The sequence below is a fragment of the Cheilinus undulatus genome, linkage group 14 (assembly GCF_018320785.1).
Source record: "Cheilinus undulatus linkage group 14, ASM1832078v1, whole genome shotgun sequence".
NCBI classification, from domain to species: Eukaryota; Metazoa; Chordata; class Actinopteri; order Labriformes; family Labridae; genus Cheilinus; species Cheilinus undulatus.
Window position 1 is genome coordinate 15,365,355 of NC_054878.1, and position 60,948 is coordinate 15,426,302.

Sequence of the window (60,948 nt, forward strand, 5' to 3'; positions counted from 1 at the left end):
AAATTTGGTTTGAATTATCTGCACCTGGGTCCTCCTTTTGAGTTTTTTTTTTTTTTTGCCACAACCTGACAAACCCAACATATATCTACAAGTAAAACTTTAATTCATTTACAGCTGCTCAGTCAGCTGCAAATAAGTCAAACTCATACTTTGCAAATATTAGTGTATGTTATCAAGAGGCAGGCAGAGGCTCCATTTCTGTCAACCGGAATGCTAGCTAGCAGGCGGACAGGGAGTTGCACTTAGTGGGCGGGCCGTTAGGTTGATCCAAGTTTGGTTGAGACTGCGTTGGGGGCTGTCCCGGCCCCAGTTCCTGGTCCCTCGTCTTCAATAACTTCCTGTGTACTTAGGTTCTGTTTTCTCCCTCTTTTGTCAGTTCATTCTTTTATGTCTATTTTGCCTGTCCAGTTCCTCCTCATGTTTTTTGAGACCTCAGTTACCCGCAGAATTATTTTTGTTGGAGTTTTTTCCTTGTTTTTTTTTTTTTTTTGTGTTGATTAAATTTGGTTTGAATTATCTGCCCCTGGGTCCTCCTTTTGAGTTTTTTTTTTTTGCCACAACCTGACAAACCCAACATATATCTACAAGTAAAACTTTAATTCATTTACAGCTGCTCAGTCAGCTGCAAATAAGTCAAACTCATACTTTGCAAATATTAGTGTAGGTTATCAAGAGGCAGGCAGAGGCTCCATTTCTGTCAACCGGAATGCTAGCTAGCAGGCGGACAGGAAGTTGCGCTTAGTGGGCAGGCGGTTAGGTTGATCCAAAGTTTGGTTGAGACCGCGTCGGGGGCTGTCCCAGCCCCAGTTCCTGGTCCCTCGTCGGAGGCCGTCCCAGCCCCAGTTCCTGGTCCCTCATCGGAGGCTGTCCTGGCCCCAGTTCCTGGTCCCTCGTCGAAAGCCGTCCTGGCCCCAGTTCCTCGTCCCTCGTTGGAGGCCATCCTGGCCCCAGTTCCTCGTCCCTCGTTGGAGGCTGTCCTGGCCCCAGTTCTTGTTCCCTCGTCGGAGGCCTTCCAGACCCCAGTTCCTGGTCCCTGGTCGGAGGCCGTCCTGGCCCCAGTTCCTGGTCCCTGGTTGGAGGCCGTCCTGACCCAAGTTCCTCGTCCCTCGGTGGAGGCTGTCCTGGCCCCAGTTCCTGTTCCCTCGTCGGAGGCCTTCCAGACCCTAGTTCCTGGCCCCTCGTCGGAGGCCGTCCTGGCCCCAGTTCCTGGTCCCTCGTCGGAGGCCGCCCTGGCCCCAGTTCCTCGTCCCTCGTTGGAGGCTGTCCTGGCCCCAGTACCTGGTCCCTCGTCGGAGGCAATCCTGGCCCCAGTTCCTCGTCCCTCGTCGGAGGCTGTCCTGGCCCCAGTTCCTGGTCCCTCATCGGGAGCCGTCCTGGCCCCAGTCCTGGTCCCTCATTGGAGGCTGTCCCGGCCCCAGTTCCTGGTCCCTCATTGGAGGCTCATGTTTTTTGAGACCTCAGTTACCCGCAGAATTATTTTTGTGGATTGAAGTAAGTTTTGCTTAAGTTTTTTTCCTTGTTTTTTTTGTGTTGATTAAATTTGGTTTGAATTTGTTGCACCTGGGTCCTCCTTTTGAGTTTTTTTTTGCCACAACCTGACAAACCCAACTTAAATCTACAAGTAAAACTTTAACTCCTTTACAGCTGCTCAGTCAGCTGTAAATGAGTCAAACTCATACTTTGCAAATATCAGTGTAGGTTATCAAGAGGCAGGAGGGTGAAGATGTTTGTTTTTCTGCGGGTCAGTTGCTTCATCAGAAGCGTCCTTTGCTATAGAGAAAAGGTGAAATATGGATGTTAGATTCACAGGTTCATGAACTCCCATGTCAATGTAAAAATAATAGAAGGAAAGTGACACCGCATTTCAATTTCCAATGAATAAATGCAGTACACACAGATATTAAAAGCAAAAATGTGTAGAAAACTCATTTGACTGTTTGTACTATTTATCAAGGATTTCTGAATTGCAAAGTTTTTAAATATATATTTACATACAGTTAAAAAAAACTTTTGTCTTATTTAATTTTTAGATTTAATGCCTGAAAGCAGTAAAAGTAGTGATAGACTCAGGGTGTTTGAGGGTCAGCTAAAATTCTTCAAAATCTGTCAGAAAGGGACGATGCAATTGCAGAATACAGACATGACATCCGTAAATCAGTCATGCTCAGCCTCACGTCTCAGCTTTTTTAACATTTAAAGCAACTTATTCCCTCCAATAAATCTATTATGTAAAGAGCTTTACACAGACCCAATACACAGCCAGATAATCAGCCAAGTCAAGCACAGACTCAACAACTGCACGCTTTTATCCACTGGTAACATGTCTAATTCCTTCGAGGAGAAACTGACGCACACACAGACACGCACGTCTCAGTGAGTCTGTCGGCCATGACACCTCTCCTCCACCGCGCTGGTCAGATCACTCACAGCAACATAACAGTACACATCCACCGGGCCTCCTCTGATCTCACCCGGGAAGGAGACAACACTTTCATATCAACACCCTGTCATCTCTCAATGTGCCATCTCCCCCTTTGAAGGTACAGTAGCATTGTTGCCGTTTCTCACATGTGAAACTCCTGCTTTTATCAGTCTGTTTTTTTTGGGACGGGGAGGAGATGAAGGAGGCAGTTTCTTTTTAACTCGGACCCACCAAAGTGGAAAGAAACGGCGTGTTGACAGGCGTGTGAAAGGAGCACCACTGGGTCAACTGGGGAACTTCAGACACCATTTTAGAAGCCTCTCAGAAGAGGACTTGTAATATGTAGTAGGATGTCTGTACATGCTATTAGAGTGCGTTATTGTTCGTTCAGATTTAGCTCCATGCTGTAAAACTTGTGTCTTAGGACGGCAGCCAGAGAGATTCACTCCTTGTCCTGAATTACCAGCCAGCTGTAAACTACAAATCCCATCCCACAGCAGGAGGATCACTCCTCCCATTAGCCTTGGCATTGTGCCGAGTACAAATGCGAGATCCGCGGTCGTAGGGAGGCCCAGTTGGGATGAGACCCTCTGTCACTCACGGCGACACATGTCATAAACTCATTGTCTCGCCATCAATCCGGGGACCTAACCACCTCGGCAGCAGATGGAGGCCCAGCAGGAAGACAGGGGGCCGTGCCCTGAGCTTGTGCCCCACACAGAGTGCACGCGGCAGGAGAAGGAAGGGGCCACAACTACAGGGGAGCCCCTTACCCTGGACTGGACCTCCTGTGGATACACCTCTGGATAAAGTCCTAATGCTGCCCATGATTAATTAGACGCAAATGTAAGTATGCAACTGCTGAAAGAAGCCCTGCCTTCTATCTGAATTTCCTGTTGACCTGTTGGGTAACTATTCAAAAGTTGGCCCTCCTCTTTTCCATCAACTTTGCAACACAAAACAACTATCAGTCAATATATAAAGGTTTGAAACCACACTGAGCATAAACATCCCTCCCAAATTTAGCTATAAACACATGGTTTGTGAGGGATAAAGATGTCTTGCCTCTGCTGAATGAGGATATGTAATGATATTCATAAAGAGACCACCTACCGGGGGCACAGGCAAAAAAACTGTTCCTAAGCAACAACATACACGCTCTTACAAGACTCATCTTGGGAAATTTTGACCGGATTGGGATGCAAACAACAGAAAAACCTTTAACTAGGCCATGTTATGAGTCTGCTCCCTATGGCTGAATATCTGGGTGTCTCGTCTGGCACAAATCCCTCAACTAATGATACACATTCTGCATTTCAACGAGGAAACAATGAAAAGAAAAGACGGCGGCATGCTGCTGAAACAAATCTTTTCAGCACTCCTTCTGTTTAAAATGTTTCAAATCATTACAAATCAAAGAATCTATTTACCACAATCCATCAGGAGTGAAGATCCACACAAATTAACAGCTTTTAACAAGATGGTTTTAAAAGTTGCTGCACAATAAGGGCCTTAATCAAAGGTCAAGCTGTGGTCAACTAAACTGTTCTCCCTCTAGCACTCAGAAATTACTCCCAATCATCACTTGATGAAAACTCTGATGGCTCAGGTGCATTAAAGAAGTCTGATGCCCATTTCATGTAATTAATTGTTGAGTCCCAGCCAAGAAACTGCATCATGGGATTACTGAATGAGAGGAATGAAGAAAAAAGCCCCAAAAAGAGAGTGGAAATTCACTCAAAATCATGTGAAAATGTAAATCTCCTGCTGTGGATGTTATTTACATATGTTGAGGATGACTGTGTGAAGTAAAGCCAGCTTTACTTCACTTTAATGCATCAGTTTTATCGAGCCGTCTGCGGTACAGTTAATGTTCTTTATGGTGTTACACTGTGATTTTTTTTGCGGTACTCAAATCTTAAGCACACTTGCTATTATCCTCTTCATCCAAAATTGGCCTAAAAACAATTATGGTTTGATAATGACTGATGTTTGTTTCTCCCTGTCCTTAATTACGATTAATCAAAGTGCACAGATGACTTAAAAAGCATCACTCTGACGAGATCACACAGGTCAAATGAAAAAAAAAAGTGTCTTCTGGGTACAGCACTTCCAGAAAAATGATCAAACAACACGTGGAAATGAAAAAAGGACCTTTTTTGAGACAATATCCTCAGAGATGCATCACTAAATCATAAATCAGTAAATGCTACTATCATTTCGAGTGCAAATCAGTGCATTTAGGTGCAGAAACACTTTTTTCCCAATGAAATACATTGAAAACAAGGAGTACAGATGCTCCCTTAACTCTAATCTGCATCAGGTTCGCTGTCACCAGATGAGCAGTGTCTGAGTGTTTGTCCCCTCGCTACAGTTCAAGTTAAAGGCCAGCAGCAAGGCTTCACTGCCCTCTAGTGGCTGAAAAATATAACACCCATGCAGCTCTATTGTCACTGAATCTCACCACGAAAACTGTGCATGAGGATGTCTGCTGTATGGAGCAAGCTAGAAAAGAAAGGAATAGTGTGTAAGGAGAAACTAGTTTGGTAGTTCTGTGCTTACCTTGCAAACCTGAACGTGATGTTGCGCTGGACAGGTAAGCCAGGTGCTGAGAGGCTGGAGGGCTGGTCACAGAGCCTGTCACCAGGGACGGTCTGAGACATTACAAGGCACTCTGTAAAAAACATTTCTTGTGTAAGCAGTGGATCTTATGGCTCACATCAAATAAAAAAATAACTGAGTAGGCTTTATGCGATTATAAGACAAAGAGTGTGTGACTTACAGGGTCAGGTTTGGGCTTTTTGCTTTGGGGTCCAGGCTCAGAGCTGCAAGGTCTCTTTGTGCTCTGAGAGGGACCAGAGTTTACAGCCTTTTGGGTTGTGGTGGCCAGAGAAGACACAGGACAGGTGCGCTTTTCTTCAGTCTTGGGTTTCTTGGCTGAAGATTCAGCTTGTACCGGAAGAGGCCGCTTTGTGCCCTGTGGCACCACCGAGGCTGAGGCAGACGGGCAGCTTGTTGTCGAAAATGAGCTCTGCAGAAAACAGGGAAAATGTTTTGTTTTTTTTAATCTCAATTTTACCAAGAGTTTAGTTGGTTAAACTAGACTGACAATGATGAACAAATTTCAGTCCTTAAAACACACTTTTGTGTGTAAGGTATGATGAATAAAGGAAAAGATGCATGCTTTACAAAGGTCTGTTGGTCCAGCCTAAAACTCCACTAACCTAATTGTTTGTACAACCAATATTTCAAGCTGATTTAGCAGATTATTAAAGTCAAAATATCAGTTTAAATATAGGCAGAAATGTTCATACCGGCTGATACTGGCATAATGCTGATAATCCGTATTAAAATCCATACAAACACAGAGGTGTAAACATGTCTCTTTTGTTTAAAGGTTTTGGTTGTATGCAGGCCTATTTCTTGTTCGTGTTACTGGAACTTTCTGGAGGCTATTGAAGTTGCTTAGCATCCCATTTGGATTTCAAAAAGTGACTGCATCCAACTAGGAAACAGCCCAATAAAACTGGAAATTTTAAGTTTTCAAACCTTCCTAAGCATGCTTAGTTTTCACACTTATTAAGGAGAATCTCAGCTAAAAGCAGCTATAACATCAGCTGTTTACATCTCATTTTAGTGCCAGCATGTAAACAAGCAGATTAGCATAAATCACCAAATATAAACAAACAGTTTCATAATAACATACACTAATCAGAAGTATGGACTGACATACCTGGTCAGCTCCCCTCTTCTGAGCGAGGGGTTTAGTCCAGCTTTTTCCTGGCATGGCTGGTGTGACAGAGCTGCATGAAGCTGCTGATGAAACCTGTGGTGTTCCAGTGGGTCCCCCTGGCCTAAAAACCCTGTTTACTGAATGAGGGGGCCTCCTTGTGTGCTGCTGCCTCACGAAGTATTTCGATGACAGAGTCACCCCATTCTCTGTCATGTTGGTGGTTTGGGTCAGATTGTAAACTGCAGCAGCAAAAGTTATAAGGTTAATACCAACATCACACAACATAAGTGGCTATTACTGCATTTTAAAGGATTGTTCTAGAAACATACCATGACACCTCAGCGGTTTCAGCTCTCGGTACAGGTTGACCTCCCTGGACTGGTAAAAGGCCATGTTGAGGGCGAGTCCAATGAGCCAATATGTGGTGGTTCTGAAACAGAATGAAATGACACGTCAAACATAACTGAATCGATGCCTTCTGACTGCCATGAAATCCTTTGGCTGCAAACGTAGATTTCATTTGTAGAATATGAAGAAAACCAGTGACAGAGTAAATAATGAACATGTTTGGCTCAAAGGCAAACTCTAAAGAAAGCCTCCTGCCATCATTATAATCTAACGTTTCCTTACTTTCCATCGCTGCTTTCAGGACCAGCATAGGACTGCGTGTTGACGTGGGCCCAATAAATGTATGGGATCCTCTCCAAGGTCCGCACCAGGTGTCGGATCTTAGACTCCACGAGTCCAACCCTAAAGAAGGGAACGAAACATAACGTTCAGAAAGACAAAAGCAGCGCAGTAGCTGGGAATAAAATATTAAACGTGTTTTCTCCCTCAAAGAGAACCACAGGCATGAATAAAAGGTGCTCTCGCCCAAAGATGTGAGATCGTCTACAAAAATGTCTACATTTGTTCCAGTTTGGCTTAAACTTGGCTTCTCATTTCTCGGCTCTGTGTACTCACCATTTAGGGTGCTGCTCCTTTGTTGCTGATGTTAACTCCACCTTAACAAAATGTCTGAAAAGTCAAGAGACAGAACATGAAACAGACTGCACAAGGCTGGAGTCTTACTTCACTATATATAAATCATACTTGTATTTGTCTAAGTGTTAAATGAATTTATGATCCATGTTTAAATCAGGACAAGCTTGGACACTTTCACTTCTTCTAGCCTAACAAGAAAACCCTGTGCTGACTTTCTATGATTGTGGCTTTCTTTCTGTGTGTATGGGGTTAAAACTGTTATTGTAAAAAGCGCCATAAAAAGACTGTAAATGTCTGCTCACTATCTAAAACACTATTGTCTTGTGCTGTTAACCAAAATATTATTCCTACTATAAAAGCACATATTGTCTGTTCTGACACTATAATGGCTTGAAAATTACTAATATAAGAAAACGGCTCGTGAACAGTTTTAGTACAAATGTTCTCAAAGAGAGCTGAACAGACAGCATGTTTATTAAAACAGGACAAGATTACAGACACCTCAGATACAGCCATACTTCAGGTACAGAAGAGCACATTTCAGTCAGACATCATTCATTACAATCTTTTAGACACTTTAAATACTTGACCATCAATTACAGTGATCATTTGAAAATGCTTCAGTCCATATTTTCAATCAAAAACAGCCAACTGTGGTCTGAAAATCCACAAATCAATCACTGTTCAACTGTTACAGTTTGGCACAAACGTTTAGGTCCGATGTTCAATCATAAATCCACACATACATGAAGACACAATCTTATGACAGTGCCAGAATAAAAACTAGAACTAATGTAAGGCAGCCACAGTACATTACAAATAATCAATGATTAAAAATGCTATAGCTATATTTTAGGAATACTCAAAGTTGATTAGAATAACAAAAACATGCACATAACATGATGTAAATGTTTTTAAAGTATATTTCAAGAGCATCATATCAGAAAAAAACCCTGCCATAACAAACTAATCTGCTATGAACAACACAGTGTTTAAAACCACCATTCCACGTTTACAGAACTCACAGTAAAGATAAAATAAAGTGTATATATAGTTCACATTGTGAAAACACTCAATTATTCTGAGAGTGACATAAAACAATACATGGAAATCGGCAACAGCAAAATCAGCTTACATCAATCTTTGCATATTTACAGATCATAAAATTCTTAACAATTACAAATACTTGCTTAAATGTCTAAAAATAAGTGTCTTAAAAGTGGTTCTCAGCTGGTGGGTTTGGGCCCAAAAGTAGGTCATTGAGCTTTTTTCAGTGGGTCTGGAGACTCTAGTGAGTCTATGCAGAGGGCAATGGTTTTATAAAATATCTAGCTAAATATATCTTTTTAGAGGAAATATATATATAAACTGAGGCTAATTCAGGAGAAGGTGATAGGTCCCAAGGCTGGACCGGTTGAAAACCACTGTTTAAGAAAGTAACATGTATTTGAGAGTATTTATAATACATACTGGTATAGATTCACAAACTCTGATGTTTCGTAAAGTTTGGACCACTCCTCTTTGCCGACCTGAATCGCTTCAGTGATGGCGCACCCTGTGAATGTTCAAGGGAAAGTTTTAAATACTTGGTAAACAGGATTTAAAGAATTCAAGCAATTACAAGAGTGGCATAGTTTGCTGGAAACTTGATCCCAAATAAAAGTAGATTTTTGGGAACTTGACTCTGTGACAGAGTTGGTATCAGAGAAAAATCCCTCCTTTGGCTATTTGAGAGAATATCAGATCTGTGACTACATACCTCTCTTTAGCTCTTCTGTTATGATTGCTAAAGTGGAGCAGGATACATTGAAAGTGGAATTCTGCTCCGGGTACGCCGGGGTGATGATCGGCATCAGGTGGGTGCGATCAGCTTTGTTATTCTAAAAATGGAGATTCATGACAATATTATATATCAACATTATATTATATTAATATATATTGTACCTATTTTCTTTGAGTACATTTGAAATAATATGTCTGACAGTGTAACATCAGCAGCTGAAAATGCAGACAAAAATCGGGCTGAGGACATACCTTGGGGTCCCAGGTAGGAAGGTTGAAACCCTGGTCCACAGTTCTTTTCAGCTTGACTGGGATTGGCCACTTCCTGAGAGAAAATGACAAATTTCTGTTCAGATTTTCTGATCTAGCAAATATTTACAAGGTTTTCAAATAAACTTTGTCTCTTGAAATGGACACCATGAAGGGGAAAACTTACCACATGCTGAAAACTTTGAAAAATTCATGCACCAGGGTGGATGCTGATGCATTGGGGTGTAACTGGCAAACTCTTGCCACCATTATGGCCCAGGAAACGCCGCCGAGGAAGCCAAGCTTGTTGGAATAAATGTTGCGACCTGAAGAGACACAAGGAAAGCAGGAAAAGGTTTGAGATCTACAGTTCATTATGTTTCCTCCATACAAAAGACCTGTTCTGATTTTGATTGTAATTGCTTCCTGTGACTTTTGCTGTTTTTACTTTGTAAGGATAGGTGTTCTGTTGGAGGTATACTGACACAAAACTGAACAAAACATATCAGTTATTAACAATAGTCCACAGGTCTGTTTGAAGAAGGCCTTTTCAAAATAAAGACACTTTAATACAGGGTACCTACCAATTCATCTGCTCTTACATTTTTAAAATTGACATTACATGGACAAATCTGCTGTGCTGATATGAAAACAACACATAAAATAAATCTCTGCATTGATTATTTCGGTAAAAGACACCGGCTGTCATTCAGATGTCAGAAAAACTACTGAAATATAAAAAAAGGAAACCCTCAAACAGGCAATTACATAGTAAAATTTAAAATGACTGTTTCCTCACTGCTACTTTCCTCCATCATTATGACTTTCATGGATCATAAACAGTAAAATGAGACTAAACTTATTTTGCTCCAATCACATTTGCACTGTTCAGTTAATTTCATTATACATGCACTGAAAATACTTGGTTGCTAGTTTTTAGTGCATCATATAATCCTTGTACTTTATAATTAAAATTTGGAGGCACATTATCTCAAGTTGTATAGTAGACTGGCATGATACCAGAAAATTGAACAACTTTCATCTAACAATATACCTATTTCAGTCGAACAGCAAAAAAGCTAATGTGCAAAAAATGATGAGGGAATTCAAATGTCTGTTGACCTTATTGTGTGTGTATGCAGGTGCTGTCAGTGGCTTGTAGTCCCTTTAACAATGAAGACCTAAATGTTTTTATGTCCATGAGTATTTATGAGTGATAGCTTCACATGAACAACTTGAAAATCAGCATCAACCTGTTCACACTAGAAAGCTAAACTAGATGTAACGGTGTAACTCACGTTTGGCCCACAGTTTGATTGCCCTCAGAGTCAGCCGATACGTAAAAACGTTGGGTACACTTCGGAGGATCTCCTCTGTGACCCGATATCCTAAAACACACAAAAATAAGACAGAGGTTAACACACAAAGCCACAGCAGACGGGGTTGACTAGATACACAAATGGTACTATATTGTATCTGGTAATATAGGTCTTCACTGGAGACTTACCGTTGAGACTCCTCACGCATTCTTTCTCGGCGCCCGCCAAAATGTTGTCATCGAGGAGGTCTATGTTTTCAGGGACACTCCTCTGTTGAACACAGGCGTAAATTAGGTCCATCTAGAATATAACAAGAGACACAAACCTTTACTACAATGCATGCAAACAAAACCTGAACTCAGATATACAGCTGAATGTAAGTTATTCCTTATTCTCCAGATAATTTACCTCAATTCCATCAAACGTGAGCTTCATCACCGGCACAAAGGCGCTTTCGATGGCCTAAAGAAACATTTGCGTTAGTAACTTGAACAAGGAGGGGAATACTCGCTGACTTGCATGATTGAATTGCTTTAAATCCTTACCAGAAGGTCTTTCACCTCTTTCTGGGCTTTCAGTTTTTCAGAGAACGAGGTGAAAAACTCCTTTCTTGCCACGAATTCTGGCCCAATGCAGAGGGCATCGATGTCAGCGCCTATTAAAGAAGCACAGACTCATATGAATGCAAAGTCGATGTAATACTCTTTTCATCCTAGCAGCCACTATTCTCTTTATTTTACTAAATTTATTTTGGGGTTGTTATGGTTTGATTTTGAGTCACAGTTAAATGTCGGCACTGATACAGATACCAGGGACAAATAATTTGTAAATATCTGCATGTTGAATATCAGCAAAAATCTACTACTATGCATCCCTAGACTTAAGAACCAGGCGGCCAGCACCCCATAGGATTCATAATACTCTATATGCTCTTAAAATCATAATCAGAAACTGCTGCATACCTTTGGAGTGAGCTCCAAGATGGTAAGATCCAAATGGGAAGATCTTACCTCCAACATGATCAGTTACAACCTGCGGCAGGTTCTAAAATCACAAAAAAATGTTTGAAAAAGTATGAAACAAAATATTTTCAGCAACATAGACAGAGAAACTTTTGAAAGCATGAAATAGGTTAAAAAGACTCAAGATATCTTACCATACTGATGCATGTTTCTGTGAGCCACTCTTTGAAGAGAGACTCCAGTTTCTTGATGACTTTCTCCCTAAAAATAAAACATAAAGAGCATTTTCAAACATTGTAATCTTTAATTGAAATTTGCAACTATTACAGCCACTTTTGGTGATTCACAAACATTTTTTTTTTATGTAAAGAAAAGTCATTTTCTGCTGTAGCCAGCTCAGTAAGTGCCACAAAAGCAGAGATACTTAGTCAGAGGAACAGAAATCAGTTCTACCTCTCTGTGATGTGTTTGTTTAGCAATATTAAAATGTCTCGGTAAAAGATTTATCATACCGGTGCTGGCGCTCCACGTTGCCTTCAAAAATCTCAAAGGACGTCAGCTCCTTGACCAACGCCTTGGTCTTAACCAGGTCTCTCTCCTTGGGAAAAGCCTCGCTGATGGGAGGCGTGATCCCATGATAGCTCCTGGTACCAGTGTTAGGCCCTCTGTGATAAGCCGGGCTCTGCTTATAGAAGGTTTTATTCCTACTGAAAAGTGACATTTTTGTGTTAGTGCACAAATTATGCAACAGTCATGAAACAGTGTGTAAAACTACAGCAAGACACAGAAAAAACAAAAATTTTAAATTTACTGTAAATTCATGGCTGGCTCATTTTTCAGATAACCTGCAGCTTAAATGTTTGAAAAAAATACATGAGTCAAATACTTACAAAGACATTGCTGCAATTACCCAGCTGAAGTTAAAATTGAGAAAATACAGTCTTGTCTTCCTAGCTGGACTCGAGCTGGTGGCTGTATGTCTCTGGCTTTAACTAATGACTAGTCTGGTCCTGGACCCTCGAATTTATAATCTATTAACAGACTGTGATGACATCATAATGCAGCTGTGATCTAAGGATCAAAGCGCGAGAACGTTCGATTCTAAACAAGAGATTCGATTAAAATATCGCGAGAGCGAATCGGCGGGATTTTACGATAGTTCAGTGCTGACTGTTATGTTGATGTTTTATTGAAAATATCATCATGTAAATGCCATTTATCTTGTGTCCTGTGAAACCAGGAGTTTTTTGACTAGGGTCGTTGATATTCCCGGTAGCATCTGCAAATGCCCTGTTACCTTTTTAGTTAGTTTGAGGTTTGTAGACGTGATTGTGTCGCCAAAGGAAGTTTCAGCCTACGCTAGCAACAACATTAAGACCAATCAGGTTATAAATGATGGAAATAAGGTAGTAAAAAGAAGGGAAGAAACAGTGCCCCACCTCATTTTTAATAGTTTAAGCTGATGATTAATATTCGGCATTCCCATAAAGCTTAATGGGAGTTAATGATGTTAATTAAAACGAGACCAAAAGATCTTGAACGCACACCTGTTGCAGGTGGGCTACAAGCTAACAAGCGTCCTCAATGGCCTTCTAAACTGCTCCATTTATTAGAAAATAAAGAGATAGGCTACCTTCAGTGATTATTTAAGTTCCGTTCTACACCTTAAATCACTTGGAAAATATCGCTGGAGATTTAACCACAACAAAACTGCAGTTATTAGAGGTTAAAAGAGAGGAAACCAATTAAACGATGAGCTTTTCAAACAGATAATGTATTTAGACCGCTGTAACTGGTGATTTAACGGGAAGAGGCGTTACTCCAAACTATTTAACTACATAAATCTGGCGTGTGTTCAAGAGCTGACCATAAACGAACACAAAAATAACTAACTAACTGAGGACTTACCTCCAATTTAAATAATCAATCTAACCCGGCTGGAGGCTGCAAGAGACAGGAGCTCAATCAGCCCGCAAAAATGTAAGAATTACGACTGAAATATTTGGACAGAGAACATTTCTGATCAGAAATTATACAATTCTTCATTTGTTTTATATTCTCACGGACATTTCAGACTTTCTTAAATCTCTTTTTAGGTCTACTGAACAGTAAGAAGATAGCTTCAAACTGACATATAATAACCCTGTAATATTATTATTATTATTATTATTATTAATAATAATAATAATAATAATAATAACTGTATGTGTTTAAAAAGTGCTTTGATGTGGATAAAAAGGAAGCAGCAGAACCTAAACAAATGATACAAACAGCAAAACATCAAGAGAGCACTCAAGGTCAAAGAAACTAAAATAGGCCAAACCAAACCCAACCTACATTATTAAACCCAAACAACATGTTTACCCTGACATGGGAAAATATTAGAACTAAAACATCTTAATATATCATAAGAGCTTAAATATCCCATGACATCGTAAAAACTAAGACAACCTGAGACATCAAAAAAACCAAGATACCATCAGAACTGAGACATCCTGGCCAAAACAGGAACTCAGCTATAAAACCAGAGACCAAGGGGACCAAGATTTTAAAAAGCAATTAGAAGAGAGGTAGAACTAATACATTAAGAAAGGTAAAATTATTAAGGGCAAATAAATTGAAAACAAAAAGTAAGAAGAAAGTACTAGAGTGATAGTAGCATGAATAAGATCAATAAGATCAGCCTAAATAAGAATTAAAGATCATGGTTCATAGGAAATCAAAACAATAAAATGAGTAAGAGATATTAAAAAAAAGAGTAAAATGCATTTTACTTGCTAAAAGTAGTAGTAATACAAATCATAATAGTAACAATACTTGTCACCATTTAAATAGTCAGACTGACTATTCGTTTCTGCTGTTCTAGATGTTCACAGTCACAGTTCCTCTTCCTAAAGAGACTTTAGGATATAAAAATCTTAATGAGCTTATTTTTTAATCACTGAGGTTTTCACGTTTCATCTGCTGCACATAAAAACAAGGAGAACGCAACGAGTGGCAGGATGTGTTTTTATATCTGGACCTCAAGTCCATAAGTAAGAATTTAATTGAACTGATTTTAATTATTTCAACCCGTAGTCAGTTTGCTTTAATATTTATTTGACTCAGACTGAAAAGTCCGTGATTTGACTTCTTTAAGGTACTTGCCACTTCAGGGCCAGTTCCGATAAAGTCAGAACGCCATGATGTTTGTTCATTTATATGTGTTTAAAATCTCTGCGTGGTTATAGCACAGTCCCTGACTTACATTTCTGATACCTGTCTTTATAAAGTGTTTCTTTACTTTGCTACAACAACCCTGATTTTATCCTAAAGAGTAACAACTTATTATTACTGAAACGGCAGGCGACGGTGATATTTTCAGGAAGGTGTCATTTGTACAGACAGACGTGAACGCAGCATCGAGAGCAATGAATTAAGGGTAGAGAAGGACGATGACAACAAATATGGACATCGATTGAAAATAACCAAGTAAGACTGCACATTTATTTGCTTGTGTTTACGAAATAACGTGTGTGTATGGTGTGTACAATGCAGCAACTACAGAGTATTATGTATTCGTCGAAAGGACTGACGTTTTGAGGGTAGACAGCTAGTTCGGTTGCTAAGTTAGCCTCAGCAGCTTAGACACGCTAGCGTTATTAGCGGTGTGTAACATTAACGCTATAACACTAGCTAGTAAGGCTAGCAATAATGTTAATATTAACTGGTATTTGGTGTTTTATAGAGTGCAAAACTAACGAGTGTAACGTTTGCAGCCGTTACTCCACTCCCCCTTTGCTGTGTTAGATATGTCGGTCAGCTGTTGTTGTTATTGCTCCGTTACTGTCGTCAAACAGCAGCCATCATTTTATCTGCTGGTAAAGACGTCATTGAGTTAGCAATGATTAGCAAGAACAAGAGCAACCATAAGTCTACAGTAGTGATTCAATGAATTCAGAAACGTTGCCATCAGTGGTTGTAACGGTGGTAAATATTGCATTTAACTCGGCCATTGGTTGTAGTCTCTTTAACGGCCACAGGAAGTCGCTGTTATGTGTTGACTGGTATCCAAGGAGGTCAAGCAGACGTCATCTTCATGTTAAAGATTATTTCTAATGACAATGACAAGCAAAACTGAAGTAAGTTGGTCTATTCACTACCTGTATGAGCTTCCAAATAAATATGTCTGCAGTGCGAATGCATACCAATATTGGCAGAAGTAAGTCACCGTGTTAAATGAAGATATGCACCTAATTCAATGATGACAAGAGTTTTTCCGAGCATAAGATACGGTAAACATTTATTAATCCCCCATTGGGTGAATTTGGTCATTACAACAGCTTACCAATATTTTAGACCTTTTAACCCCATTTGAGTCAGCATGTACTCTGAGATCCTTGGGCAGGGGTCTCTGTCCTTTTGAAAGGACCAGACCAAATTTCTAGCCAAGACAAAAAAGCACACACCATGTGTGTGATATTAATGTGAAGAGGGTCTTAATTTCAATGTAACATTACACATCTAAAAATAACAGTAGTAACATAATTAAACAACTTATTAAGCAATGCACTTAGATATTCAAAACAAATACATTGAAATATATGCAACTTGTATTTTGATTACTTAGATTTTGAGTTGATATTTGTGTTATGACATAAAGGTACTTTTTCCATGTCATTATACAAATACTGTTGTCATCGTTCACTTGCTTGTTGGTGGCATAAAACATTAAAGTTTCTGGATACTTGCAGACATTTGGTTGTTGCTGTTATAGGCTTTTACTTTTTTTCATGTAATTTAGCATAAAGTTTCAGGAGAAGGACCACACCTCAGCCGCACCTCTTCTGGGGTTTCACTGAAAGCAACTCTGACCATCTCTTCCATTTTCATTCTCGCATTTCACACCCCTCCCTCCCATTTCTTGTCCTATGTTTCTTTCTTTTCCCCATCTGTAAATCATAGTCGGGAACAACAGCAGATTCCCTGAGAAGCGTTCCCAAATCAATGTCAGCAAGATGTTAAACATCAACTAATTCAAATCATCACTCCAGTTTTATGTGTATTAAATTGGTCAAAGTTACCTAATTTACTTTGTTGATACAAAGCTGAACTGTGTTAAAATCAGTGCTATTTCAGTTGTTTTGACCCACATGTTTCTTGTTTGTTTTTTATTTGTATTTTACCTGAAGTACAGTTATCAATCTCCATAAGTTATGCTAAGTTATGTTGTGTTTTTCCTGTTCTGATTACAGGCTGGCTGGTCAGACCTCTGACAAGCACTACACACAGAAATCTTAAGGAAGAAAAAAACAGGGCAAAACCATGGAGGCCCGCTTTGGTAATATCATATTCAGCTCCAAGTTTGACTCAGGAAACTTGGCTCGTGTGGAGAAGGTGGAGAAGGGTAGCTCCAGCCCTCCTGGTGATGTTGCTCCAGTTGGGAGTGTGCCCTCAGGATCTAACATTACCCCTGATTATGAGTTCAATGTGTGGACGCAGCCAGACTGTGCAGGAACTGAACATGAAAATGGAAACAGGTAACATTTCCTAACACAAAGTATTAGATGACAATCACTTTAGGAAAGCAAAATGTCATTTTTGGGGGGGTAGGAGTTGGTTGATTTGGAGCATTATTAACACTGTTCTAGTTTAATCATAACATTTATAATCTCGTTTTTGTGTTTCAGATCATGGTTTTACTTCAGTGTGCGTGGTGCAGCACCCGGGAAGTTACTGAAGATCAATGTGATGAACATGAACAACCAGAGGAAGCTCTACAGCCAGGGCATGGCACCTCTTGTACGCACTTTACCGGGCAAAAACCGATGGGAAAGGATCCGAGACAGACCCACCAATGAGGTACAAAAACATGCTCTTATACTGCCAGGGAGAGGATGTGGGCAATAACAGCCAGTGAGGCAGAGTGCTGTTAATCTGTGCGGCTTACTGACAGCTATTAATATCATTCTAAAAATATGTCCCTTCTTCCTTTTCTTCTGTTAATTTCCAGATTGTAGATAACCAGTTCATATTGTCATTCACTCACCGGCTGTTGGAGGTGCGAGGAGCCACCACTTACTTCTCCTTCTGCTTCCCGTTCTCTTACACTGAGTGTCAGGAGATGCTACAGCAGTTTGATAAGAGCTACACCAATGCTGCTCAACTCAGCCCGAGCAGGTAAAACGCAGTACAAAGCTGTCTGAAAGTTGTTTAATTCCTCTGATCACTACTTCTCCCTCAATTTATAACATATAAATATAAAATATGTATTTTCCACCCATCAATCTCCAACCTCTGCTCCTTCTTCTCAGTGCACCTGGCACCGTGTATTATCATAGGGAGTTGCTGTGCGAGTCCCTCGATGGCAATAGGGTGGACCTGCTCACTGTGACCAACTGCAGCGGCATGCAGGAGGAGAGAGAACCACGTCTGCCTAAGCTTTTTCCAGACACCAATACTCCAAGACCACACTGCTTCCCTGGCAAAAGGGTACTATAAACACACGCATATTATCCATCTTTAATAGCTGTGAATAGTGACAGTGCTTAAAGCTGAGATTGATATGTAATTACAAAATAATGTCTAAAGAAGTGACCTTTGTACTTGTGTGTCTGTTTGTGCTTACAGGTTTTTTTCCTTAGTAGTCGAGTGCACCCTGGGGAGACTCCCTCATCCTTTGTTTTTAACGGTTTCCTGACCTTTATCCTAAGAAGAGACGACCCTCGTGCACATGTGCTTCGGAACATGTTTGTGTTCAAACTCATTCCCATGCTCAACCCAGATGGAGTTGTTCGTGGACATTACAGGTAACGCTACTAAATGCAGTCATGCACAACTGTTGGACTCAGTGGGCCTCATTAACCAATATCTTCTTATGAATTTTCTTACATTGTTCTTTCTAAGAGAGATCTGCTTCAGATTCATGATGTGTTCTTAATCTGGTGAAGTGTTCACATCTTTGGTCTTAAATTAATAAAAACTTGTAAGCTGGAAGCTCATGGACACTTCAGCTAATTAGCTTGATAAAGGCCCCTATACACAGGCGTGAAATTGCAGTGCTGCGTGCAAACGCAAAAGGTGCACACTAAGATAAAGCAAGATGTCGGTAGTGTCAGAATGTTTTTTTTTTTTTCTGGAGTTTAACATTTACGTTCATTCATGCTGTTAATTATGCTATTAAAGTTAATCAAGGAAACTTTTCTGAAAATTGTTTTAAAAGACAACATGATCCAGCTTACTACCATTTAGCACTGTTAAGCTGCGTGGATCTGTCATTTTTTCACAATGTTAGGTTGTGTATTCTTTCACTGATCAGGGACGGGTAATTTTTCTAATATGAGTTGATCTGATTAGTTGTTTCTTTATGTTTAGACATAGACATCCTTGAAAAAATTAGGGATTGTGTGTTCCAGAGCAAAAAAAAACATGTATCCAGCCTTAATTTAGAAGTATTACTTGTTAATTAAAACTATGTATGCATCAATATTGTAGATTTTGTTTGCAAGAGAGCTGGAGATAAGATGTAATAAGTCTTACAGTGGCTACACATGTTTTTTTTTTAGCATAGCTGCAAACACTGCCAAGAATTTAGTTTCTAAAGGAGGAATCTATCTCTGAAGAAAACAGGCTCATCTAAACTCCCACTCACACTAGGTTTTCTTGTATGTGTGGCGTGTAAGAAACCGGATTACTCCAGGAAGCCCATAGTATCTTAGTAACTTGAACACCTGTAATCACACTCTCAACCCGACGACACAACAAGGGCCAGGTCAGGTGTAACATGTTGACCCTTTCAGTAATTGCAGGTTAAGCCTGTGTTGCAGGTTTGCATCTGTGACAGTGATGTAGGGGAGAGTATCAGCTAACAGTGACAATGCCTGGAGTGTCAGGGAGTGCTGTTTCCACTTTTGATGATCACAGTTTTGATTAGGCCTAACTTGAATGGCACTCAGAACATGCAGACCTCCACTAAGGCTGATTCTCCTTTCTATAAGAATACACCCGTCTAAAAGTGCAATCAATACATTGTTTGTATTATAAGAATTCTCTTATGTATCACCATGCAGATATCTAATGTATGAAAAAACATGGTTGACATTAAGGTTGTAATAAAATGAAAAGAAATAGCTGTGTGTGGTAGAGGGGGCAATGTTTTTTAATCTAACAGTTGTTTTATCATCTGTCCTTTGTTGGTAGTTTTAGCATGTTAACAAGTTTCACCTGGTCCAAAATTCTGTGGTTTTGCTCCTTCCTCCTTGCTAGCCAAGTTTCATGAAAAACAGCCTCCTGGTTTGTCTGGTGATATAAAACAGCACTGAAACATGACATCCTTGACAGACAAAATGTGTTTTAAATACGGAATTTCTTGCATTTAACAACTGCTATTTATCCAAGAAACCCACATGATAAAAAGTGTGAAAACAGCTCAATCTGACATTAAACACAGTATTATGTGACGCTGATTTCACTGCCCTGTTATAGTGCAGAAATGTAGTTAATGTGAGGAATTTCAATTACATTGTAATGCTTCTTTTTAATTAACTGTGACCTTTTGTCATTCTTTTCAGGACTGATTCTAGGGGTGTAAACTTGAACAGACAATACCTAAACCCCAGCCCAGAGCTACACCCTTCTATCTATGCAGCCAAATCACTGCTGCTCTACCACCACACACACAACCGTGTACACAACATGCAGTCTAATACTCACTGCAATAGCCCTCCATGCACACGAACCCCTCCTCTTAACATCAAACCCTCCAATCAGCATCAATCCCCCCCCTTCACTGCACTTGAAGTCAGCTTAAACCAACGAAATGCTGAGAAGGATGCAATTCCTGCAGTACCAGAGGTTCCCATGGTAACAGAGGAAAACGATTGGGACTCCACTGAGATGGGGAAGGGGGATGAGAACAGCTCGTCGAGCTCCTCAGAGACTGTAGCACCTGTTAATGTGGAGGTAACTGTGCCAGAGGAGGAGGAGGAACAGGAAACGATTCCACCGCAGGAAGGGGGTGTGGCTTATTATGTGGACTTGCATGGCCATGCTTCTAAACGGGGATGCTTCATGTATGGAAACAGCCTTCCTGATGAGAGCCAGCAGGTAAGTATTATTCCAAGGATGTGTTTGTAGCATATTTAATGCTCCTCAAATGATAATCGGTTTTTGTTTTATTCCTGTAGCTGTTGTTTTAAAGATATGTAGAATCTCTGCACAGAAATATCTATATTTTAAAAGTGATCATTCCTACATTGTATGTTTTTTAAAGTTAGGTCTTAAATAAGTCAAATATAAGTTTTCAATGTCAGAAATTCTTTATGTCTTTTTTTGGGGGGGTTTAAAACTGAGTAAAATAAAAATACACGTCTAAACTCCTGCCATCTCTCTTTCAGGTGGAGAACATGCTATACCCGAGGCTCATTGCTGTGAACTCTGCCCACTTTGATTTCCTGGGTTGTAACTTTTCAGAGAAAAACATGTACGCACGAGACAAAAGAGACGGCCAGTCAAAAGAGGGTAGCGGGAGGGTCGCCATGCACAAGGCCATCGGGCTGCTTCACAGGTCCGATTTTAATGGATCAACAAATTCTAAACAATAGTGGTTCTTTGTAGAGAGTCAAAACAACACATTTTTTGAATATGTGTCAACGTTTGGGTTGACAAAGTTTATCATTAACATATTCCTGTTGTTTGCTCACCACCAGCTACACATTAGAGTGCAACTACAACACAGGAAAATCCATGAACACCATTCCCCCTGCTTGCCATGACAATGGAAGGGCAACCCCTCCTCCACCTCCATCATTTCCTCCGAAATACACTCCGGAAATATTTGAACAGGTGGGATAACATGAGTGGGTTTTTTGTATCAGAGGAATGTGGATCTTTGTTCAGTGATTGCAGGTTTTTGGGACATGAATTGGTATTTTTTTTGCATTGCAAAGGTTTTGATGTTAGATTATGATTTAATTTTAATGCTCTTTTTGTAGAAAGCTGTGCCTCTTATGTCTTTGCCGATTTAACTAATCATATACCTGTTTACCTGTAATAGCCAAATGATTTACAAACCTTCAATATTTGCCATGGAAAATATAAATACGAGCTGTCTTAAACACCAAAGTTGAAACAAACTCAACAGTGATGTATTGAGCAGTGACTAAAAAGCATAGGCAGAAGCAAAATGCTTATGAAAGCCTATCCTAATTTCTTTCAAATTAAGCCTAGCTTCCTTTAGTGCAAGGAAAACAACAGATAAATCAGTCACACTTATAAGCTTCAAAAATAACTTTACAGATCATTTTCTTGAGAACCAAAAGTTAATTCATGTGTTTTATTTTTATTATTGGCATCATTTCAGAGTTTAACCCCAGTTTTAACTGCAAAATAGGCCAGGTCATTGTCAATGTGAAGTGTTTTTTATGCATTTGATCATGTGAAAAACAGATCTGTTAACCAAATTACATTTAAACAGAGGTGATACCTAAAGCTGTCCTCATCAGGTTGGGCGTGCCGTTGCTGTGTCAGCCCTTGATATGGCAGAATGTAATCCCTGGCCACGGCTGGTGCTGTCGGAGCACAGCTGCCTCACCAACCTCCGAGCTTGGATCCTCAAACATGTCCGCAACACCAAAGGCCTGAACACACACAACCACGCCCATCCTCCAGTAAGAATACATCACAATGGCAGCAGGGCGTCACCGCCCAAGAGCTTAAACAAGTGAGTTTACACACATTCATTTAACTTTTATCTTCAGTCCCAATTGGATACATTAAAGCCCACATAATGTCTTTTTGGTGCAACATAAAGGGTCATGGGGCTCTGTTTTCTGTGGTTTTCACAGCTGTCTGTCAGGCTCAACGTCAGAGAACACCCTCAGTCGAGTTCGCTGCAACAGTCACAGCAGCAGCAGCCAGACTCCCTCCCCAAAGATGCACAACTCCCCGAGCTTTACTTTCGGCTGTCCCGCACCTCGATCCAACTCGCAGCACAATAACGCTCACACCAGCGGACGTGGAGGCAACAAGACACTCGGGCCGGTCAGAGGTAAGCCAATCTCTCACCCATCTGTTGTGATGCTGGCGGCATTATCCATCAACTCTGCTTGGGTGTACTACCTTTCTTCTCTGTATCTCTCTAAGTATCACAGATTCTGCTGTCTAGTTTCTGTCTTTCCTCATCGTTTTCTGCTGTTGCAGTTGCTAAAGAGGCTGAAGGGTGATTGAAGTGGCAATCTCTGTGACGGTTAGCTGCAGGTTTATTGTGATGGTGATGTTAAATTAGCCTCAGGTTAGAGATTAACTTTATTTAAGAGACGTGAACAGATTTATTCCTGGATGTTTATGGCTTTGGATGCCAGCATGATCCCTGCATGAACTTAGTATGACCCCACCTGCTACTGCTGGTTGTGTGTGTGTTTATTTATTTTTTTCACCTTTAAAGATTCATTATACCCTGACTGAGGATGAAACCACGTGAGCCCTGTTCCAAGACAACATATCCAAAGTGATTATTTAGTAGAAACATTTCTATTACATTTTGAAATATGATTTTTGTTGCATATTTGCAACGTTTGCTAATAGCATCTGAAAATCTTGATTGTCTGGGTACTTGGCTCTTGTGAGACACTGGTTTAACCAGTTCTCACCATACAAGTTATTTTTTTCTGATACTGAAACCAGGATCAGAAATTCCTCCGATACAGCTTTAGATGAATTATCTGGCACTGACACTATGCCTGTCAGTGCATCAATCTGATGTCATAATTTCCCATAAAATCCAGTGTATAAACCACACTTTTAATACCTATTTTTTCATCTAAGAAGTTTGCTGCATCCTATATATCTATATATGTGACTTATCTACCAGTTTATAGTGCTGAAACATGCAAAGTCATTACTGCAAATGTGTTTAGCTTCCACTTTCAAACACTGAACAAAACCTAACGCGACGGAAATTTAACCCCATTCATTTTGTGTTGCTCAGCACATGCTGGAAGACATAACGACACAGACTGGACTAGCAGGGTTTTGTACCACTTTCTAACCCTTTTTTCCCCTCATTAGGCTATTACTGTGCATTTAAAGAAATTGGGGAGCAAATGGGGAGCAATCCAACACTCCACAAAAAGTGTTGGATTGATTAAAATACTCCTCAGTAGGCACAACAAGTGACAGGCAGAAGAGGGCAGATCAACTTGCGGGCTGTGAGTCTGTCTCATATCAATATAATGGCGGTCTTAAAGCTCAACTGCTATATTATAGCAAGTTGATGCGCGAACTCCGTACAGGGAAAACAGATGGTGCTAAAAGAGCAACAAAGCTGCACAGAAACTGCACGATGTGGACTTTGCAGAACAACAACAACTGTTTTCCCTTTGGGAGATTCCAAAAAGCAGATTGCAGTTTTTAGATTTTCTGGTTCTTCTGGATCTTATAGTTACGGTTCCTACTAACAGCTGCTGTTTAGGAGTGCCAAAGACGAACTGGTCCCATATATATTAATGGACCATAACTACAAAAAGGATAAAGATAAATAGAATAAAAGTAACAGCAAATGAAAGAAATTAGGGAGGCTGGTAAACCTAGCATCTAGCTTGCATGCACCTAGTACAGAAACTAGTCCACTAAGCAGACAGCTGGCTCTTTTCCCCACGCTCTCTAGCTTTCTACTCTATCCACTGTCCTATCTAAATAAAGCCATGGAAGCACATACATAAATATGAAAACATAAGTAAATAAAGCAGTTTCATGTAGAAGAATCAAGCAAGTGTTGCCTCTTTTCCAGAGTCAAATTCCAAACAGAGCGTTATGAGAAATCTTACAGAATGCCTTGTGAATCATGGACAAGATTTGGAAACTACAACAACAATCTAATACTATAATTTAAAACTTAAAAATGGGACTGAACCAAAGTTTTGACATACCGTCGAAAATTTGTGGTCGGACAGCATTTTTTGAAAATATGTGCCCTTAATTAAACCATATAGTTGGAGATCCATGAACCCTTGTCGTTTTTCACATGGAGGAAATATCATATATTGCCTTTAACCCTCTTTGGTATCAAAAATAATGTTAAACCAATTACTTTTACTTTTACTTGTGTAGATTTATAGACCAGTACTTTTACTTCTAAATTTTACACAAAATAACTACTTTTACTTGAATACAATCTTCTTTTACTCCTTTCATCCTTGTCTATAACTCAGATCAGATGATAAAATAGTAATCTTAAGTGTCACATTAACTCAGAATTACTAGTATATAGGTATTAAAAATGCTAGTTCTGCCTTTTTTTAGTTACACTGATATGGGACAGGTATTCTGTATTGGCTCCTAATCAAGGCTGATATCGGAATAAGTAAGAAAAAATGTAATCGGACATCTTTGTTATGTCCGTGTTTGCACACAGTCCCTGCATGTCTCTGAGCTGTTGTGTGTTTGTGTTTGTTTGTGTGTGTGTCTCCCTCTCTGTAGACCCTAAGGCTCTGGAGAAAAGACGCACCCCCCACCACCGCTCCATCCTCCGGTCTCCCAGCAACAGCCACACACCCTCCCGCCCCCCACACTCACCCCCTTCCTCCTCCTCTTCCTCGTCTTCCTCAGTGTGTGCTGCAGGCTCGTGCCCCCTCCCGGCCTCCGTCAGTATGACAGGTCTGTACTCCCTCCAGTCCCCCAGCCTCTCCACCCTGCTCCCCTCCCTGCAGGCTCTGCCCCGTCCCGGGCTGCTCTCCAAACTGAGCCCCCTGCTCCTGCAGGGCCTGCCACCGGCCACCAATGCTCCGAGTGGGCCGACCCAGGACTGAAACTAAGCTAACCTGTGACAGCATGGGCAGAAGTGTGAGTGGGTGGAAATGAGTGAGTGTGAGCTCTTATGAAAGAGGACCAGACGAGTGGTTTTATCAAAAGAAATGTGCACCTGTCTGGCACTCTGTCAAGGTCAAAACCACTATTTGACTGAATGAGTGAGTGTGGGTGTGTGAGAGAGTGTCAAACATCACTGGTGCTAGCTCTAATATTGTTTTTACCCTTTTGCACATACAGTATCTGTGAAACTCCATGTATCTACAGTACTAGCACCTTAGGTTGAGTACTGCTCTTGAGAGTGCAGGTTTCCCTCAAATACCGACTATGACTGAAGTATTTGGAAAGGGTTTTCATTCATAAGAAACCTGCTGTAAAGCAGAGTGGATGATGTGTATCTTTGTTCAGCAACGTTAGACAGACACTTGGCTACGTAATGCTGATTTTCCCTTACCATTTGCAAGAGGGGAAGTAGATATTTACATTAAATATTGGAAATAACAATAATAGATTAAATTACTTAAAGGTCATCTTGTTGAATGTATATAAAAGCTATTAGCTTAGAAGAATAACCATGTTACTGTGCTTTTTAAACTTCCTCATTTCAGTTTTATTATGAGCTGTTTATTATCAGCTATAGTAGGGGAGGGATAATTTTGCATCTTTGCACTTTTATTTATGAATTATTTATTGGTTTAGTTTTGAAAAAGTTGGGTTTGCAGAATCAAGATGAACCCAGTGATGCCTCTGTGTCTGTGGAATCCTGTAAGATGCCTTCTTTAGGTTTGTTTGTTCTTTTCAGTGTATATGTATATCTCTGTAATGGTACAGTGATGGTCATGTTTGGAATTAAGTAAGAGTAGAGGTGAGCATCCTGTAGACGTGGATATATATGTAGCAGAAAAAAAATCCCATTGCTATGGAAGCCCTGAGTGGACATAAGTCCCTTTGACATGCAAACTCTTTTTTTTTCTTCCTAGGATAAGCCATTTCAGTTCATTTCTTGATATCCCTTTTTCTCATTATCTTGAATTATCTTAAAAACACAGGCCCAACCATAAAAGAAAGTTTAACTTGTGTCCTTATCTTGAGATAAGAAAACCTGTTCTCTGTGATAATGTGATTGTTTTCTTTTAATCCAGAAAACAAAACAATCAAGGTTACTGACAGGCCGGGCCATGTCTTACAGTTCTGCCATTGCTGATACTATTAAGAAGAAATGCACAATACTATTGGTATTATGTCAGTATCTGCAGATATAAGCTTAAAATGATCATTATCGGAAGATAAAAAAAATCTGCTGATATTTACAACCCATATATCCAATATATCAGCTGCAGATATCTTCTGTAAGTTTGAATAGGTTTGTGGACCAAACAGGACCAACAGATCAGCTGAAATCTTTTTCTTTGTTCACCCTCATTCTTTAAACTTTACAGTGTGTTCTAAGGGCTGAAGTTTTAACTTGGAAACATCAGCAAGATCCATCATTGTGCATCCCCAACTAATAGTGAAGTTTGAAATGGTGCAAATGAGATGTATGGGTGTATGTCGCTTAGGGCTTCTGTATATTCAAAGGACTGAACGTGTTTGATTTCACGTTCCACTTTCCATCCAGTTTTGGTATTGACATCATGATGTTCACACTAAAGCCTACTACCAGAAACCTCAAGAAAACCATCACTGTTTTAAATCCTCATAGCAGGTAAAACTCAAAGAATTTGGGCTAATGGGGTTAGAGGAGTCATTTTATGGAGCTGTTAAGCTGACAAGCATTTCTGTAAAAATGCTCCGCTGCTCCATGTTTGGGCATTTTAAGTAGGTCAAGTTGGCACCTTTTTTTTTTATAAGATTCTTTGGTGAATATGGTTGTAAATAAAGTGTAGATACACTTCATGACATGTTTCATTACAATTCTGAAAATACTGATAATTATTTATTTAAGCACATGAGTGTTTATTCAGAAGTGATATAAAGTTGGCAGGTTAAAGCTCCTGTGAGTGAAATTTTGCTTTATGTTGATTTGGCACCCTCTGTGGACAAAACTGTGCCTCATATCTCTGTGAAGTTTTTCTGTTTTTCTTAAAAAAAAAATCTTGCTATCTTAAAATAGTCAAATCAAATCCATGGAAAACTCCAACTACTTCTGTGGCATACCTGAATTTTATCATACACCTACTTCATAGTAGCAGTATTAGGCATTAAAAGAAACTGTTTAGAAATAGCCATTCTTTATGATGAATGTCTGAATTGCTATTGTACTTTATAAAGAGTAATTAGTAATAATCTCAGCTGGTTTTATAGCTCTTCACAGGAGCTTTAAAGTGATATACTTTATGGTTAGCAGAGGTGAGAAATGTTCCCATCGTCCTGGTCTGTATGTAATCTCCATGTAATAATCGTGGATTTGTAGTATCTTGTCACTAATTTGTTTCTGTGTGCTGTCATCTGAGAACTTGATTATAGTGATTTTAGGATTTATACGCAGAGGTAGAGCTTGGAGAGCTTTAAAGAGCAGCAGATAAAGCAGATCATTAATCAATCAGATGGAAGCAGCCTTCAGATTGTCTGGCCTTGACTCGCTGTAGCTTTTTGTCTAATCCAGTGCCGTGCAACTTTGTAGTAATGGTGTGCCTTGCTCTGGTGTCTGTTGTTATAAGCAGTAGGTTAAGAAGGCTTTTACTCAAGCTTTGATTTTGATATTCTTATGTGGTGGCTGACCCATCCTGCCACATGCTTCGTGCTTAAGTTGTGAAGGTGCAATGAAGGTGAAAAAATAGGGATTTGTAATGTGGTGTCTTTTTGTTTGAACTGTTCAAGAAACTGCAGAAAATGCTTGGAAATGAGGTTTATGGGAGCTTGTGACCTCTTCATGAAAGAAAAAGCTAGCAAATTAGAGTATATAATAAACGATAATAACTGGTGTCATTTATTATCTTGTAGTACCATCCTCTTTTACATAGATGTTTCCAACATATTGTAACCCTTACAGAGAAATGTCAGTTTGTAGGGATCAAATTTGACGGTCAGTTGGTGCTCTGGGGGCACTGAAGTCTTCATGCTCCTTTAACATCACTCAGGCGATGATTTTCATGTAGCCTCTGTGTTCAGCACAGTAGTGAGGATGTACTCTGAGCTTTCACTTTAGATTATTGCCCTGAATAACAGGAGAGAGTGTACTGTAGTTAATTCTGCTTCCTCACTGTGAACTCAAATGTCCTGTTTCTTGGTTGTTTCAAAACTTAAATGCTTTTATTTATCATCTAAAAATAGAAAACGACCAGCTTAAGTTAAAACACTATATGCATAGTCACAGTCTCATGAGGTTCTTCTGCTTTATTTTCCTTTTGAGAATTGTGCTGTTTTCTTAATGTGGTGCTAACCTGAAATACCACTTTGGATAAGTGTTTGTCTGTGATAAGAGTATCACCTTCTTGAATGTGCTGCTGTCTTTTACCACCTCTCTGTTTAACCTCTTGAATAAAAACTATCCCTTTGTGAAGCAAGCTGTGTGTGGGTCCTCTACTCTCTATCTCTGTTATGTGTTTGTATTTTTAAGCCTCTGTGCGAATTTAAGTTGGTCACAAACAAGTCACATTTGCTAAAAAGTCAAATTTAGCTCCTTTTGAGAATTTTGAGTCTGTTACTTTAACCACTGGAGTTTCAAAAGTCATCACAGAACCATGCTTAATCTTCCATTAACATTTACCACTGAGTTAAATTTGTTTATTTATACATACTTTAAATTTATTCTTATTTATTTTTACCATGTCCATTCTTGGTTGTTCCGTTACTCATCTGCCATCCACTGTTTCCCCTTTCCTCCCTGTTCTTCTTGTTTTTTCTTGTCCCACCATCTGGTCAACAGGCCTCAGTTGCCCGGACTTTCAGACTGGTGCACCCAGTTCACCCGGCTGGTCCAGGATGCCTTTCCCCATGCGTGCTGGGCGTGTGGGGAGAGGATGCCGAACTCTCACCATCACTCATCCCCCTTCAGAAGCTTCCACCGAGGTTAGCAGACCACTCACAAACTGCAAAATCTCCTAATTTCATGTGATTTAAATTTGGAACTCATCCTTTAACTAAAACGTATATTTTCTAAGTGTAACTGTAATGTCCTCATCTGTCACAGGCTGCTAAAGACATCGGGCCTGAACACATCCTGTCATCCATCAAGTTTAGCAAGTGAGTCCCATCCTGTTCATGTATCTTTAACAGTTTTTTAATCATCTATTTTAAAACCAAAGAATTGGGTACCATTAAAACTAATTACGTCTTGAAAAAATCTGCATAATAATGAAGAAACAGATGTTCATCTACATTAGTTGAAACATTTTATATTGCAGCCCAAATCCTGCTCTGATGCATTGTTAAGTGATGAAAAGATAAACTGGTTCTTCCTGTCCAGATGTGAGCTACAACCTGCCGTGAGCCGCATCCCCATCCGAAGAGTGGGCTCCATCGAAACCACCGCCACAAATGACAGTAAATCATTTTCAACCAGCATTAACCCAGTTTCACCAGGAGAAAAGGACAGGTCAGCCACCATGAAGGTCTGGAAGCTGCTCAAACCTGGCCTCCATCGACACCTGTCTCTGTCAGGCATGTATATGTACAGTGTGCATATGTAGGTTTAATGTTCGCTCTTTCCACATTTCCATTTTGCAACATTGCCATAATGAAGTTTAGCTGTTAAGGCCTATGTTTCACATCCACTTTAAGTGTTGCCCAAGGCATGGGATATACAGGGACTTCACTTTAGCACATAGGTCCATACAATGCATTAACAGTATAGCCTCAGAGCTAATCTGATGTTAGGACTCGCTTGCCCACCTCGTGCAAACAAGGGCCCATTCATCATTTCTGTGGCTCTTTTACCTTAGCTCAGTATCCCTACATGATGTGTGCTGTGAGGCTGCCAGCAATACAGATGAACAGGGGCAAATTAGCCATAAGCTAAGAGTGCATCTTTACCAGCTTTTCTCCCTCATTTTGTCGTAAACATGCTTTTAAAGGGCACCGTGATATACTACATAGCAATCAAATCTCATTGGGCAGTGGTTAAATTGAAATGAAATCTCACTTTAAGAGGACAAGTTATGAGAGAGTGATGATGAGTTGAGAAATGGAAGATGGCTCTTTAAAAGACAGTTTCCTTTTCTCTATTTTCATTGTTGTTTGTGAGGTATTAAAAAAAGGCAAAATGGTACCAAATGAAGAGCTGTTTGGTCTTTCATGTGTGCCTGTGCTCATGCCTACACATCAAATCCACTCTGGATGAAGGCGTCCCAGACTACAGTATCTCTGTGGGCAGTCTGAGCTTACAAATATTAAACTATTTTTAGTACACACTGACGATGTCCACACAAAGCATCAGGGATTACTAACCTTGCAAAGCAGATGGATATGCCCATTTCCAGTTTCTCACTGGCCAATTCATCTTGCAAAGCTCCCGTCTGAACCGTTTAGGTCCAGATAGAAAGTGATTGGACCAATCAGCGTCAAGGGGCAGTACTTTCAGGACTGGTAGAGTCGTGATGTAAGCAAGCAGCGACAAGAGGCCGGTGCAATAACGGCAGAAGACATTAGTGTGGATGCTGCTACAACGCCTGTTTTATCAGAACTTGATGACATTTCTTTGTTATAAGAAGAACAAAGAACAACAGTGAGAAAAACAACAAAAGTTATGTACCAATATGTCTACAGTCGCCATGGTTCGCAGCGTTTTGCAGTTCTCTATGGAGTTTACACCTTCAGTAGGGTCGCAGCTAGGTAGCAGCTACGTCACGTGTTTTGTTGCTCTGATTGGCCCGTAAAGATGTGACAGACAGAACATTCATCCAGTCACCCTCTGAGTTTTTTTTAAAAGGCTCTGCCCTTCCCAAACGCTGTCTATGAGTAGTTTCCCTGGTTAATGGATTACCACTTGGTTTATGAATGCCCAAATAGTAGTTATGCACCGTATTATTGGTATGATATCATTATTGGCAGACAATAACTTAAAAAGTTGAATAGAGGTATCGACAAATAAAAAAATTTCTGCCAATAATTACAACCAATATATCAGCCATACATACCAATGGTATAAATCATATACTGTCCTTAAATATCTGCAAAATGTACAGCTGTACCATCAGGTATAGGTGGTTGATTAGGGCGCCACATACTCTAGGACAGTGGTTCTCAGCTGGTCCAGCCACAAGACCCACCAGTCCGTCTTACGACAGATCACGACCCAAGTTTCCAAAAAATGTTCAACAATGCACAAACAATAGTTAATTGAATATGTTGCAGTTTGGAGCATGACTGGGCCAAAACACCTGATATAAAAAAGGAAAGAGACAACACTGACAAATTTTATGTCCTCTTTCCTCATCATTATGTGTCCTTTTTTACCAGTTTTCCAGAGAACTTGTGAAATTACTTAATTATCATGGGAAAAGTTGCCATTTATTGAAAGAAGAGGAGATAAATTAGTTGAAATTTTTATCAAACATTTAAATTTACCCAATTTCACTGTAAAACAGGTTAAAATAAAAGGTAATGATGCATGTCCAATAAGGACTTCAGGACTTTTGCTACCATGTTTTTTTTTCAGACACCTAGTTGTGACCCACTGAAAACTGCTCCACACCCCACCAGTTAAGAACCACTGCTTTAGGACACTGGTTCTTTAAAACATGTTACAGTAACTTAAGTTGTTGTATCGTTGTAGTAATACAAGATTGTAGAAAATTCCACGTCACACCAAGACTCGACTCTAGGCACACCCCTGCTCTAGGAGGCTCCCAGTGAGCCCTGAACATTTGAATAAAGCCCCTAACATAAAGCAAGTTCCAGACTGTCTAATTCCCCATTCCTCTCCCAGTTTCACTTAACTCCGCTTCTCTTTGCTGAGGTGACATTTGATGTTATTTACATTTTTAAAACGTTCACATGATTAATTTGGAAATATCAGTGAATCAGATATTGGCAACAAAAAATCATGCATCACTACCAAATACAAGTTAAGTTTAAGTTAATGCATTAGATAAATGGATAAGCCAAGCATAACACAGAGGGCTGTCCTGCCCAGCAGACTCCAACATTACACACAGCCACTGTTTTACCCCCACTACACCTCTTACTACCTCTGATGGAGGATCAGGATTGGCACACACTGCAGGCAAGGCTTGCCACAGGCAAAAATATCCTGCTGTGAACCAGCAACAAACTCACTTTTGCTCAGAGAATAATCTTATCCATTAGTAAACTGACTATATGTGACCAGTGTGTCTATTTTGCAGCTTTAAAGAATACTGCAAATGCTTTGCAAGCAAAACTTTTCACTTATCTTTGTGTTGTCATTTATGTCCATCAAGTTATGATCAATAATAATGATATGCAATCCTTTTTTTATGTAGTTACAACCTTAACAACTTTGTAAAGCAAATACCTGCAAAAGTAGTTACAAACCCATGAGCTCTAGCTGTGCTTTATTATTTAAACTCACTTTTACAAAGCTTACAAGCTAAACTAGCTAGAATAGTGAACACTGAAAGAAATACATACTAGTACATGCTGAACATCTGCATGTGTGCTTTGTCAGCGTGAGCATATTATGATGCAAAGACAGACCGCTACAGCCTCACAGAGCTGCAAAGTGGCGACCCTGTTGAACGGATCAAGAAAGAAAGCTGTGATAACTAGAGGGTGTTGCACACAGTGTGATACTGTAACTTTTTCAGTTGCACTAAACAGATTGCAATTCCACAACAGTGCCTTAAAGTAGTCCCATTGTCATTACACCCGTGCACTTGCACATTGCATCAGCAACAGTGTAATCAGGTGTCCCAGTGTTTGGTTTCAGACTGCGATGCAGAGGCGAATGAGCACACAGTGAGAGCTTCATACACTGTGTTTTTCCACCTTCTTGAATCTAATGTTAAGGAAAGCTACCATCTCCCCGTTATGACTCTGTTACTAACTCAGCGACAAACAACTTTGCCTCACTTTTCCACGTTGCAGACTGGGCGTAAATATACTTTGAACTGGCTATACATAAGCAACAAGTGGTACGGTAGAAGCTGAGAGAAACACAGTGTAACTGAATCAATAACAGAATTCTGAGTCGTCAATATTTGGTTTAACAGGGGAAACTTCCCTTTGTTGCATTATTTCCATGTGCTACACAACACCGTTTTTTCTTTCTGTCTTGAATGTCACCAGCATTCATACACAACTAACATCACTCTACTTCTGTAGGCGTTTCAGGAAAAGAGGCTGCCATTCAGCTGGCCTCTAAAGCACTAAAGAAGAAGAGCAGTGACAGGAGTTTCTACTGCAAAGGAAATACAATCATAGAAACCGCACCAGAGAAGGATGACCCTCTGCAGCAGGTGAAAAGAAAAACTTAAAAGCATGGGCAGTCTTTCTGCCAGATAGCATTAAAGTAAAAGACAGAATAGGAAGCAGATACTAAACATAAATTGATAAAATCACTTTAAATTAATTAGGTTTTATGATTTCTTTGCAGATTGATGAGACACCGGTGATGCCTCCTCCTGAGACTGTGAACATTCGAGAAACAGTGACCCTGTGTGGAGAAGCATAGGAACTGCTTCCAAGAGACACTTTGATACAACTGTAATTGATTTATATGGGCATAGTTATTTGGGTGAACATTTTTAAAGGAAGAAACATGATGGGAGTCCATCATCAGAGGAAGGTAAATTGGAATGTTTTAATGTGCAATACAATATTTTTAACATTATCTATACACATATTCCAGAAAATGTGTAATATTTGTAACCAATGCAGTTCAACACGGTCAGACTCCGACACACCTGTTCAGTAAAACTAACAAGTAGAGCAGCTTTACTGGAGCAGCTGGGGGCCAAGTGCCTTTCTCAATGATATCAAAGCAGAGAGAGAAGAACATGTAAGAACACCCTCCAGCTGATCAATGATCTATAGACTTGAAACAACCTTAAACATTTCATTTATCACTGTACCTCACATATTTCTTTGTAACAGTTTAGTCCTTTTCTTCTTCTCACCCTCCTCCACATGGATGGTTAATGCACTCAGACCGACACTGTAATGCACTGATATGTATTTTCACATTTCACATTCAGCCACTTCTGCTTTTAAAGCAAATGGTTGATTCTCACTTGGACTGATGAGCACAGCAGCACCTTTACAACCTTCAAATATCCACTCTTAGTACAGACACTAAAATGTGAGTGAAGTGTGTTTTCTCATTATTAAAGAGGGTTTTGTGCTTTGCATATAGTGTATGTGAAAAGTATTCACCTACCTTATCATTGTTTGTTATACTTATTAAAAAAATAGCAGGATGTCAAAGTCTAAAAAGGCACTGAGCTTCATAAGTAGGAATGCACTGCACTGCATTGATTTTACATGGTATCTCAGTAGATACTGGCCTTTTGACAAACATCTGACATAGATAATGTGGCATGACCTGATGACATTAACAGATTTGAAGCTCTTGTTTGCATCAATTTATTGCTGACATCTAGTACATCTAACTGCTGATTCAAATAAGATATTTTTGTTTTACTGGGCAGAAAGATGTTGGCTTTGTGGGAATCTTAACACCAGAACATGTATTTAAAAAAGCATCTTTAAGACAATGTTCATAAGAACAGTAGTATTGGCCCTGATTTCACAATCAAAAATATGCATATGACTGAAAATGTATACCATACAAATGATTTTTTTGCACACTAAAGAGGAGAAAACAGGCACTCCAAGCAGGAAAAAACAGGTAAGGAAATAATTCAATGGTTGAAACATGTTAGCTTTGTAATAGTGAGGTTTTTTTAAAATAATTTCTTAACTCATTTTTACATTTTCATGTTTGGAGTGCCTGTTTTTCTCTTATTTTCCCCCCTGCTTTGTCATTGAGCAGCCCTTTTTCTCTAAAAATATATTTTTTACTAGCATGGCTAAACACTTAAACTGAATAGAGTTTGTGTCAAAAACACAAGGGCACTAATAAAAAAATAGCTTACCAGTTGTAAAGACGGAAAAAATCCATTCCCAGAAAAGCTGATACAACAGCTAGGCAACAAAATATTGAACAGTTGTTTATCCACATACAGCAGCCCACCTTAATATGTGTTTTGTATAAACACGTGGAAATAACTGTCAAGATAAATGCAGTAAAATAAGGTGATCTGAACTTTTGCAGACAACCAGAGAAATGTTGACATATTTTCGTTACCTTGAGGTAACGAGATGCTACAAGTCCAAAGTTAATACAGACCTAAAATATAGATGAACAGAATGAGTTGTTGCCAAAAGTAAAGCTAAATTTGTTAAATTTTTGTTTTTTTTTCCCTTGATCAGTAGTCTAGTAATGCCTATAGTGGTTTAATTAAATATTTTAAAGTTAAATGGTTAAAAAATACTTTATGCACACTACCTTTGCATTCAATATATTTTCCTTTTCACATTCCTGAAGAGATTTAGTTCCAGAGCACACCAATATGAGAGCATATCCCTTAAAGATAAACTGTATTTTCATTTGGTATAAATATTTTCTGTTAGGCAAACTCTCTGTTAGCTCTTTTTAAATGTAATTCACATCTCTGACTGATCTGACTCTGACCAAATTAATTATACTGTGATGGTATAATACTGTTTCGGAACTCGAGGCAGACTTTAAGAAAAAATAAACTATCTTGAAAATACAACAGGTTTTTGTAACATTTTTGCAGTATTTACTCAATAAGAACTTACTCAGTGTTTATGAAGAATATTAAGTGCACGGAAACATAAATGCAAAGTGAATTCACATATTTTTATTAGAAAAAACTCTACTGTGCAATATTACAAACAAATGTATCTCTTGGACAGAGGACTTGAGGAGGGGAATGTAGTTTCCATGGTGGTGGCACTGAGTCCCATCTCACCTGTGGAAAAATCAAGACTTAAAGCGGGTTCATGGAGTAAAACCTTTGAATGAATTCCTCTTTGTAGCTGAAGGAGGCATTTACTTAAAAACACTGTACCTTGGTGATCCTAAACTGTATACTTTACACTTAAAAACAATATTTACTTTAAATAATTTACAAAACAGGCCTTTCAACAAACAGGGAAAGACAGTTTTAAATAAGATCAACGAGACTTCACTTTCATCTAGCAGGTGCTTATAACCAAAACGATGTACATCTGAGGGTAAGTACAACGTGAGCAAGGACCTAAAAAAACATACTGTATATGGCACTCACCTCTCCAATCAAATTGGCAACCCTACTCCTGCTTCTTGGGGTTATTGACAGCCACATAGTGATATAACACAACCAGCAGGAATAATGACACGCCAAGCATGTTGGCAAAAATGGCAAGCTGCACGTCTGTCACCATTCTGCAAAGGAAGAGGGCTTATTAGTGTTGGTCTAAACATGAGAATGTCTTTCAAAAAAACAAGGAAAATAAACCTTCATAGAATGATTAAAATCATGAATCTATGATTTGGAAGCTTCAATTCATTTACAGTGTTTATTTGACTTAATCTGTCAGTTTCCTTACTTATAAAAAATTCCTTCGGAGTAACATCCAACTCAGATATTTATATGGATTTATGCAAAGTTAAATTATGAAAAATACAAAAATTCACAGTTGTGTCTATCTACATACAAAATCTCTGCAAGTCTCTAATTTTAAGGAAGCATAATATTGAATTTTTGCCAAAACATACATAGTCAAGCTGTTGTCTAACAAACCTCCTTTTTCCATATACAGCGCTTAACAAATTTATTAGACCACCTATCATAAAAACAAGAAAACATAAATATTTAAGAAATCTTTCAAAACTTGTTTAAAACTAAAAATGCTATTGTTATTTATTTGGCAATTAACAAACTGAAACAACTAAATAGTCCTTTTTCACACATAATAACCAAAAAACTAATATTTTGTATGGCCTCCTTTGGCCTTGATAACAGCTTGCATTCTTGCTGGCATTGTTTTTATGTACTTTTCAACAGTCTCTTTTGTTATTGAGTTCCAAATAGTTTCTAGCTGTTCCCACAGACTTGCTTTAGATGAAACTTTTGTGCGATCAATCTTTCAATCTACTAAATCCCAAACTTGTTCAATAGGATTCAAATCCAGACTTTGACTTGGCCAGTCCTTCAGTTCCAGTACTCCAGATTCCTTTTTCTTTGACAGCTTTGAAGTATGCTTGGGGTGATTGTCTTGTTGGTATATGAACCCACGACCAATCGGATTCAGTCCAGAAGGGATTTCAAATGCACAAAGATGTTGTAGTAGACGTTCTTGTTCATGATACCGTCGATTAAGTACCAGTCTCGGCAATTGACTCCAAAGCATACTAGACCACACTGTGAGAACACTTTGTGTCTTTATTTATTTGTCTCAGAGACCATCCAGCATCATGAAGTAGTTTAATGCGGACTCTTTCATTTTCAGTGAGCTCTCCATGTTTTACCATTTTGAACAGGAATGAGGAATTTCAAACTGAATTCACCTTTTTATACCCAAATTTGAGCCGGCTCACTAGGCTTCTCTGAGAAGTCAAAAATTAATCAGGCATAACATTTAACCACTAAAACTAATTTTTCTGTTCGGGAATGCAAGTAAATAACTATAATTTGACATATTAATCAAGAAATATTAATGTACTTCACTATTTTTTCAGTTTTTTGTGAATCAGTAAATTTGAAAATTCATAGATAACAATAATAATTATATTTTAGCATTAAAAATATAATTTGGGATAAAGAGCTTTTACATATTGGTGTATTAACCATTACAGAAACATAAAAAATGATTTTGGTAAATACCAATGCTGTTAATTTAGGGCAGCTGTGGCATAAACCTTACTTTGGGGGTGGTCTAATAAATTTGTTAAGCACTGTACGTATGTATAGATATGCCAAAAATACGTATTGTGAATATCTGCCGAGAACAATTTCATGCAGATAACTTTGTGTATCCCTATTCAACTGTATTTGAATAAAGTATTGCAAGATTTTGCTTTTTGGAAAAGGTAACAGCCATCTAAGATGGGGGCGAAGCAAGACGTATCTTATAAATGCATAGCAGTTAACATTAGTATCATTTAATTTCATATTACAACGTATAACTTTAACTACTCTTGTTTCAGTTAAAACGATTAAAACAATGGTGTGTATTTGAAAACATGATCACTTCTCAAACATAATGCAATGTTGGGTTAAATGATGATTCCCTGATTGAATGACAGTCAACTTTTTCAAACATCGGCAGCTTGCTAGTACCTGGAGTACACACAAATGGATATTTCCTACAAATTGGAATATTACCCGGGATTTTTCCACAGTCAATGCAGATTCCGTTTCTATTCTCGAAATCGTGGATCGTCAATCTGGGTGACGTTAGCGCTAACCTAGCTAGTTAGCTAGCTTACTAATTGGACCAAACAGGCAAAAACCTCCAACAAAAGACACGCTATGAATAACCATTCATTCAAAACAAAGACATCAAACAATTTTAAACTACATTCGGTTGACGTTAGTACTTACTTTTCCCTTTAATTTGGGTTTTTGCTCTGGTTTACAGCGATGTAACGGCCACTCAGCTGCAGAGAAGCAAAGCTGTCTACTTCCGGTTGACAGGAAAGCCACGTCACTTTAAAAACACCATAGAAGCAATTTTAACCGAGCAAGTGAAGAAAAAAATATACGCATTGGAAACCTCAACAATAATTGTCATTATCCGCTTGTAAATTCTCTAAATTACTCAGAACTTTCCTGATATTTTGGACCTCTCAGTAGAATATGAAAGTGTATTCATTAGCTTTGTGTGTGAATCCTCCACGCCACATGCGGCGCTAGTGAGCCCCGTCATCTGGACGTTTACTGGCTGTAGGAGTGGCCCAAATGTTTCGACATCACCTCACCCGGCGTGAACGACAACGGCCGAGCTAAATGGTGCTTCGACACGGCAGCTAACGTTTGGGATTTACATTTCCATTGGGAAGAAATATCCATTTATCTTTTTGTGGAGCCAGGCAGTAACACCATGGCTCTTTACGAATATGTCACTCAGGAGCAGCTTGCGGGCTTCGACAAATACAAGGTATGATAATAGCCTGTTAGCGGTTAGCCTCTGAGCCGATAGTGTCTGTCAGTTAAAGCTAACGTATCTGTCACGACCTGCAGGGAGCTTTCCTAGTGTAGAGGTGTGAACTTAGACACATTTAGCAGAAGATACTGGCCTAACTGTCATGAAAAAATAAAAGCATGATCAATAATGGAGCCTGGGGGATGAGTCGGGCTATAATTACTTTATTTAGGAGGTTTTGCTGCTACATTTTAGTAATTATAGCATATGTATGGTTCCCTCTCATAAAACAACAATCAGCCTTTGATTAAGGGGTCAGTGATGGCACTTTTACAGATTTTTAATGTTTACTGAATGTATTGCTCAATGGCACTTAAAGTGTGCTTCAGCTCTCATTTGTAATAACAAGGTTGACCTTATGCCCCCTAATTTAACCATTAAACATGCCAGTATATGTGTGGTGCACTAGGTAGCATTTATGCTATGACAGTGTGAAAGCTGAATAAACAAAATGCGCATTAGTATTTTTAATTTTGAAGATTATTTCAGTAAGTTATTGATTAGCATCTCTTTCTGTATATAAGCTAGTGGTTAGCTCTTCACACACTGCAGTATTTGGTTGTGAAACGACGCTTTAATTCATGTTTCCTCACTTTCAGACACCCCCTGTTTTTTCCTTATAATCTGGAAAGACTATATTTCGGTTTTCCTAACATTGAAACCACAGGAGACAGAGAAAAGTAGCTGCTGTAATGGATAAGTAAGGCGAAACCACTTAACTTGAACCAGCACACTGAAGGCAAACACTGGCAGTAAACATGAGCTGACAAGGGAAATCCCTTTTACATGAATTCTTGCAATCAAGAAAATGTGTCTTTAAAAAGTTTAAACCAGAAGACCCCTTTCTAAGTATAACACAAATCTTTGTGTTCAGTAAATGTCCATAAAGATGAGCTTCAGTGTGGCACTACTGATACAATGAGCCTGTTGTCCTGTCACTGGATGTGGAGTTCTGAGGAAAACAGGAGTGGCACTTATCGGAGGATGGAACATAGCGAGATAGCCAAGCTTTGATAAGGCTGATATTAAGATCAGGATTAACTTTATGTCCCACAAAGTTAAATATTTGTCCTTGGTACTTCCCCCATGCTGCAGCTATAAAACAGATCAAATCCAACATCATACTTAATGAACATTAAACACTGAGTATTACTAAATGATTTCAGAAAATTGTAAATAAGGAAAGTTAACCATAGGTTCTTCAAAAGTGCATTTGAGTTGGGTGCTGAATAGGGATGGGAACAATTAATCGATGATCGATTAATTGGTCATTAAGAATTTGGTCGATCACGGGGAATTTAGTCGATCTGATGTTGGCTTTTAATAAAGAGACTAAACACGTCTTACTCTGCACTGCACAACAATATCTACCATCATGACATTGTGAGTGGATTTTAACAAAAGCAATAGGTAATACAATAGACCATGCCTTGTTTATGCTTAAGAACCCAAGGCTTTCGAAGGGTGAAAATAAATAAATCATTGAGAAACACAATCATTAGTTACCTGTTTTTGTTACATAGGGAAATTTGATACATATATGCCCATGTATGTATGTTTTTATACTAGGGCTGGGTTTTGCTAAGAACCTCATGATTCAATTCGATTTCGATTCTTTATGTAGCGATTCAATTCAATATCAACTCGATATTGATTTAAATGCTTTGATGTTGATTCAGTAAGAGTCAGAAATACACAAATGACCTGTTGACAATTTTTAATAATTATTTTCATGCCCATGTGAACATACATGGTAGGTCACCTCATATTTTCTAGCAATAAAACATCCGAAAATAGAAACTTGCACAATAATAGCTTATTTGTGCTTAAGGAGTACAAAAGTAAAAAACATGCCAGTTCTGTATAAACACTGAAAAAGTAAAGTGCCTGTAAACTTTAATAATATTTCTTTCCTCTTGGAAATTGTGATAAATCTTACATAACATGGTTATTGTTGGTTGTTGTGTGGTCAAGTGCGGCCTCCGTCCATACAACGCAAATCACACGCACAGTGACCCCCACTGGCCAGGAGGTGAATCGATTCAGAGGATTTGCTGAATCGATATTGAATTGAGGGGGGAAACATTGCGATGCACCGATTAATCGGTATTTTTTACCCACCCCTATTTTATACATACATAACGGTTAATCAAATAATTGAACGGTGACATTATAGATGCTCGAGTTGGCAGGTTTCTTTCAAACGCCCATCCCTAGTGCTGAATATATATGAGGTTATCTTTAGTGGAGCACATAATGAAACTGTTGTCTTAATATTAAGGTTATTTATAAACAAAGTGGAGTAGAAAACACCTCAAGCCCCTCATCATTTAAATGTGTACATTTTTCTGGTTTTTTTGTTTGTATTTTTGTATTGGGGGTAGTGCTGCTCGATTTGGTAATAATGTGTGTCTGTGATTATACTGAACAATACTGCTATTTAGGATAACAATATAACTGAGAGATGGAATCATGAGACTACTTGCGTGGTTATTAAGGAAAATGCAGAGAATAATGGTAGTTTGAAGCACATATTTCACAGCTCAAAACATACACATTTTAAGTTGCACAATGAAATACAAACCTGAAGTTTTTACAGTACTGCTTAAAATACTGTCATATTTTCCATTCAAAATAAACATTTTGTCAATAAACTTACTTCTATATAGTTCAAATTAGGTCTGAACAATTTTGGAAAAAAAAATTAATTGCGATTTTTTTTCCCCCCATATTGCAATTGCAGTCTCATACACAATTATTTTTTAAGGTCTTTACTTCATGTATTTCCTCACAAAACATTACTCTTTATTGAAACGAGCACAGTATTTTTTAGATTTAACCAGAGCTGAACAATATTGAACAAACACCTAATTGCAATTATTTTAAATATTTGCAAATTAAATATGAACAGTTGAAATCTCATTTTTAATGACAAAAAAATGTACAAAAACAAGGAACATGGGATTTTTGCAAACTAATCTAGAAAATAATGACATTTAAATGTTTGCATGATGTGAGAGCATAACATCTCTGCCTCAAAAAATCTATTAAACTGGTATCGCATACCAGCTATTATAACACTTTTTTAGGTCAAAGAAATATTACACCTTCTGCAATTTGAAAATTAAAGTAGCACAGATTGCAATTTAATCTAAATTTTGACTAATTGCACAGGCGTAGTTCGAATTCAGTGGCATTGTTATAAACTTTTACTTACTGCAGGTATTTTAACCTTTTTAATACAAAGAAATTGAAGCCCTTTATCGCACTGCATCTCGATTGCATTTGGGATTGGATTAATTGTGCAGCACTAACTGGGTGGGTGGGTATGTGGAGAAAATAAAGGAGAGAGTGCAGGGAAAGGAGCCAATGATTGGCTTCAAACTTGTGTTTCCCACATGGGAGAAAAGCTTCTGTGGATGCAACCTAACCTCTAGGCCAGTGGTTACCAGCCTTTTTTCCTGGACCCCCCCACCCCAATGCTGGTATCTAAGCAAATCTGAGCCCCCTCCTTTGGACAGATACACAAAAAAGTGACACATTGTGGTCAAAAATTAGCATCTGTTTAATTATTTTTAGTGTTTAAATCATATCAAAAACCCCTAAACATGAATGGTCTTACCCCAAAACCTTTGCAAAAACTTTTCATGTGTTTCATCATGATTTTAATTAGCATGTGCAAATCTTATTTACCAAGGCTCCAGTTCATGTGTGAGTTTTTAAGAATAAGATATGTTTGGTCCTTAATTGCCACACGCCCTGGTTCTTTAGACCCTCTCGCTCTAATACCTCTTTCTTTGATTACTGTGTGAAACTGCTCCCCTGAGCTGTTTATCATGAGAGACCCTTTTCCAATAATAGCTTTTTAAGTGGCTCCCTTCGTGTCTCAGTTCCTGTGCCCCAAGCATCAGTGGCTGGAGGAGAGCAGAGTATGACAAATTCAGAGTGAATGAAAGAACTGAGGATTTCTTTTATACAGTGTTTGTACATCGTGTTTCAACCATGCAATTGGAAAGCACATGAGGAGCAAGAGCTTGTTCCACTGATGATATTATTTTTTTACTTCTTGTCATCCATATTACAACCATATCCAGGCCATCAGACTTAACACTTCTTTCCAGTAAAATGTATATTTCAAAATTACACATCATCATTATGGGTGGTTTTTTTCTAGAGCTTATTAATTTTTCACATAAAGAAAGACAACACATACATTTTTGCCATCATTCCTCAGAGCACATTTAGGACAAGGATAAAGAAAACATGTATTTCATAAAATATGTATAATATAATCATATTGGAATAAGTCAGTCAATATATTGTTTTTCTTTCTTCTTTAATGGTGTACCCACACTAGGCAATCTTCACCATTCCTTAGCATGCTTGAGCCCTTATGTCCAGTTTGCTTGACTAGAATGAGTACTCCGCTTTGCCACAGTTAGCTTTCTTTGGCCTTGGCACAGATGGATGAGATGTGCTTCAGCACAGTGCAATTGCTCATACATGCACACAAGCACAGGGTGTGCAGTGTGCACATGATGTCTTATCAATGCAACTTTCTCTCTCAACAATCATTTTAAAAATGGGGAAGCGTTACAATAATAATAATAATAATAACTTTATTTGTATAGCACTTTTAAAAACATGGGTTTACAAAGTGCTTTGACAAGTGCAGAAGCAAGTACAAAAACAAAGCAACAACCCAGACAAAAGACAGAAACAGAACGTGACATCTAGACAGATAATAATTCATCTACATCGATAAAGAGCGACAATATAGAACCAAACCTAGATGACCTGTGATGCCATGCAAACTAAGACATCACAGACGTCAATCAGAGTGCAGTCATGAACTGCACAGCTAAGACATCATGAACATCAGGATGCAGGCAAGACACAGACATCAATACCATAAAATGATAGGAACCCAGGCAAAGCATAAATACAGAGCTGTATCTGACCAAAACGAATCAAAACGAGCCACAAAGTGAGTAAAGTTGCTGTAGCGTTAGCTTGTGCGTGTCATATTACGACATGATGATGTATGCAGGCCTGGCTGGGTTAAGAGAAATTTGAGTGCAGGCCAGCAGCAGAGTGGGAACGTGGGACAAGTGTGCTCAAGCATGGTGAAGGGAAACTAAGCCTAGTGTGCCTAGTGCACACCCTTTGACTTATTATAGTCTTTTGATAAGAGAGTATATACAACATGGGCTGTACACTGCTGTCAAAACAGCAACACCACACCTTCATTTTCCTTAATGTGGTATTTGCACTTACTTGTTCAACGGAGTGTGACAACATTTTCAATATTCAGTTGACTATGACTTTCAATAAATAAAAGTTGAAATGTGGTATAAGGCAGGCATTATTTTTTATTACTCTGCAATTTATAATTAGTCATATAATTAAGGCAGTTCTTGTTTGATGCACAAAGGGTAACTCAAACTTATGTTATGCATCATGTAATATCTTTATTGCCTAGTTTGTGTAACTCTTGGATAGAGTACACTGCGACGTGTAAAACTAGCTTTTGTTTTTCACACTGTATATGAGCTAATGTCTTTCTACAATAAGTTGAAGAGAATCACTGAAACATGCCTTCATTTGCGGTCATCTTTCTCTTCCCTCTGAATCAGAGATGTTGGCGGGGCCAACACTCGCATGCTGAATCTCACATAGGCTTAGCATATACTTGATAGTTATCTAGCTAGTTTTCAGTTATAACAATATGTGGGTATTTATTTAAACTTAAAGTCCTTGTCATTCTTACGGTAATCTTTAACAAGTTTGTGACAGAATGAAAGGAAATCCAAATAGCAGAAGTGTTCTTTTTTTACAGCAAGGTCTTTGTTTAAATTGTCTAAATAGCCTACTGTGTAGCCACCTCATGTTGCTTGAATTAATCCGGCCCAAGTCGATGGCTAGCTTGGAACTCATTTGGTTGGCCAAATACAGTGATTTCATGACTCATGTCTGCAGGCCTTAAATGAATTTGCATACTTAGTTTGACAGTGTTTTGTAGTACATGATAATGTTGCCCTCATTGATTGCATTTCATGTTAACTTTTTATTTTTTTTTATCAAACACATTCATGTCTCAGCATCATGTCTTTTTAAACTGACACTGACTCAGCTCTCAAACTGTATGAGGATAAGAGAAAATGCATTACACTGTAGCAGCCACACGTGCTGGTCAGGCCGGGATAAAGTCACAGAGACTGGCATCAGGTTTGTTTGATATGCATGATGGCGGGCTAACGGCCCAGTAAACAAGTTGTATGGTAGCCATGGAGTGTCTCCTTTTAAAGTCTTAGTTGGCTGCCGTGAGATCAGATAAATGAAAAGAAAAAATGCAAGTGTTCTTCAGTGTGTATAACTTCTTGTCTGATTTGTCTCTTTACAGTATAGTGCAGTGGACTCGAACCCCCTCTCCGTCTATATCATGCATCCTTTCTGGAACTTTGTAGTGAAGGTAAGAAAGACCTATGTGTGTGTGTGGGTGTGTGTGTGTGTGTGTGTGCAAACATACATCATTCATGAGGTTTCCTACCATCTGCTGTGATACAAGACGACCTCAGACATCAGCCTCTCCTTCATGTGAGCCGGAACATATCAGTCTCTGGTTGGCTGTCATAGTTTGTTCTAGCTTGTGAAGATACTCGGCTGTTTTTATATCACTACTGCAGCTGATAAAAAAAAAAAACTATGTTAATTTCTCAGAAAGTCTTGCTTCCTTGTTAAGAATAGGATACAACACTGGCACATTTATAAGATAGATTCTGCTGCCTGACAGTAAATTTAAAAATGCCATGTCCATATTCCTCAAATCTAAACTGTACAACAGACATCGAACTGTTCAGAAAGTGTGACAGCAGTGTTTCATTTCTTTTACCGTAAAAGTCAGTGTATACAATGCATTTTTAAGGCTTAATATTTCCTCTTGAAAGTTGGCTGCAGCTTACTGGTATATAATGCTTGCTGATTCATGCATCACCACAAGCAGCTGCTGCAGTCACACATTGCATGCAACCTGATGCTATAAACAGCCACTTCACTGCTCAATACATTCTTTGACGCATATATAGTGATGATATAGGCTGGTGGCACAACGTTTTGGCTGCTTTTTTACCTTGTGAGGTCATAGACATGCATTCAAAGAAAACTGTGGTATACTGTTAAGTAAATAAATCTTAAAGTGCTGAATTGATCGAAAATACTTTTCTGTTTAAAACATCAAGTGACAGCAGAGGTGAGCAGCAAGGCTCACTGGTTGTGGGTCTGTACTTCACAATTATCACTGTCTGCAGAGAGCTCAACTACCATACATGTAGCTTGCTGGATTATACATAGTGAAAACAGATGGCACTAGAAAGAACTGCACAGAAAGGCTGTCTTATGGTAAACGCTGAACACAATGGAAATCATCATGCGGGAAGTTTGAAATTTTCTCCTAGTGGAGATCTCCCAAGACTGGCTGCATTTTACCATAAAATGTGGTGTAAAAGACACACTTAAAATAACTTTCTGTTTTTTAAATTTGAAAAATTGGCTGCATTCTTTTTAAAGATGTGAATAATATACCAGTTTAAAGTTTAGCCCATTCATTGTGTGTTGCAAGATGACACTTCACTGCTCACAACCTGTTGAATAGGAAACAACACATTTCTGACTGATGGAGGGGTTGACTTTTTAATTTGCTTTTCTCCTTCATTAGGTCATAATTTTGCATTGAAATAAAACTTGTCCTATACTGTTAAGTAAACAGAGCTTGTAAAGTACTATCTTGGCTTTAAATACTCCTTAAAAGTCAACAAGTGTCAGGCGGACAAGGGCTAGCAATGCACTGATTGTTAAAATCCAATACCAATGTTTAAAATGACATTTTAACCAGTTACCAAAACAAAAAAAAAACACTTATTTTGGTGTAAGACTCACAAAATGCTGACATTTCCTCTCATGTTTGAAAACATGAGTTTGTCCTCCAGGTCATTTCATACACCTGATGGAAAAAAAAAACTTGTCATCTAAATCAGTAGTTAGATGTGTGGATGCCAGCAATACATTTGTGCTACAACAGATACAAATCTGTAACAGACATCTGTTCATGCTTCATGATTTGCCAGTGTGCCAACATTTGTCAGCAGAGTTGATATTGCAGATACTGATGATGAACCAATGGATCTGAGTTACTTAATAAAACTCAGTGTCCATATGTTTGTAGCTACAGCAGCTTTGTCGACACAAATCAGCCCTCAATCCCTCTGGGTGGGTTTTCCTTGTGCTCTAAGCTCATGTGGCTAAGCATCGAATTGATATTTCTATGATACAATAAGTACTGGAGGGAACAACATTAGTAAGTGCCCCAAACTGCTTTCAGTCTGATTGGACAAATGGATGGAAATGCACAGGCTGCATAGAGGCAGCTTTTATCCTATATATACTTCAGCATCATCATCATCATCATCATCATCATGATAGTAATTAAACAAATCATCTTCATCATGGGACTTCAATACCATCATCATTAATGCCATCAGCATCATCTTTTCTCCCTCTGAGGACTACAGAGGAGTCTAGCTTAGTTCTTCTCCTCAGTGTTTTTCCTGTTACTCAAGTATTCGTTCCCATCCTTGGCTTATATTATGTTGAAGACAGTTTTCAAGAGCCATGTGACTTGTTAATTATTTATAACTCATTATTGTCTCTTTTTGTCTTTCTTAACAGTATTTACCAACATGGCTGGCTCCAAACCTCATCACATTTACAGGCTTTATGTTTCTTGTGTTGAATTTCCTCATGTTGGCCTTCTACGACTATGACTTCACTGCCTCTGGTAGGTCCTCCTCCCCCTCCTCTCCCTCATACTTCTGTTACACCTTAGCGTGTTTATCTAGTGCTCAAGGGGATTGACAAAGACCAGACAGAAAACCAGAGGCGTGTGTGTTTGTGAGTTTGTTTATGAAAGGCAAAGTCCATGGCATCACTGTCAATTCTGGCCAAGGATAATCACTAACCCTTTACGTCCTTCAGGCCCACACAAACACCGCAGAGCTAACATACACAATAATATTTGTAGACCATAACAAGGTTTTACAGGTTTAACACATGCACAAGCTGATGACCTTTAACTTCAAAGTGCTACAAACACCAGTGAACTTCCTCATAAAATGTGTTCTTGTTAGAGAAATTGTTAAAGTAAATAATGCACGTGTTTAGAAAAGTTACATTTTGCTGAGGTTAATGCATGGCTGCAGGTTTTTCTTTTTGTCTTTATGGTATGCTGCATATTTACATTATCTGTGTCACAGCTGCAGGACATGAACACGTGCCTAGCTGGGTCTGGGTTGCTGCAGGGATCTTCAACTTCTTGGCCTACACACTCGGTGAGTCCTCACCCCCGTAACCCCTGTGTGCTGTTTTCCTCTCTGTATGGACTCTGTACAGTGAAGCCAGGGCTGTATTCATAACTACTATAGAGAAGGTAGGGGGGCTTCTAGGGAGAACAATACGCTTTCTGCTACGAAATACCATACCATACTACCAATTTATTTTGTTTGTCATTATGTACCCTAGTCCTTATTGTTTCTTTGTTTGATGTATTTAAGTTTTGTTGCAGTTTTAAGTAATATAAACAGAAAAACGTCTCGCACACTGCAAGGCTCCAATCTAATCTGAATACTTAGTTGAAACCTGCTGTTGTTTATTGAGGACTGTATGAACTGAATATTCTTTTTTTCAGATACATAAAGTATACCAATATTAACATGCTGTTTGCTGGTACTGGTTTAGAAGGAAAAACTGAAAGTATTTCATTGTTAATATTAAAAAAGGTCTGATAAGAACATGCTTACCAGGTATTTAATAAAGAGGAAGCATGCTATCTATTTTTCTGAGTGAAATTTATGAATTACTATGTCTTCTTCTCCTCTTGAAATGCCCTCAAGCAAAGCGAAACATTTCAGTGTGCATCCTGGAAAAATGTTAACTGTCAACATGGATTTATGTTATGATTGTACACTGTCAGTATTTTTCCCATTCTCCCTCCTATTTTATTTTTGCTGCCTGCTGGACTCGTCAGCTCAGTGGTTCACAGCTGATAGGATCAATAGTTTTTGTTTAAAGCTGAACTAGTCAATATTTTTGATGACAGTGGATATGATGAATGTGTTTGTGGGGCAGATATTTGTCTGAGGTGTTGATAGAGTGCAAAACAATGCTGCTGAAGGGAACTCAGCTCCACTCAACTTAGCCTGGGTATGTATACAGCAACAGCCCCTTTCATACATAAATGTGTAATGTGCTTTACTAAAAACTGAGAGGCTAATAAGAGAAACTGATGGCAGTTGGATAAATTCATTGCCATTACTATGATAGAATATTATAGGAATCACAAAAACTAGTTAAAAGAATAGCAGTTAAAAGAATACCAGAAAAAAATACCAGAGATTGACAGTTGTTAAAAAGATGATGAAACATCAAATAAGGCTATAAACTACTGCAAAATATAAGCCAGACAAAAAGACAGGCCTTTGGTTCTCTTTCAGAAGCACCTAGAAAGAGAATATCCATGTTTTGATATCAAGAGGCAGTGACTTTCATAGATTCAGGTCACAGAGACAAAAAGCTCTCACATCTGTGTTTGGGTGGGACAGGTTAGGCACATTTAAAAGGGAAAAATACAGAACCTGAGTGATCTGGCTAAAGAAAGGGTACGGTGAATATTGCACATGCAAACTCATCTCTATGTAAAGTCCTCTGGAGCAGTAAACACTTGCTAATCATATTTATGTGGGTAATTCTGTTGTTTTCAGCATTTTTCATTGCCCTCAGGTGGCCAGAAACTAACTGATGCAGGTTAAATAATTATTGAAATGGGCTTTGATTCAGGAGTTAGAAGTACTGAAGGGTTGAATGTTTACTTCATGAGTAATGGTGTGATCATGCAAGGCATTTAAATGACAATGTAAAAGAAATACACTGACGTGACTGTGCCACACTCTGATTTCTTTCCCCACATCCCTAAAGCTAAATAAGGCACTTTAACAGAGCAACATTAGCATGAGTGTAATTTTTAGCACAAGGAATGTGTCACAAGAAACTCTAAATAAAACCTTCCAGCTGTAAACTGCAATTGAAACTTAAATTGAAACGTCTATCTGATTTAAATTCAAAAATATTTCATTGCAATTATTTTACGCTCCATTCACCTGGCAATTCAACATAAACATCCTCTCTCAAGATATAAAAAGCTGAAAATAAGGCTGTTTTTGCTTTTTATTTGTAGAAAAAGTGCTTATTTCCATTCATTTTAAGTACCATTGTAATGCCAATATGTAGCAACAGGAATTTTCTGGTTCACATTTTATTTGCAGATGTAAGAGTAAATTATCTTTGAATGTGCAGCAACTGCAAAAAATTACAATTTTCATTATGTTCATACTCTCAATAACAATTTTATGTTTTTCTTTCATCACAAAAAGAATAATCAGGGAAAAGTTGTCACTCTTTGGTACCATAAGTCATATAAAAGATCACAGTATATATCAAAATAATTGCTTTTCAATATTTTTAAAAAATCTTTCAGCCCTACTTGCCTAGGTTTGAATTTTTTTAGTGTATGTACTCTTTAGGTCTTTGTTTCTATATGACATTGCGCTTTTATTTACTGAACCCTCAAAACTCAAAGGAGTAATAATAAAATTACCTAAGGGGCAAGCTGAAATTAACCTTGTCGATAGTGGCTCAATAATAGCTGCAAAGTCACTTAGTCATGCTGATTTCCTCCAGTTTTCCCCTGTCAGTCAGTTAAAGGCCGTGCTGATTGGTCTGTGAAGCATTAAAACAACTTTCCAAAGGGTGTTTCTTATGAGAATATGTGCAGAATACTTCCATGTGTGGATGAACTGAGTGTAGTCCAGTCCAGTTTGTATGACAGTGAATTCAGTGGTGGGAGCAGGAATGTGGCTCCTCAGAGACACTGTGCAGTTATGTGAGTGTGGGCTAAAGCTTTGCCTGAGTTGAAACAGAAAACATTGTGGGTTTTAGATGTTTATGTAAACCTAAACATGGACAGTATGTTATAAACTGTTCTTTTTTTTGTATTGTGTAGATGGTGTTGATGGTAAACAGGCTCGTCGCACAAACTCCTCCACGCCACTGGGAGAGCTGTTCGACCACGGCCTGGACAGCTGGGCCTGCATCTTCTTTGTGGCCACCGTCTACTCCATTTTTGGGCGAGGGGAAAGTGGTGTGGGTGTGGCCACACTGTATTACATCCTGTGGGTGGTGCTGTTCTCCTTCATTCTATCTCACTGGGAGAAATACAACACCGGCATCTTGTTCCTGCCCTGGGGTTATGACATCAGCCAAGTGGTATGGACTCACAAATCTCACATGAACCTCAATATGAATTTATTAGTACTGGATATGTTCTTATCTAGAGAATACAGGTGTAAACTAGCTTACTGGACTGAACTACATAAGATGAAATGCACTGTTAGCTTTGACCATCTGCTCAGCCCCACATATACAGTGCCTATAAAAAGCCGAGAGCATTCACCTTGTTGTCTTTAAACCATTTCTGTGTAGCTTTCGGTATTTGCTTCTGGTCATTGTCTTGCTGGTAAATACTAAAGTACTAGCCTGCAGTTTACCAACTGGTCTCGTCTCCTTCCAGACCATCTCCCTCGTCTACTTGGTCACTGCTGTGGTTGGTGTGGAAACATGGTACCAGCCCATCCTGTGGCATTTCCTGTATAGAGACCTCTTCACCTTCATGATCATTGGTGAGTAGTGATTGGTCAATCTTGACTTAGCATTTTATTATTTTGGTTAAAGCATGTACAATAATAAATGTCTTTTTGGTTTTCAGCCTGTTCCTTCACTGTGACATTACCCATGAGCCTCTACAATGTCCTTAAGTAAGCTAATCTTTTATATACAATAGATTGTAGCATCACTGTTTCACACAGAGCCCTAACTTTTTAAACACTTTATTTTTTTAGGGCTCATCGCAGTAACACTCTGAAGCACAGCAGTCTGTATGAAGCCTTCCTGCCCTTCTTCTCTCCCGTCCTCCTCTTCATCCTTTCCACCACGTGGGTGGTCTTTTCTCGCACCAACATCCTGGAGCTGCAGCCCAGGATCTACTACCTCATGGTGGGGACAGCCTTTGCTAACGTCACGGTGAGCTTCTGATAAATTTGTTACCACACAGTTCATGGAAATGAGCATTTAATGTTGTATGTTTTTAATGTTTGATTTTTTTTTTTTTTTTTTTTTTTTTTTTTGCAGTGTAAGCTGATTGTGTGTCAGATGAGTAACACACGTTGCCAAGCATTCAGCTGGTTGTTGCTGCCGATGGCGGCTGTAGTGTTGCTAGCAGTGACAGGAGTGGTCGGAAATGAGACGCTGCTGCTGTATGTGTGGACGGCGGCTGTCATACTAGCACACATACACTATGGCGTATCAGTGGTAAGTGAACACACACTACTGAAATAGAAAAAAAATACAACATAAACTTCATTGTATTAAATTAAGTTCTGCAGTACCTGTTTGTCATTTTTTAATTCCTTTATACCAGTATAATTATTACAACATTATAAAATGCTAAGACTTGTACGCAGTCTGACATGACTGAAAATGAGTCCCCATAAATTGAGTATTGCAAACTGCTGCTTCAGTCTGAAAATAATGGCAGGATTAAAAAAAAAAAAAAAGATGTGGACAAGGCTGGTGGTACCACTTTTAACAGCCTATCACCCTCATTAGGGCATGCTGCTGTATTTATAGAGAAAGGGGGAACTATCAAATGGTCAGGTGGTTCAAGTCAGACCTGTGGTTCCTTCTAAACGTTGTGGACCTTGCTGAATGCAGTTTGAATAGTCACACAGTTAGACAGTTAAAACCATTCTCCCTCTGAAAAACACCCAAAATACAGACTGATTGTATTCAACACTTTGCTATATAACGGTTTAAAGAAAAGTTGGGAAATAGTGTGTGAGGTAGTCTAATTTGAGCCAAGGAGTAATCCTTTTTTCCACATTAGTATTACATCTTAGTTTATTTTGTATTCTACAGATCTCACATTTGTTTGCGTTCTGCATACATTTTACATTCTAGATTTTATGGTAAATATTGTAGTTAGCGTACCTTAGCATATAGACCAAAAACAGGTTAACGATTACCCTAGCTTTCTCAGAAACAGGGATGGAGATTATTCATTTTTCATGATATTGATAACCTTATCAGTCAGTACTGATCTATGCCCTTATCCAAACAACGACTGAGCCTTTTCTATTGTTTAGTGGAGATAAAAATTACCATATTTTTTCAGCAGAAGTGGTATTAGCTGAATAGAGCTTGACTTAAAAAGTTTAAAAGGCCATTCCACCTGTTATATCTGTGCAATATAACTGAATTAAACAGTCCTCATCTTCACAACTGCAGCTATTTAAATGTCTCATCAAAACAAAATTTGAATATTCTTGTGAAATTTAAACATATCTTCATTTTGTTTACACTTCTCTAATTGTCTTTTTACTGAGCGTACCCTGAAGACATCATAATACTACTGTCTGTTTGCTCAATAAGTCTACTAATTAACTTTATTCTGATTTCAACATTGGATTATTATTTTTAACTATTGGCACTCACTAAAAAAGTATGTTGCAGCTTTTCAGCCCTGATCTGAGCAGATAAGGGAGATAAGTGTCCTGTAACAGTATAAAAGCAGTGTTACACTCAGCACAGCTGGAGTCTTTTTTCCTCAAAGCCAACAGTTTAAGAACCATATTTTGCTCCAAGTTGATGCACGGTGTTAATGTGCTTTAAGCTCATGGTGTTTTCTGCAAGAACTGGTCTATGTTGTTGTTCCAGTTAAAAGATAAAATAGCGTAACATCACCAAACCCTTGAGACTCAGTAGGAGTATCTATAAGCTAAGAAGTCAGTGAGTTTTGGTTTTAAAAAATAAGGAACCAAGTATTCACACAACCTGGTTTTAATCTCCATCCCTACTCAGAATGCACCAAAATCCACCCAGCGTCACCTTTGAGTCTTAATCATTTCAATAATGCCCACTGCCCTCTTTGTTCAGTATATTGAGATAACTGATTGATTGATTGGTTGATTGATCGATTGATTGAATGATGTAAACAAGTTGGTGATGATGCTTTTTCAATTGTAGGTTCAGCAGCTCAGCAGCCACTTCAACATCCTTGCCTTCTCCCTGAAGAAGCCCAACAGTGACTGACAGGAGGAGGAACGAATCGGCTTGAAAGGAGCAGAGGTTTAGACTCCTCCTCTCCCTCTGCTCGTCGACACTTCACTCTCATCACCACGGAAACCGCATCCCCTCTCCTCCATCCCCGAAGACGCTGAATGGACTGTCCCCAAATACGCACACAGACACTCACAAACACTCATTCTTAACCAACAAACCAGCTGGTCTCGGCGATGGGGCGGGCCCAGGGGCGCTGGCTTCCGTCATTGGTGATTGGCTGACTTGGTTGAGCCAATGAGGTGCAATTGTTTCCTACGGAAATGTGCTTCAGTCGTGAGGACAGGAGCCATGATGACACATACTCACACATATGAAAATATGACTCTGCTTTGGTGCAGATCAGTGATATCCTGTGGCTTTTCTTTCACACAACAAACACACCTGCACTCACATAGTATTATGAATGTATAATCTGCCTTGGGGAAACGCCATTTGATTTTTATTCTATTAACAGGAATGCCTCCAGTAGTGTTGTTTTGAACTTGACCAAACCTTTAAATTGTGGCTTGTCATGAGTTAGCCACATTTTATCATCCGATGATTTCAGGTAGAAATCTCAGTGATGTTTGTTCATAGTTAAATATATATATGTGTGTTTAGGGGCTTGGGGCATTTTACTTTCAAACTTAGTAAAAACATTGTATAAATTTCCCTCTTAATAATTCTAAACTGCTTTATGGTGACGGCTGTCAGCTTAAAAAATTCAGATTTTGACAGAAATCTTGACTAACCCTCCACTCTGACCTGTCTGAGCTCCGGCCTCTTGGCTCTTCCTTTCCTCTGAGGTGTCGTGTCTTCATGCTGATTCGTTGGGTTTCTTTTTTTACCATTTTTTATGCATATATACTGTATGATTTTGTGTGACTGTCCACGGCGGACGGTTTGTGGTTTAGTTGCGCAGCGCTTGAATGAAGAGTGCGTTCAAAAACCGTCAACGGAGCGGACTCACTCTGAGGGAACAAGCAATCTACACCGCAAACGCCACAATGCCGCCAGGCGTCACACTCTACTTGTAACACGCACACATGTATCATCACACCTTTTATACTGTCTGCCAGATAACTCATGTATTTTCTTTTTTTTTTTTTTTCTTGTTTTCAGTCTGTTAAACACTGTTCGTCCGAGTGACTCAAAGGATGTTTCCATGAAGATGGCTGCAGACTGGACTTTGTTACTGATCAAACTGGTTTTCACTGCCAGGCGCAAAAAGAATTCACTTCTTATCCATTGTGAACCTGTTGATCTGTCAGAATGGTTGTAGTTTGGAGGGTTTTTTTTTTCTTTTCATTTATCCTCCCCCTTTGGCCCTGCTGTCTGTCTGCAAGCACCAGCTTCAGATCTCTAATTCCTGCTGACACATGTAGGTCAGAGAAATTCCAGGTATGCTCAACAGTTTCCTACTGTAAGCATGACATGATTGTAACCCTGGTCTGTTGTTTGTCATGCATTCTTCTACCTGTAAGCAAACAGGAGAATCAAGTTAGTTAAAACCTTTAAAAAGTGTTTGTAAAACTTGTTAAAATGAACCAGAATAACTTGTTGGGAAAACTTTTTACTTGCTTTGTGCTCAGCAGATATAACTAGAAGTCATGTTTGTTAGTGATCTGAGCTAAGCCAACGTCTGAATGTGATTCATCTCATATATATAGTACGAAGGGATGAAACAATATACCTCACAATACAATTACAAAGAGATAAAATATTGATGGTGTAAATCTAATTGGCAAAAATATATATTGCAATACCGTATTACAGATAATTTGCACTGTTATTGTTCTAGAAAGGTAAAATAAATAGTCCTATTTACTCAAAATCATTTAAATCTCATGTCTTTGTATAAAAAGTGTACAAAAATATTGTGAGAGGGGCATATTGTTACATCCCAACTGTACCAATACATGTGAATGGTGCATAGAATATGCACTCTCTGACCACTTCATTAGGTACATCTGTGTACACCAGTTAACAGAAACGTATAATCAGCCAATCACATGGCAGCAATCAGTACATTTGCAGACATGGTCAGAACGATGTGCTGAAGTTCAAACTGAGCATCAGAATGAGGAAGATGCTGAACGTGTTTTGGTTGGGGTTTAGGCAGGCTTTCATATTATTTACTGCAAATTCGGACCCAACCATTTGAGTGCCATAGCAAAACTTGAGCATTACCAGACCTGACAATGTTTTTCTTATCCTCTGTTGTCTAATTTTGGTGATCTGTGTTTGAACTATGGGCTGCATGGCAACACAGGGGTTAGAGCTGTTGCCTTGCAGTAAGGTTCCTGTTTCGCTTCCTACGTACCCAGGGCTTTCTTCTCCCCATGCACACATGGGTTCTGTCCAGGTTTTATGGCTTCTTCCAAGCACCAAAGACATGCTCCTTAGGTTAGTTAGTGACTCTAAATTGGCTGTATGTGTGAGGTGTTCACTGGTGATCAGTCCAGGATGTACCCCCCTCTTGCCCAATGACAGCTGGGATAGGCTCCAGCTCAAATGGGATAAGTGGTGTAGAAAATGGATGGATGTATGAACTGTCACCTCAGTGGCATCCACTGTGGTCTTCTGCAGCTGTAGCTCATCTGCTTCAATGCCCGATGTGTTGTAATGAGTAGTTTTGAAGTTAATGTTGCACAAACCAGTCCAGCTATTCTCCTCTGACCTCGGCCATCAAGATGGCATTTTACCCAGGGAACTGCAGCTTACTGTTTCCTCTTCTCAGACCACTCTCTGCAAACCTTAGAGATGAAAATCCCAGCAGACCAGTCTGTCCGGCACCAACAACTATGGTCCTTTGACTTACCTTTCTTGGCCATTCTGATGCTCAGTTTGAACTTCAGCACATCGTCTTGACCATGCCTTTATGCCTAAGTAGATTGCTTGCTACCATGTGATTGGCTGATTAGATATTTGCGTCACTGAGCGGTTGAACATATATCTAATGAACTGGTTGGTGAGTGCATAAGATACACTGGGAATGAAAAATCTGAAATTCTTAGACCTCTAGGGATCATCTTTCCCTTAAGTCAGGATGTTTTGTACATAAAATGATTCAATGAGCACTGATGGATTAGACCACAGCTTCCTGTAGCTTCATTATCACCATGTACGATCCAAATCTACTGCCATTGTACCCCATAAAGAAGCTCCATTTGGCTTGCAGCACATCTGCTGTTGGATAAAGCTTGTCTGCAGTCATAAGCACATTGTGAATTATGAAATGTTTGTAATGAAGGCCCACATCTGTGACTGTGGAGACTTTAGATTGTAGAGATGTGAGAACAACTGTGACTGAGATTTAAACGTTTTGCCGAGGAGTATGTGCGCTGTCTGTGCATGTGCAGATCTGTGTGTACAAGTCTGTTAATGTATGTGTGTATTCTCTGTGTGCATATCTGTGTAAATACATGTATTATTTCTGACATTTATATTTTCTTTTTTTTTTTTTTTTAATTACAAATGGAATTGTTTTCTGTTATTTTAGACTTTATTATTTTACTTTATATCGGACAGGAAATTTTTAATACCAGGATCAGCAGTTCTCTTATCTTCAGCTAGAGAGCTTTCCAGATTACCGGTCCTGATCTGAAGCAAACTTTGTTTAAAGCTGTTTCCATCCCTGCAGTTTTGACTGATTAGACTCTAGTCTTTTTTTGTGGAAAGTTTTGAAAGTGGACGGGCTCTGGGTGGAAAAACCCTCCAGCACAGGAAGTAAACACTTCGAACAATGCTAATGCAACAAAGGATCTCATTTCATATAAACTGAGTAGAAAATTTAATCTCAGTGAAAAAACAGAAATTCTGTATTCAGCTAAATGCTTTTCCAGCTGGCATTCTTAAGTTTATTTAGGAAGTTTCCGTTTCTGAGCTGATTTTTCTGGGCATTTTTTGTAGTGTGCTCCTCAGCCTCACAACTTTCTAAGAAATGGTCTTAATCTGCCTGGATCAATGAACTTAACTGTTCAGTTTGTGATGAAGTCCTTGTTTAAGCCGCCCTGGTAGACAAACGAGGGCTGCAGTGTGGCTACATGTGATGTTGTATTTAACCAGTGAAGGAAAAGACTGTCCAGAAACAAATAAAAACAAATTTTCTTTAACCATTTTACAGTGTCACAACCAGGAATGGTTTTTTTATTCTTAACTGAAGTTAGTTTGTGTCCACAAGAGGGCAGCAGAGTGCAGCTTGACTCTGCACACAGTTGGACAGGTGGAGCTCTTGCATTAAATTCCTTCACCGTAAAAACACCGTTTATATGTCTGTAACAGGCCGCGCTCTCTGGTCCTTGTATTTCAGAAAGTGATGTTACGTACTTAACACTTTAAAATGGCCTCTTTCTTGTTAAACTGCATGCTTAAACTGATTTCTAAGTGAAAACTGCATGGCTTTTTTCGCTTCACTCTCTGTTTTGTTTTCAAAAATTTAAACCATAGCGAAGGAATTTTCCACATTGCTCATCAAATTATCCCATTATACTTATTTTTTACCTACACTCACCTTCAAGCCCAGATGTACATTTTGTTTCAAGACACAAAACGTGTTAAGATGAGTGAAATCTGCGAATCTGGCAAGCAAAAATATTGCTCTTAAGTGTCATAAAAGTGGATCTCCCCCTGAATTCTTTGGATGTACTGTACTGTGTGCAGCTTGTACTCGAGTTTGGGCATAAAATTGAGTCTGAGGGTGTATAATGTCGAGTAAGCCCACCTGTGGACGACACTGGGCTGGGAAGGCCGATTCACACAACCCCAGTCGTGGTCTGGAAGTCCTTCCATGTTAATAGGGGCATGGAAAAAATAACAAAGTACACACCTTTACTGCAGAGTAGTGTTAATTTCCTTAACTAAAACTTTGACTAGAAATTAAGCTTTTTCTATAAGAAAGACTCGACTAAACCTAGCCAAGAATAGATTTTTGACAACTGAGACTGACTAAAAGTAAGTTCAGTTTCGTCATGATGACTACAACGAGACTAAAATGTAATTTAGTTTTTGGTGAAAATTCAAAATCTCTCGGCTGTAGAAAGCTGGTTTTTCAGAGGTCATAGAACACACTACCATTGGTCCCAGTTTCAGTTGAGAGAATAAATGCTTGGACTTAGAGTTAGGACGAAAATGTAAGGGCTTTTTGCAGACTAAAACTAGACTAAAATATGTTTAAGTTTTCATGAGCAAAATCTATAAATGGTAGAAATGACTAAATGTGGCTAAAACTAAAAGGCATTTAATTTAAAGACTAAGACTGACACTAGAATCAAAAATAGCTGTCAAAATTAACAATGTGTTAGAGTAAGGGATGAATTTGGTGAGTAAGCATGGCCTAGGACAGATCAGTTCCTATCGCCTGTTGATTGAAATGTTAGCCACATAATTCTAGGGCTGCAGTGTTGTTCATCTCTAGGTTTGGTGTTGATATGCTGTGTTCTGGTTGGTGAAACGGGGTCTTTTGTTCTTAATCTCACTCTTTAAGAGCCTGGAGTGAAAAGTTGAACAAAGGGATCAAACGATTGGTCATTCCTGATAAAGCGGTTGGAATCTTGATTGTCCTGGGGTTGACTGATTAGGGATGTAGAGACATAGATATCCTGACCACCACAACATCTTTTTACCTCCTCACATTTTCTGTTTTTAATCCTATTTGGGGGCTGGATGAGAAGCTCCCCAGGCCACCTGTTGATGACCACCAGCCTGGAGTACTGTCTGGGCAGGTCTAAGAGTTGTCATGAGCCCCTGGTCGTGCTCTGGATGTCCCAAATGCCTGAAAAGGGCCTCGGGGCGTATCACTTGGTCTTCCACTTTCTGGCTGAGTTGCTGTTGTTCCTAAACTCTTCCACTTTCTAATATCACTGACAGGTGACTATGGAATATCCAGCAGGGATGAAATTCCACAAACTGTGTTACTGCAAAGGTGGCATCCATCACAGTACCATGCTTGAAGTCACTGAGCTCTTCAGAACGACCTATTTAGGATCACAAATGATGGTAAATGGAGACTGCATGGCTAGGTGCTGAGGCAACAGGTCTGCTTGAAACACCTCATCATCAATAATCAACAGGTGTGGCCAAAGACTTTTGTCCACATAGTGTATCTCAAGAACACTTACAGAGATTCTCCTAAGCTATGTACAAATCTCTACCCTAAATTGAGGATGTATTCATTAGATTTTGGAGGTCAAAGTTGAAGGTCATTGGGCACCCCTTCCTCATAAGAGCTCTACCAGTCACACTACTTGGAAAGCCCCTTCTTCTTTAACCCATCACTGTACTTTCCTTGTATTGTATAGGCTACCTTACATGTGATGC

At 39.0% G+C, this 60,948-nt stretch overlaps 4 protein-coding genes across 5 annotated transcripts; 2 read left to right on the forward strand and 2 right to left on the reverse strand.

The window, feature by feature from the left end:
* Positions 1-2,370: 2,370 nt before the first annotated feature.
* Positions 2,371-12,172, reverse strand: LOC121521832 (poly(A) polymerase type 3-like). Its single transcript, XM_041806011.1, has 18 exons — positions 11,964-12,172; positions 11,646-11,712; positions 11,452-11,533; positions 11,035-11,144; positions 10,898-10,951; positions 10,678-10,789; positions 10,469-10,558; positions 9,358-9,496; positions 9,174-9,246; positions 8,899-9,019; positions 8,610-8,694; positions 7,119-7,172; positions 6,786-6,905; positions 6,485-6,585; positions 6,156-6,394; positions 5,205-5,453; positions 4,985-5,076; positions 2,371-2,461 (listed from the first exon to the last, which is right to left on the reverse strand). Exons 1-18 carry the CDS (start codon positions 12,170-12,172, stop codon positions 2,371-2,373), a joined length of 2,088 nt encoding a protein of 695 aa, XP_041661945.1.
* Positions 12,173-14,846: 2,674 nt separating this feature from the next.
* Positions 14,847-35,904, forward strand: agbl5 (AGBL carboxypeptidase 5). Of its 2 annotated transcripts, XM_041805714.1 has the most exons (17): positions 14,847-14,922; positions 16,686-16,970; positions 17,121-17,292; positions 17,444-17,610; positions 17,745-17,922; positions 18,061-18,239; positions 20,001-20,535; positions 20,826-20,995; positions 21,138-21,273; positions 21,933-22,150; positions 22,275-22,477; positions 24,907-25,083; positions 29,102-29,244; positions 29,366-29,418; positions 29,642-29,835; positions 33,478-33,611; positions 33,749-35,904. In XM_041805714.1, exons 2-17 carry the CDS (start codon positions 16,756-16,758, stop codon positions 33,824-33,826), a joined length of 2,952 nt encoding a protein of 983 aa, XP_041661648.1. In that variant the 5' UTR covers positions 14,847-14,922; positions 16,686-16,755; the 3' UTR covers positions 33,827-35,904. The 2 variants fall into 2 exon arrangements, with proteins under 2 accessions (XP_041661648.1, XP_041661649.1); XM_041805715.1 differs by lacking the exon at positions 24,907-25,083.
* Positions 35,905-36,026: 122 nt separating this feature from the next.
* ost4 (oligosaccharyltransferase complex subunit 4 (non-catalytic)) lies at positions 36,027-38,773 on the reverse strand. The gene is made up of 3 exons (XM_041805716.1): positions 38,769-38,773; positions 36,471-36,607; positions 36,027-36,152 (listed from the first exon to the last, which is right to left on the reverse strand). The coding sequence occupies exon 2, from the start codon at positions 36,604-36,606 to the stop codon at positions 36,493-36,495; it is 114 nt and encodes a 37-aa protein (XP_041661650.1). The 5' UTR covers position 36,607; positions 38,769-38,773; the 3' UTR covers positions 36,027-36,152; positions 36,471-36,492.
* A 378-nt stretch (positions 38,774-39,151) lies between these two features.
* On the forward strand, positions 39,152-58,750 carry selenoi (selenoprotein I). Its single transcript, XM_041805746.1, has 10 exons — positions 39,152-39,324; positions 45,773-45,841; positions 48,094-48,202; positions 48,678-48,752; positions 51,479-51,741; positions 52,046-52,154; positions 52,241-52,289; positions 52,374-52,554; positions 52,663-52,842; positions 54,556-58,750. The coding sequence occupies exons 1-10, from the start codon at positions 39,268-39,270 to the stop codon at positions 54,661-54,663; spliced, it is 1,200 nt and encodes a 399-aa protein (XP_041661680.1). The 5' UTR covers positions 39,152-39,267; the 3' UTR covers positions 54,664-58,750.
* The last annotated feature ends 2,198 nt before the right edge of the window (positions 58,751-60,948 follow it).

What these genes read in the sequence shown, in the direction of transcription:
- agbl5 (XM_041805714.1), top strand. Translation starts at nt 16,756, where the DNA reads ATGGAGGCCCGCTTTGGTAATATCATATTCAGCTCCAAGTTTGACTCA. An exon ending in GCTCAACTCAGCCCGAGCAG is followed by an intron (nt 17,611 to 17,744) that starts GTAAAACGCAGT and finishes CCTTCTTCTCAG; the next exon opens with TGCACCTGGCACCGTGTATT. An exon ending in TCGACACCTGTCTCTGTCAG is followed by an intron (nt 29,836 to 33,477) that starts GCATGTATATGT and finishes CTACTTCTGTAG; the next exon opens with GCGTTTCAGGAAAAGAGGCT.
- ost4 (XM_041805716.1), bottom strand. Translation starts at nt 36,606, where the DNA reads ATGGTGACAGACGTGCAGCTTGCCATTTTTGCCAACATGCTTGGCGTG.
- LOC121521832 (XM_041806011.1), bottom strand. Translation starts at nt 12,172, where the DNA reads ATGTCACTTTTCAGTAGGAATAAAACCTTCTATAAGCAGAGCCCGGCT. An exon ending in ATGCGTGAGGAGTCTCAACG is followed by an intron (nt 10,559 to 10,677) that starts GTAAGTCTCCAG and finishes TGTGTGTTTTAG; the next exon opens with GATATCGGGTCACAGAGGAG. An exon ending in AATCAAACTGTGGGCCAAAC is followed by an intron (nt 9,497 to 10,468) that starts GTGAGTTACACC and finishes GTGTCTCTTCAG; the next exon opens with GTCGCAACATTTATTCCAAC.